The 61,419-nt window shown below is 39.8% G+C and overlaps 1 protein-coding gene across 3 annotated transcripts; it reads right to left on the minus strand.

The window, feature by feature from the left end:
* Positions 1-22,417: 22,417 nt before the first annotated feature.
* On the minus strand, positions 22,418-56,150 carry kcnj5 (potassium inwardly rectifying channel subfamily J member 5). 3 transcript variants are annotated; one of them, XM_046073535.1, is made up of 4 exons: positions 56,127-56,150; positions 40,685-40,767; positions 37,590-38,463; positions 22,418-26,487 (listed from the first exon to the last, which is right to left on the minus strand). In XM_046073535.1, exons 2-4 carry the CDS (start codon positions 40,745-40,747, stop codon positions 26,102-26,104), a joined length of 1,323 nt encoding a protein of 440 aa, XP_045929491.1. In that variant the 5' UTR covers positions 40,748-40,767; positions 56,127-56,150; the 3' UTR covers positions 22,418-26,101. The 3 variants fall into 3 exon arrangements, with proteins under 3 accessions (XP_045929491.1, XP_045929490.1, XP_045929492.1); XM_046073534.1 differs by lacking the exon at positions 56,127-56,150 and adding an exon at positions 47,448-47,549; XM_046073536.1 differs by lacking the exons at positions 22,418-26,487; positions 56,127-56,150 and adding exons at positions 35,612-36,419; positions 47,448-47,560.
* Positions 56,151-61,419: the final 5,269 nt, after the last annotated feature.

A 61,419-nucleotide genomic window follows, 5' to 3' on the forward strand; every position in this document is an offset into this window, starting at 1 on the left:
TCCTACTGCTCCTAATGCCATAGAGATCCTACCCGGAAAAGTCCACTGAGTCTGGCTGCATCGCGTTACGGCTGCGGCTTTGCTCCCGGAGCTGACAGCATCCATCTAATCGATGCTTGTCCAACAGATACGGCCACAGCGCGTCCCGAAGCGGCTTTCCACTCCGCAGAAAATATTTTTGACAGAAGCCATGTTAAGTACATCCCCTTCCAGTGGATCTCGATGGGACTTTATTTCTTAAACAAAATGTATGGTAGTCAACGGCGATAGACAATACATTTTTAATCCCATTTAAATTGTGTCCTAAATTACACATATGAAGGGAGGGACTTGCAATTTGCAACAACCCTCTGCTCCCTGATTAAAACAACCAATCAGAGCCAGGAGAAGTCTCAGTGCCAATCACAGCTTGTGCACAGGCAGCACAACCCCGTCTTTGCACATGCTCTCACTCAGTCAAGATCAATATCTTCATCTAGTTTAAGACATTTTGCAAACACAATGGCTAAGAAACAATTTTTTTTTATCATGAACAGTGTACAGTACAAAATCTGTGTGTTAACACGTCCCGGCTGCACACGGAGGTTTGTGCTCGTTATGTTCAATGCCATGGCGGTCATATTGACTAGTGGCAAAGAGGCATGATGACACAGTAGGTAATAACATTTGAGGGGGGGCAGTGGTGTAGCCTACTATCCTGTCATCACGCGATTAGAGGTTGTCGCAGTTGCTTCTGAAGCTTGGGGCGCTGTGCCCTTGCCAGCGAAGCACTGGAGAGGTGTCTCGAGGAGCCAGTTTGCAGCGAGAGGAACAGGGGTCTTGGTTAGGCTCTTGCCGTGGAGAGTGAGCGCTACTTGGTCTAAAGTTCTGCAGGGCAACTGGCTCATTCTTGTAGGTTTGGTTGGCAGGGCATAGCGTAGAAGGTTTTGCATTGTAGGTTCAGTTGTTACCAATATGCTGCTCTAAGGGCTGGTCACACCACAAAGTAATACTGGCACAAACTTACTAGCTGGTTGGGCTAACAACTAATAGCTCCAGGAGATTCTTATTCTTCTATATTTTCTTTCTACTGTTCTGTTTCCCTCTGGTATTTTTTTCACCATTGTAAACCTTTTTGTTCAATAAAAAAGTTTTTGAAAAGGGCCTTTCTGATCTTGCTAACAGTTATGTTAGTTGGCTGCTAATGGAAGAATAAGTTTAATACATTTATTCAGAGTTAACCTACCATTAGCTGTGGTTACATGGACAATGTTCTTCAACCCGATTGAAATCATTCTGATTAGAGATTCCATCTAAACTGTTTACATAGACGCTGACTAAAGCGATCAACTCAGCCGTTCCAACTTTAAACTAGTGAGAAGAATGCAGAGAAATTCTCAGAAATGAAACAACAGTCAAAATTAATATGAATAATTTATGCTTGAATTGAGTTGTGCAACTTGGATAATTGTAATATTTTTTTATTTGAATCACATAATTGGAATTTATATTGGTGGGTCGGTGTAGCCGGAAACATCCGTATGCAGGAAACAGTTACAGTTTACTCCAATATCATCTCAAATGTGTGGTTATGGCAACATCTGCAAACAAAGGGGCTTTCACGTATGCTAACAACAAAGCCAGCTGAGCTAGATTTCACAAATGGCAATGTCAAAAAACAATTACCCAAATCCAACCTACTACTCTGGTTATTTAATTAGCTTCAAATGAGACTTTAACACAATATCTCTGTCCCTCAGTATAACTCCAACATTGCTCCAGCATGTGTACAATAGACGCTAGCCACATTAGCTGCACATCAACGGGCAACGTAAAAAAAATGGCAAAACTTGAAGTCAGTATCGATCCATCCTTGAGCTCTCATACTGAAGCAGAGCATGATCCCCTCCCTTCAGAGACTGGGCCACAGGGCAGTATTCCAACAAGATAAAGACCCCAAATACACCTCCAAGACAACCACTGCCTTGCTAAAGAAGCTGAGAGTAAAGATGATGGACTGGTCAAGCATGTCTCCAGACCTAAACCCTATTTGAGGATCTGTAGGGCATCCTCAAACGGAAGGAGGAGGAAGGTGTCTAACATCCACCAGCTCCATGTTTTTGTAATGGAGGAGTGGAACTCCAGTGGCAACCTGTGAAGCTCTGGTGAACTCCATTCCCAAGAGGGTTAAGGCCAGCAGTTTAGACATTAATGACTGTGTGATGTGTAATTTTGAAATTTACACTGTTATAAAAGCTGTACATTCACTATTTTATATTGTAGTGTCATTTCTTCAGTGTTGAAGTCACATGAAACGATATATAGATCATGTAGATAAAAAAAGCCCAAACAGAATTAGGGAATGAAGACAAGAATGAATTAATGACTTGTAAAGAGTACAGAAAACCTTAGCCCTAACTATTGTGTTTTATTAGGGCAATAGTGTACATGGGATTTAATTGCCACTGTTTAAATGCACGTATTGATTTTTACAGTTTCTATAGTTTGTTGTAAGTTTTTAATAATGTGGTCACAATTTAATACTGGAGCTAGAGCAACCTTATATAATTTAATAGATGAAAACTTACTCTATGCAGTATAGAGACTAGAGACAGCCCTTTACCATCAATAAAAGCAGACATACATGTAAGATCAGAGAATACCTGACATTATCTATAATAATGCATCCGATGTTCACGCCCTCCACCTGCACAATAGTCAATAAAATCTCAACATGAGAGCTACTGGAGAACAATATGCATTGACTTCCTGCACAGACGCTGCCTGCTCCTCACTCTGGAAACGGAGAAATAGATAATATGTTCGATTTGCACTCATCATTAATCTTTATCGATCATCCATCCATCCATTCATCGCCAACCGCTTATCCTGCATACAGGGTCGCGGGGTGGCTGGAGCCAATCCCAGCTGACATCGGGCGCAAGGCGGGGTACACCCTGGACAGGTCGCTTTATCGATCATAAAGATAATAATTTCACGCAGTACCACTGCTCCTTACAGCTTATTGGATAATATCATCTAGGATCTCACCAAAATAAGCCTTATTCATTCCTGAATGTATTATTTTACTACTGAATAGTTTTTCTATTATAAATGTATGCTACATTTACACGTGACTGATATGGTGACACCAGCAGGGTACAAGAGAGGCAGTTGCTTTTTGTTCTTTTGTGGCACACTAAGAGTATTTAGTCTTCAATAAAATTATTTGCTGACACATGGGAGCGCTTCACTCATCAGGTCATGTTGACTGTAAATCCAGACCTATGCTTATAGAAGAGTGATGATGAGCTCTGCCAAGTTGCACAGAATCTTACTGTTATTGTTAAATACAGATAAATAAAAGTCTGTGTGCATGCTAATATTGTAAGCATGGGGCAAACATTGTTTTTTGTCATTAGTTTTTTTGAATCTTTCTCTGCCTTCGCCTGTGTTTTTCTCTTTGAAATAGACTCAGAGCTGCTATGTATAATTGCGTGGTGTATTTCACTCTTACGGTTAATGTCTTCTTGCTTGTAATGTGCACTTACATAAAAATGTGTTGTCACTTTTTCAATATCTAATCGACTTTTTTGGAGTAAGCTGAAGCCTTTTGTACCTGTCAACCACCTCTCGATGTGGTAATGCCCACCCACGTTATCAAGAGGTCAATTCTCTCTTTCTCCCTCTCCCTGTCTGCTTGTAATACAGAGGCTTGAGTAATGACCATACAAAACAATGTAAAACTACTGCCAGAAGTGGATGGTTTCATAATGCTCAAAAAAAATAATAATTTCCCTGTCTAAATGATATTCATAAGTGAATACTCTGAGTGGGACAAAAGAGCTCCTTTACAAAATCTACTCATCACACTGTCAGGGAAATGGGAATGTCTATTTTGTACACAGTGTTTTTGCTGTTTAAGTGAATGACAGTGCAAATGTCACAAGAACACTTTTGTTTGTATTTTAAATAAACATTTGCTCTTTCAGATGACACACTGGGCAAAATTACATTAGTGAAAGAGAAAAAGAATAAAGTAGCTGTAATACCAAAATACGGTGTATGTCTTACACTGTTGAGCAACCAAGATTTCTGTTGACTCTTGGCTTTTTATTGCTGTAACTTCAGCCAATGTCTTTATGTATTTATTTTCCTTAATCCTGTTTCATTTTTGCCACATACACATGGAGAACAAGGCTGTCACTGTACTGTAAGCTCGGTTTTTGCCATCTGGGGATAACTTGAGAGTGATTCAAGCCTTCTTCTCCCTGAGCCCCTAAATGACAGTGATAGATGATGCTGTCATTAGAAGCACTGGAGCTCATCTACTGGCCCTATTTGCTGATTTCTGTGAACTTAATTCCTTTTTTTAGCTTGATCCATAAAAGGCACAGTAAGTTGTAAAGAAATGGTTGTATCCCATCCAAGTGTAGCTCTGCAGTCTTTTGTTTTACGCCAACAGTCACAGTCTGAGCTAAAGTAGAACCTACATATTTCACCTATATAATGAGGCAGGAATCCGAGGAAAGGTACAAGGAAACTAGCTCAAGCCTTTAGTTTGTCAGAGCCAAACATGATTTTACATGAGGTCCAGGGGGAAACATCAACATACCCAGTAGAGTGAGGGCCGCAAATACTTCTGAATGACGTATTCTACCTCCCTACAGATTATTCAAAAGGAGACCAGATCTGACACCTGAATTTATTTCATCCTGTTCAAACGGGAGAAAAAGTGCTGAAGTAAGCAGATGAGAGACAGGACCATGATTAGCTGGCCCTATGCTAAAGCTGGCTTGTGGCAATGAAAAGGACCTTGGCGAGAGATTGTCCGCTTCATGATTTTATGTGAAACTATTCACATGAGAGAGAGAAAGAGTGAGAGAGAGAGTGCAGTAAGCTGGGAAATCTATATACCTTCTAATCTTAAGGCACAAAATTGAATAAACCTTAAGCCAGCATTGCATTACACCTCTGTGGCTTCAAATAGAAACCCCGTGGGCCTCACAAAGTTAATAAGTAATGGAATGTGTTGTGCCCCATGTAACCATGACCAGAAGATAGGCAACAAGAAATCATGTTAGATGCACTGATCGATCAGACGGTTTTCAGCCTGATCAGCCATGACCAGTGACCAGGGCTGATCAGTATCACATATCCAATTCTGTCACGGTCAAATTTACACGCATGCTGCACCACACAATGGTTCGGCTCATGCGCACAGCGACACAGATACTGACTACTTTCACAGCCACACACACGTGCACTAAAACATGTCATCGGAGTGGAAGTTCTTTGCCCTGAGTGAAAAAGACACAAAGCTTGCAATTTGTGATAGGCTACCTTTAAGGCCAAAAGGTGTTTCCCACACATAGACTACTTGGGAGGACCGCCGAGGTATATTAACGGCAGCCGAAGTATGTTTGGCCACTTGTTTTAGCACTCTGCTCACCTGCTGCTGTGAAAACGGAATCACGGGTCAGAAGATCAGAAGTTGTGTTTTTTGAGCGACTTTATAAAACATACTGCTAATGAAGAAAGTCACCAGAGCAGACACATACAGGGAGAGAGGAACAGAAAGCCTGTGTGTTTGCAGTAAGAGAAGTGTAAGTGTCTGTGTGTGTGTCTGATGGCGAAAAGCAAGGTAAACAGAGTAAAGTTATTCTTGAGCAAACACTAAAATAAGGTGGAGAATTAAGCAGAATTAAAATATTGAGCGATAGGATAATGAATTCTTTGAAATATTTTCAAATAAAATATACTTAGACCCCATGTTGCCGTCATTCTGTGGGAAACGTGTTATACTGCAGTTCATTTTCAGTTTGATTTTATTTGTACAAAAAATCTCTGTTCAGGAGCCTAACCTGGAACACTTTAATTTGTTTGGGTCAGAGTAGGTCCTGTAACCTGGTTCAGTTTTGGAGAAAATGAAAGTTATTTACTTATTTATTTGTTTTAGTATGAAAATACAATTGAATGGATCCCAGGAAACAATAGCCAATGCCTATGCTGGTGCTGGGAGGGATCCAAAGACAGAAAGAATGAAAGAATTTTTAATCTTAGAAAGAAAGAAAATCAGAATTGGCCAAAATTAAATTATAACAAGTCAAAAGTAATCTGTGCTTCTTGCTTAAATGTAATAACTTGCAAAAAAGGTTCATACATAAGTTGATCACTATTTGTATACACTATTAGCAGATATTTCCAATATAATGTTTATTTTATTTCTTTACTACATTGTGTGCACTTATTACATTATCTGCAGTTACTACATTATGAGTATCTACATAGCTTTGTTTTTCATCCTGGGTCACATTCAGGTACAGTGCTTCCCCAGTCGTCATCATCACAGTATCATCAGTGGTGCTGGACAGGTTTTGGTGGTGCCTTGACGTCCACTCTAAGATATGGGCCTCGTGTAACCCATATGGTGGGAAATTAATTAAAACTGGAGCCATATCCCCAGAAATGAGAAACTGGGATAGAGCAGAATAACATGGGTAGCCACTTTTATGGCCACATACACTTGGAATGAATTTATTTTAAATGAATTTTGGCAGACAATGTCTGTATATCATAGATCATAGTAAAATGCTAGTTAGGGCATTATCATGTAAATGGCTGTTTAACTAAATGTTTTTAGCATAATGAAACTTTCCCACTACTTTTCAGAATACCATAAACACAAAAGGAAAGGGAGAAAATGGAGTTTAGCTGTCAGCCTTATCGTTCACTTGTCACGAGTCTCTGTCAGTTTAAAGCCCTCCTCGCTGGATTGTCAGACCTGTCAATGTTACAGCCAGTTGTAAAGTCATCACCTATGTTGAAGTTAACTTTTTATGCCAAGGACATGTTTTGAACCCATGTCTCCCAAAGCATGGTTGAAAGAAGCATGGACCAGGCACATCACTGCATAACACCTGGCTCAGTTGTCCAGTGTCTTCTCTGTTTTTTACTAACTTGCCCTCATGATACACTCAGGTTATCAAGTTTTAGCTTTGGCATTTATGTTTTGTTGGTCATCTTGGTCTGCAAGAAGTCCCAAAGTCAAAGTGTCATTGATCACTCATATCTAAAGTGTGCAGTGGCAGTCCACTGCAGTTTTGTATTCAGCACCAAGCTGCCATAGTAGTATCCTGGGGGCTGTTTTCTCAGTAAGATTCTGACAGCAAGTTGAGTGACTATGCTGACCTGCAAATGTCACTTTTGACTCCCATTTTGTCTCTTCTAAACTCTATCAGATAACTCTTAACTTCTTGTTCTCCTTCCCTCTCACTGACACCACCTCTCTCTTTCTTTATCTCTATTTCTTGTACGCGTGTGTGTGTGCGTGTGTGTACGCATGTGCATGCATGTGTGTTGGTCTCAGAGGAGTGAGTTAACCCAGGGGTACAGAGGCGGGAAGGAGCAGCTGGAGATCCACTCTCCCTTGGTTCCTGTCCTAATTAAGTAGCATGGACATAGACATATGCACGCACGCATGCACGTACACACACACACACACACACACACACACACACACACACGCACGCACACGCACGCACACGCACGCACACGCACGCACACGCTCACAGTATATATAGACTATATAGTATACTGTGTGACTCCCGGGATTTAAAATCCCAAACCTTTTGCAATGTCAAGATTGAAAAAAAGCTTGACATGTAGCTGATTATTTAGATAACAGAGTTTATTTTCTCATTCTTTAAACACAAGATAAGTGGGGACGATTCATAATTCCAGTTGTTGGAGTCATTCAAAGGAAAGCTTGTAGCACTAAACCTATTTAATACAGACCTTTGTTTTGCTGCTCAAATTATAGGGGTTGTGCCGTCTTGCTTTCTTAATTTAAGAAATATCTCTGACTACTGTCTTTTTTATGCTCTGCTGCCCTTAAGAAAGTTATCCATGCTTTTATCTAATTTATGCCTCTCTAAGCCAGATTTGTCTCAACTGGTCCAAAATTCAGCCCCAAGGCTTACCCAACTCATGTAAAAACTATATTTATCACTTCTATCTTGGCCTCCTTTCACTGGCTACTGATTAATTTTAGAATAATAAAAAAAAAAAATGAATTACCCTCAAGGCAAAACTAGGCCTTGCCCCGAGCTATATAACCCAGGCATGTCATTCCTCATGGGGATGGGGGACAGCTTACACCCTAAAGCTAAAAGAAAGCAAATTTGTCATCCATCATGTACTAGTATCTAAAGATTACTTGATACATATTGAAAAACTGAGTGTCAGAGATATGGCTACAACTCCCACAGATATGAATACAATTCTCTGTTCTGAAATTCATCAAAAATAGTATTGCTGTCAAATGCAAAAATGTATGTTTCCAAGTACCTCTTTCCCTCTCTATGTTCCTGTGTGTCTAACATCAGTGTGTGCTGCTCAGAACCAAACAGCAGACAGACAGTTAGCTGGTGGACATGATGCACTTAGCTGCTAAAGAGCCAGATATGTTGCTCAGGAGTTGGTAGAGACCAAATACTTAGGTGGCCACCAATATGGAAGCATACAGGGGATGATCAAAATGATAATATAAACTTGAAAATGAAAATGGAATTCCGCAATAGTATTATGATTTTCCACATTTTTATGTGTTATATGAGCAAAAATGCATGTCATTCGTTCTATGTCCTATGTCTATATTAAAATGAAAATGGAAAAACTGTTTGACAAAGTTGTACCCTGCTGTACTATGGACAACATTTCAATGTAAATATAAATATAAAATATTTAAATGTTACTTCAAATTTGAAAAGGGAAATGTAATATAAACAATATAAACTGGTTTTCTGTTTATAATATTATGTCAAAATAAAAATTAATATGAAAACATTTGACATTTAAATTTTCCAAAACCAAGGACAATAATTGATTGTTAAACCAAATATACATATATATAATTTTGGTGTCAAAATGAAAATGAAAATGCAATCTGTGAGTCTTATCTAGGCGGGTCTTTTGCTAGAAAGCCTTTAGAAAAATGAAAATACTAATTGGATTATTACATTTAAATTTTTACTCACATAACACATTCATATGGGGTCAATTATAATGCTATTGTGGAATTACATTTTAATTTTCAAGTTTACTTTATAATTTTTTATTACTGTCCTTAATAGGCTTCCATACACAAAAGCGACTCCAAATGAATGATAATGTTGCTCCATAGCATGAATTTGGCTAACAAGTTAAATTTCAATTTCAATTTCATTGTCATAATCACATAAAAATATGTTATTGCAGGTTTAAATCAATAACCAAAATAATTATTAACACAACACATGCAATAAGCCATCCACTACCAGCCAAATTGTAACAGTGAGCCTTATCAAATTTCTAAGTTTATAAGAATATAAACTACAGGCTAATAAGCATTGTGTGCACTATTTGATTCTACATGGACAACTTTGTGAAGTGCTATCTTCTGTATTGTGCAGCATATTTTTAGCAGTTCGGTATATACAGGAAGTGTCAAGAGCAGCAATAAATACAACAACTTGTATCTCGGGATAGGCAGATCGATACTGCCAGATTGATACATGACTGTCGAAACCCATGTGACATGAGAACCGCTAGCGCGCAGTCGCACACTTCCGCCTCAAACTTGTGAGGGACTGGCAGAAAGGAAACGTAGTGTAGTGAGGCACTACTTTTCACGTGTAGATAAAAAAACAGCAAGATGCACTATTTGTGATGAGAAAGTACCAAAATAGTGAAAATGAAAATGATGGTTTGTTTAGAAGAAAACGTGTAAATGTTTACATGTTTTATGTAGTTTTTAACTGATTTTATTATTATTTATGTTTATTATTTAATCATAGTATTTCTGTAAAATACTTGGACTATATATTTTACATTTATTAGCATAAACATTTGTATTTATTTGCACTCATTTGCTTTTGTAATACATTTGTTATTGATGGCCTTTCAGAGTAATGATATTTTAGATGATTTTTCTAAAAAGCTAACAATTCTAAAATAACATTACACATTACACACAGCTCTGTATATTTCTATGAAGGGTAGTAATAGTAACCCAGTACCAGTTCCTGAGCCTGGCATATTAAGGGAGCATTGCCTCCAGTAATTACTATGTTGGCACATGCTATCTGCATCAAATAAGTGTACTTTCCTTTTTCTCTGCCATTGGTTTCGTACCATATCCCTTTGCTTTTTCTCCTGACAGTTGCCCCAGGTGTCTGACAGTCTGTGTTACAGCACTGTCCTTAGTTCAGTTTTCACAGCATTCTGGCAGCCTTGTCGTACTCAATGCTATACAAAAATAGGAGCAGTGAGGATCAATGAGGTATTTTCCTAGACAGTTGGAACCAAATTTGAAGTGTTTGGATGAGAAGGGTTTTTAAAATTATTTATCTTAAAACAGCTTGTTTGAAATCTTATACTTTTCAGTTAATAACTGAGAGGATATTATTAATTTAGTCTGGTGCATTATATTCAGACTGAATTATCGGCTGTACTGAATAAATTTGCAATTATGTCAAAACATTTCAAAAGTTTTGTAGTTCATTTTGAGGACATTTTACTGATTTATCCACTCGCCTGAATGTGCAATTACTTCTCAGTTGTATATAGGCACAGTGTACATTCAGAGTTAGCTGACTGTAACTGGTGGGAAGAATTGGCATTGATGCACAATTTCCACTCCATATTTCTATTTGGGCTCAGTATAAGCTACCATCTCTCTGCATGTGAGTGACAGCTGTCAGAGAGAGAAATAACTACAGAGAGAGGCGGAAGGTGGACTTAATAGGAATTACGTAAATTGAGAGGTAGATGAAAATGGAGAAAAGATATGTTCACCATGAACAGGTGAGGTGTGTGGGATTAGGATGGCGTGAGGAGTGGAATCAGGGTTATTAGACAGGCTTCCTGCAGCTACACAGGGCCAAAGTAGCCCCTTAAACTCAGCTCAGCCCACTATATCACAACTCTGGCTAATAAAAACTCAGCCACAGGGGCATATTACATTCTGATAGCCCTACATCAAAGGGCTGCTGTCAGCTGCAACTGCTCTATCCATTAATTAGAGTAAGAATGGGAGGACCACTATTAGAAAAATAGAGATAGGCTGTCATTTTCTTTGGCCAATTGACTTTGTTAGAGGGATGGTGTCAAAATAATCACTGCATTTAAAATGTGAATGAGCTGGAGCTCTTTGGCTTCGGTCCAGATAATGATAACTAGATAGATGGATGATTCGGGGGGTTGGCCTTTTATTCTGTGCTACAGTTCAGCTCAGCAAGCACTAACAGAAAGTAGGTAGGCTGCATTGGGAACCAAATAGTCAATTATCTGTTTTTAAAAACGACAGCAGCTTCTTAACAGGTATATACTAGATATTGTTCATTTGTTTATTAGCTTAGAAAGCAGCTATTCACCATTGTTAAAATACTTTTGACACTTTTGCTCAAACACAGTTGTCAGGCTGAGTAGGGGAAAGAGTTAGACAGACAGTTACTCTGAACTAAAGAGACAGTAGTAGAGTGTCAGTACTATGCTGTGCAGAGTGAACTACATCAGGCTGACTGTGACTGTCAGTAGGCACTTTATACAGTAGTCCCATCTGAAATGCCTCTTACTATCCCTTCTCCCCCCATCACTGTCTGAAATTTCCCAGAGAATAGATGGGTATAAAGCTCACTTTCCCCTATTTACAAAAAAAGTTGTATTAAGGGTTTCATGGTTTCTTTCTGTACTGTAAATCCATTTGAGAGTAAGAAGCAAATTCAACTTATATATAGTACATAAACACCAAATGCATCCTTATCCCAAAACATAAGGGGTTTGTTGGAAAGAGTGAAAATGTGAAACTTTCGACCCTGAGGCAGCAGATTGGCGGCGTTTCTTAATGTGCTGTCCAGTGAAGTGGTATCTAGGTTGAAGCTGAAGCAGTTAACTGCACTGTATGTACTGTACTGTGGGGTGAAGAAATGTAGATGCCAGATGTTGTAAAAAGGAAAAACTATGCATATGTTTTAAGCCTATTTGATATCTACAGCTCATGCCATATAACCAAATCCAAAAACCAAAACCAAAGTGTAAATCCAATTTGCAGTCAAAGGCTAGTAACACAAATTCATAATTTATTACATTAATTTACTGTTTTTAATTTACAAATGTCACATAAAAAATGCAGCTTCAATAATATTAAGTAATGTTGCAGCCAGATATAAATCCTTTTGTCCATGGAGCTGTCACATTATTAAAAATATGGTACAATTTTTGTGTCCAGTGCAACAAGTGTCTGAATAAATTGGTTGAGAAATTATATTTCTTGGGCCATGAAGCCTTCGCAATGCAGATCACAGCAGTGCTATAAGTGGGCATGAATTTCAACCATTTAGAGCTGGCACACTGAGCGAAGCAGACTGCGCTGATGGAGAGTATTACCTTTTCAACTTGAAGGAGGCGAGACAGTTATGTGATGATTCTATCTGTGCCAGCAGGAAAGTGTCTTGTCTGGTCTCTGATCAGCTCAGAGTTTTATTTACTCCCTTACAGCGTGAAACTGTTAAAAAAAACAACAAAAAAAAAACCCATATGGAGAAGCTTTATATGATAACACCATGTACTTATTTGTTTATGAATGGATTTTATGTTGACTCCAAGTTAAGATTTTACTTCCCACAATCCTGCCACAATACATACCATACTCTTTACATTTCAAATATTGCTGTCAGGAAAAATCACCAAACAACAATAAGTACAAAGTAAAATAATGCTGCTGCCATTTTTTCTGGAGTGAATACCAGCTTATTCTCCATTTCCCAAGAGTTAAATTTCCCTTTCAGGTCCAGTAGTTCAGTGTCATAACAAGTTTCACACACTGTCACCAAGGTCTGCCGTGAGCTCATCAAGTCACATGGCATTTTCTTGATGATTCTGTCATAACGCAGATGGCTGACAGCCCCTTCACCCATAACATCTACCCAGTGGGGATATGTGCAGAATAAGAATGAAATGAACAAAAACCATCAAGAGCCATTTGTCATGTGGAGCATTAGTTGTCATCGTCCTGAATGCCACCTTGATAGAGGACAGTGTCTAAAGCAATTAACTTATTGGAGATTAATTTAAAAAATGTATAGTTGAATGGCCACAAGATGGTCCCGGATGCATGACGGCAGATGGAAATATGAAGTAACAGAATGGTTGAATAAATCTTAGTGAAAAGTAGTTCTCCATGTCTAATATAGGAGAGTTTGTCCCACAGGACTTCTGCCTGTGCAATAGCTGAGAATACCCAGAATACAAGGAGCCATCCAATCCTAATTAAAGACCTTTTGCAGCTGAGTCCTCATATACATACATGCACAGACACACATAACCAAGCAGTCATGCACTGACAGGCACACAAAGACAAAGACAGGGCTGACTGCCAAGGTGGCACACATCTACACAGAATAAAACTGTAATACCATAATGTTTTAAGTACTGCTTTGAATGTAGTGAGCCGCTTCCCAGTTCAGGATCAGCGTTAAGCATCTAAAAACATTTCTGCCTCATTAAATACAGCACATGAAGATAAATTAAATTGCAGCTTGTGTGCTCCTATCCCATTTCTTTACTTTGTTTCAATGGGCTTTCTTAACTTAAAAAAATATCTGTACACTAAATATGAAGCTACCACCAGTGGCGAGTTAATCTGCTGGTGACTGTACCTTTACTTTTAGCCTATTCAATAAAGGCGGCATCTTCTTTTATGTGTCTTTAAGGTAACGTCTAATCTAACACTCAGCAAGAAAGCAAATAAGCACATTCCCCAAAATGTCCAACAATTCCTATAACATTAACCCTCACATTTCGGGTCTTAGTAGCTGTTGTTGCTGTTTTGCTGCCTTGTGTGTACACACAGAGATTGGTTAAGATGTGTGGGTACAGTGATGAAATGAGGTGAACATCAATTAAAAATGGCCACCCATCAGCTTCAAGATTAAAGTAAAAATTTCTATTCTAAAGGAAAACTTTCTTTAATTCAGATTGCGCCTTGCCTCATCAACTATAAAGGTGTCAATCAAGAAAGCAACATATTATGGTATCCTAAGAGGCAAAAGCTGATTTTACAGCCCATCACGATTTTAGCAGCATGCTAATAAATGGCACTTCAGTGGAATGAAGGATTCAATAAACATTATTCATCATCTCCTGAGTGCCATCATGGGATTTTTGCTTGATTAGGTGGTGTAGAGTGTGTGCACACAGGAGACATGAGGGATGATGTTTCATTATACAACACGTGAAAACTTGGACCTGCATGACTTGATGGGTCCACATATGGACTAATGTGCTGAGCCACTAGGAAATGGCCCTTGAGGAAGTCTAAGGACTTTTTAACATCAATTTTATTCAACTCATTGGATGTTCGTGATTACAAAATGCACTGCACCACCATATGATAGTATTAGAAAGTAATCAAATTGTGATCCCTAAAGAGTCAATACCAGGGATATCATCAACCTCTAAAACCACTAAAATCTCAGCTGCATTGCTGGTAAAAAAGTGTATTATAGCATAGAATAGTGTGTGTCTGGGAAACATCTTTTTCTGTGCTGAAATTGAGAAACACAGTGAGGAATGAATGGCCGGCAATTCAATTGTTTGGCATAAACAAGCAGAGATGGGCAGTATTTCAATTTGAAACACGTATTTAATAAGTTTGAGAATCTGGTAATTTGTATTTTGCGGTGCAGAATTTTTTTTTAGATGTGGTTTGCAACAAAAGTATCAGCAGTATCAACAGTATGTTATTTGTGTATTTGAAATACAGTATTTAACATGTATTTTATTCTCAAATAAGACGCATCTTTATCCCCAGCTTTAACCTGTTGAAAAGAGATGGCCACGTTACCGGGGGCAGCCGGGCTCTGGTTGAAATAGCTGACTTAATTTTGTTATCTTTGCCGTTTTAAGTCCAAAATTTTGTTGCTCCGAGTCTCAACTGGCGCCATCTTGATTATTGTGCAATACGTGGGAGCTGCTTGCCTTCTGTCATCTTTTCTGCAGAGAGGAAACGTGCCGCTTTGGAACACACAGTCTTTTTTGCCATTTTGTGGCTGACCCGTTGGAGATACATAGACAAGCAGGATTGATGCCCCCATCACTTTGTTCTCAATCTACAGGCCTGTAAAGCATTGGTGTGCTTTTGGTGACAGGAATGTTGATGAATATTCACTGTTTTTATCAATATTTCAATGTTTTGTTATTTGGAACTTAGCTGTATGGACAGAAATAGTGTTTTAAAGATATCTCCCAATAAAAGCCAACATTTAAACAGTAAATATTGCCAAAATATGGACATTCGCCTGGTATATTTTGAAAATGTTGTATGATAACTGTTGTATTTTAGATTTACAGTTACAATTGCATTCTAGGTGTATTAGAAGATATTCAGTTGCATTGAAAGCTTCCTTATGATCGTTTTGATGGTCTATTGCATTAAAATATAGCTTTTTTTACCAGGTGAGGATGAAAATATCAGATTTTTTCTTTATTGCATCTCCATGTAGTCTATAATAGTAAAATAAATATATTAATATACAATGGATTTATATTCCTTAGCTTCTGACTTTTCAAAGGAGAATTATGCATCTAGGCCAAATGGTTGAGGAGTTATTCCTGATTCATTTGGGGGATGTTATTTTAGGCATTTTTTCTGGAAAAAGGTGCCTGTCCCAACAGATACTATAGGGGGAAAAATAAATAAATTAGTCTTAATCCCAGTATTTGGCTAAATGCAAGTGAATCACATGTCCTGTTGGGTCCAGTGCTCATCGTGAACAACTGTGTTCCTCATGACCAGTAGTTTGGTGAAAGAAGCTGCTATGGTGTTTGGTGCAAATTTCCCCTAAGACAAAGTATGTAACCAAATTATGATCAAGTATGATTATACTGCATGTTAAGGCAAGCTTACTAAATGACACTACAACAGAAGAATTAATAAACATGTGCTCTACAACTGGCAAATATACATTCAAAATACACATAAAATCGCAGCCTCCCACCGCTAAGATATTTTGAAAAGTCACTTTAAATCTATGATGTGGGAAATTAGCAGAGCTCCTTTTTTCAATATAGGGGGTTAAAGGTACAATGTGTAATAATTTACACTACTCTCCACCTGTTGGATTCTGACTCTGGGGTTCAGAAGAGTCATCGGGTGGGAGAGGAGCCAGAGGGAGGTCAGGCACCAGAAAGGCAGCGGTAGAGCCAGAATATTTTCACATCTAACTTGTGTTAATAATTTTAGTTTTTTTATTGTTTAAACTAAAATTCTAGCTATATCTTACACATTGTACCTTTACGGTCAGACCTGTAATGAATTCTCCCAGCTAATGTGCTTCTAGGAAGTTTGTCTCTGTTTTCATGTCAGTATACAAACTCTCCTGTCATTTCAGATTCCGTTTCATCCTCCTGCCTCACCATCATCCCACTCCCCTCACCTGGTTATCCCCACCTATCTCCCCCGAGTTGATTTTCTCCCAATTATCCTCAGTCTATACACCAGCCCCTTTCACTTGTTCCCCGCCATATTGTCTAGCCTATAGCTATCCATCATTATTCTGTTTTGACCTGCTCCTGACCTGCTCCTGTTGTACCTGTTTGTCTGTTTTTTGGACCTTGCTTCTCCTGCCTGCCTGATTGGATTTGTTTGCCTTCTTTGGACTGATTTACCTGGTATTCTGACCCATGCCTGCATAGACCAAGAAAACTTTGTACATTGTCTGTCTCTGAGTCGTGCTTCTGGGTTCACTCCTGACATAGACCCACACTGAGGCTCTTTAATCCCTAAAACGTGCTAATATAAGTTTGTGTAGAATGCATTTTTTAAATATTAAAAATTACAACGGTATTTTAATTAAATACAATTTCTCATACCAGCATTTGTATTTTATTTTGTTGCATTTGATGAGGAAATATTTATAATTTGTAATAGGATACTTTTTGATTTGTGTGTGTGTGTGTGTGTGTGTGTGTCATAAAAATCCATTTAATTCCAGTTGAATGCTCAGATTTTAAATAGCTGCCATGTGGTTAGTAACTGCACCATGGGGAAAAATGTTGTCATTGTGAGAATGGCTTTTTTTTACATGACCATCCTCCCACAACATGCTTCTAAATCTACATAGGTTTTAGGTAACATACAGAATATACAGACCCATTTTTAATTCAGTTAAGCTACATGTTTAAGAACAGAGCATTTCACAATATTGAAAGATATCTTCAAACTATTAGCCAATGTTATGGGTTGCACATTTCCTAGTATTTTTTAGGTGATGCATTTAAATTATAAACTTGATGGATTAAATTGTAAATATTTTTCTCAATTAAATGGGAGCTAGTTAAAGGAGAACTCACTGTTTTTACACATCAAAGTCTTAACAGGCAAAGGACCTACACTCTGTCCATCACTTGAACTCACTTTATTAGATTATTATGTACAAGAAGAAAGCTGTCACTTTTTGTTCATATAATTCAGGCTGGTATTTTAATACTTTCTTCTTCACAAGTTTCCTTTTTTCAGACTAATCGATGCTTACACAGAATGGATGCCAGCTTACTCCTGAAAATGTCTTCCATTGATTTTCGAAGCAACCTCTTAATTAGTAACAGTGAACAGCTCTTCCTTTCTTCCTTCAGCTAATGCTATCTTATCATTTCAAGTTTTTATGGATGATTTTAATGATATTGGTGATTTTTTAGGCTTGGTGATTGCCCTTGCTGTTTGCATGTATTGCTTAGCCTAGATAGCCCGTAGCAACTCTCTGATGGAAAACTGCTCTGAAAATAAGGTTAATTATTTTTAGATGAAACAAGAAAACCCCTCTGCTGTGATGCGACATTCACAGTGAGTGAACAGTGAGACTTTTTTTTTCTTTCCCTCCACCAGAGAACAACATGAAAGGGACATGACTGAGCAGTCTGATCTGGATAATGGAATTAGCATAAAAAGGTATGCGAGTGTGAGTATGATTCACCGGGACAGTCAGCACAGTCCTGAGAGGGGACACATTTCTTATCTCCATCTGAGAGTGCACAGTTATGCATGAGTTTTCTTTCTCTCGAGGCCTGCTAAGTGTCAAATGTTGGCAACGCATGTCATCAACTAATAAACGTGAGAACTCCCCTTACTCTTCGCAACCATATCCATGTGAACCAGCCCTATGTTATGCAACTCCGTAAGCATTTTAACAATAAGATAACAATAGGGTGAAGAAAAAACAGAAGCTGAGAGAAAAAAAAAAGGATTTGGGGTAAAGATTATGGACTTGGCAGAGTGTGTGGTGGAGGCTGTCAGATATGCCTTCCAGAAGCTAGGTGCTCATTAGCATACTTCACTCGTCTAAATATAGTCCTAATTCAATGCTGAAGGGCAAACAAACAAAACACAGCATGCGCGGGAAGCATATTACTGATTCTTCACCCTTGAAATATTTCATCATGACAACGACATGCACAATTTGTAAATATCATCAAAAGCCTGCCTCTGATGCTTGACACACAGTTTATGACCCTTTTGGAAACGTTTACTATGCTGCTTGTGACAGAGCACACTGCAAATGACTGCAGGCTGCAGTGATGCCAGGGGAATCTGTTAAAAGGTCACAGGCAAAACAACTAGCTTGGCTGGAGGGAGGACATGCAGTGACAAGGAAGCACGTGTTGAAGATGCATAAAGCTTCTGGGACTTCAAGAGTCTCTGAGATTCATCGGCTTAGTTTGCATAAAGGAACAATGATGTAGGGAGCGTTTCCCTCACTGGTGCACTCTTCAGTAGCCTGTTGTGAACACATATGAAACCGCAGCTATGTACATGTATATGCTTGACTTGATTATACTAGGACTCATAAAGGATGGCTGCGTTATGCATGAAGAGTTACAGTACAAAGAGGCTCACAGATGCATGTAAATGCCAGGACCCAAAGGAGACAATAGCCCTGGTTGAAAATGATTTAACTCAATACAATTCAACAGAGCATAGTTTAGTCACATCTATGAATATTTGATATTTCTCGCAAAACCCAAACAGCCCACAGAAGTTGAAGTGAGGCAATGTTCGTACTGTACAAGCAATGTGATCTGGCAGTGTGAGTAATAACTGAGCATGTCTTCTAAGAGGCAAGGATTTGGCTGGCGTTACGCTCACTCTATCAGCTGTTGGAGTGCTGCATTTTGTAACAAAGACTTTAAGCAAAAGTATTAACTAGGTGCTATTTTCGAGCTTGTGGAGAATATTAAAGTTGCTAAGAGGACATCATCAGAGGCACAGGAGAGCTCTTGTACAGCGATTTTATGCTGTATGGCAAAGCAAATAATTGTTTTCTGTTTTTTTGTTGATCTGTTGTTTTAGACCCTGTGACTTTGGGTATATACAAATTCTCAGTGGTCTCATGATACATTTTAAACAAGCTATTACCTGATTTTATTTATGTGGGTGTGGGTTTTGCAATGGCGCCCATGCTTGTGTGTGCACGCTGTGGTGATTATTTGCCCTTAAACAGGTTAGTCATCCACAGGTAAGTGAGAACCGGACAGCGCTCTTTCCTGTTCTAGTATTGTTTTAGTGCGTAGGAGGGAGAGAAGTCACGAGGATTACCTACTCAATGAGCAAGAGAGCTGGATGGAAAGAGAGAGGGATGGAGATGGAGAGAGAAATTAAAAGGTAAATATAGAGGGTACAAACTTATCTCTGCATGAGGTAATTTGGTTCCACACATTTGCATTTGACAGACAAAACCAATAAACTGCACAGGATGCAGTAAAATAGACAATTTCATTTATTTTGCAGTATTGGTTTACTTTGTACACAATGTCATACAATTATACAGTATCTCATGTGATTTCATGAGATACCCTTTCTGAAACTACAATGTCATATATTATCCTTACTGCAGGGAGTAATGGAAGCATGAATAGCCCTGCAATAAAGCAATTAGTATGGTATTCTTCATTGGAGTGGGTATTGATTCAGACACTTTTAGTTTCTGGTGTTACTAAATCAATAAACCTTTAAAGTGTCTAAAGGTATTTATCTGTCCTTATTGTCTGCTTTTTTTTTTTGCATCCACTCAACATACAGAAAATGTTGCATCTTTCCTGAATGGCAGACTATAAACCTCAGTGCCATCACGCAAAGCAGGATTTGCAGAGGCTTAAAATTCTGGTAAGAACAAAGTGCTTTGTGGTAACAGAGCTCCCAGACAAAGCTAGCCGTTGTCTTTATTTGGAGCCGTTGTGTGGAACTATTGATTTATCTCTATCATTGATGTGGGATCTCTCACAGACTTCTCTAAGTTTCTCCTACACATTCAAAGGCTCTCAAGTGGGCTTAAATCCACCACAAGTTCAAAAGCACTCTTCAGTTCCAGCCTCTTTTTTCCCTACACTTACCAGTGCAATATTTAAATAAGAGACAGAGAAAATGTTTCATGTTATAACTGGCTGTAAAATATTCCAGAAAGAGGGAAGTATTAAAACAATGACAAAAACTTCTGAAAGTATAAAAAGCTAAGCTAAATGTCATTTATTAGATTTTTTCTCTCTATAAATGTTAAAGCTATAAGGGGAAAAAAAATGCTCCTCCCAGTTATCTTCTAGATGCTACCCCAACCCCACCCCTGTTCTTCATCAAAACCTAGACTAATATTGTTTTTCTAATAAACTATAAGACAAGCAAAGAAAATACTAAAAAGCTAACAAACCTCAACCTTAATCTCTCAGTTTTCCCAAAAGAAGTATCACAACAACCAATGTTTGCTACATTGCTCTGTGCCATGATGATGAGTCAGTAAGGTTCTAAAGTGGTTGTGGATTATGAACTCCTCTCCCCACCTCATGCAGAAGCTCTAAATTCAGTTCATGTTTCACTGCAGTATTAATGTAGAAGTAATGGCTAACTATGATGCTAAAAGGTCAGTGTTAATTAATCCAACCCTGAATGCTCTGCTTGCACAGTTTTAAAAAAGGCCTAGGGTGACAGAATTGGCTCACAGAACATTAAGAATATTACAGGTCAAAAAGCTTCTGACATAAATGAAGCAAATCAAAGAATTTCCCTCAGTTATTTTTTAGGTGAGCTTTTTACATGGGAGACTGTTAGTAATAGTTTTATGTCTATCTCTCATCTGTATGCTAAATATGAAGCTACTGCTAGCAGCTGGATTGGCATAACTTAGCATAAACAGGTGGAAACAGCTATATCCTGGCCCCCGTTAAAAAAACATAGTTTGTTATCTTTACACATTGATTTTTGTATGAAATAAACAAAGAAGATGTTGATTTGAGAGCTTCAGCAGTGCTGGTAGGTATTGTTTTTAACCAGGACAGAGTCAGGCTAGATATTCCCCCGTTTCCAGTCTTTGTGCTAATAAGCTAGCCATCTGATTGCGCTGTAGCTTCATACGTATTTAACTTTCAGACATAAGAATGGTATCAATCTTATCATATAACTCTAGGCAAGAAAGAAAATTAAAGTATTTCACAAAATGTTGAGCTAATGTTTTTTACTTTGGCACTGAATTTACAGTTTACATTCTTAAATAGACTTGTTTTCACAGTGTTGCCTGCCTGTGCTCCTCAGCAGGTGATGCTCTGCCAGCTCAATTTGCCAGAGCCACTCTGCAGCCATAGAAATCCTCATCAAAGGCTGCCATCGTCCAAACACATCAAAGGGCAGACCTCTGTCTCCTGGCAGGGAAAAGGCAAAGGTTTCTCTCTCTGTATCTGTACATCTGTCTGGCTGCTCCATTCAAAACTCCAGAAAAATATCCTTTAACAAGTGCCTTTTATAAGGAACCAAACAGAATTGCCTGGCAGTGCGAGTGGTTTTCTCTTCTCATACTATCTGTGAAAGTTCTGAGTTCACACATGACAAGAAACGTGTGGTGAGGCTGTATGCAATGTTTCTGCTCTAGAAAACATGTGGATGGATGAGCAGCTCCAATATTGTTTTACCAGAATTTCATACATTTCCTTTAACACCCCCCCCCCCAAAATGAACTGCTTCAAACTGTTTAACTGACCTACTCCTAACAACATTTTCACCATGAACAAACAGCAGACTGAAATACGTCTCCTCAGAGCTTCTTGTGAGAGGTTCACTTGCTCTGTGTGAGACTGTATTATATAAGGTTTTGTAACATGTTCACTGCTGGATTCTGGAGGCTTACAGCTTTTGTTCCAACTATCAGTGCAGGGGAAGATTCCCAGGAAACCCACCAGCTCTTATGGATTTGGGACAGTGAGCTGCACGTGAAGATGCATATGCAAAAGCGGCTTCAGCTGCCAGGTATCTTAAGAGTGCACAAGAGGAGTTAAATTACAACCTTACCAAAAGAAAAACATTACATACATAAAGACATCTTCTACCATTGTGAGCTTTAAGGGAATGAAGACAAGGGAACAATTACAGTGCCATGTATGAGTTTATTTGAATGCTTAATAAGATATAATTGCAGCAGGGAGTCACAGTTGCTAAAGAGAGGACAATGGGGTTTGGGATCTTGCCTTTTCATCTTTGGATGTTGCTTGGGATGGTTGGGAAAAAACTGTGAGAAGTACTGTAAAATAACCCATGCACTGCATGTTTGTGTCTGTGTGTGTTTCCTCTTTGTGGGAGTTGTTTCACAGGGTCAGCTTGTTTGCAAGGGCAAAATAACGGGAGTCCGATAATGGTGCAAGAATATAAAGAGATCACACTATGTGTGTTGTACCGGAGAAAAATCCTCCCACTTGCCTTTTTTCCAAGAATTCTCTTTTTTGTGCAGGATGTTTTATTCTGACTACACAGTTGTTAATGGCCTATGTGCTTCCTTCTTCGTCACAAGCATGCATTATTTAACGGAGAAGGAAAGAGTATTAGCTAGCCATAGAAAGAGAAAGAACAATAGCTAGTTACTCTGTTGGTGTGGTGCCATTCATCAGCTTTAGCAATTTTATCTTTTTTGTTCTTTTCCTTTCATCATTTCCCCATTGTAAAAAGGGCACATTTAACTTGGCAAAAGCTTAAATGGATAGTTTTGTTGTGTGTTTGTGGGTGTTATTGTGTTTACGTGCGCCTGTTGGCTTTAGGTGGTGATGACTGATTATGTCTCGCCCCCCTATCTTTCTCTCCCACACACACACACACACACACACACTCACACACACACACACACACACACACACACACACACACACACACACACACACATGCTCACCCACATGCACCTGCTTTGGGTACCTATTTCAATGCACCATTCAATAGATGCATTATATTCATCATCGTACATTATTCAGATTTGAATCAGGGACTGTCAGCTTGCTGACGATCCAGCCTCCAAATTTAATAGCTTGGACAAGAATAGCCTTGACAGCACATTGCTATGATTCAGTGAATTTCTATGACATGCTGGCCATCAAATGTAACATCATGTTTCATTTTATTACTGGTTGTACTCGGTTGTAGGTGCTGGATAAATGTGATTGCCCCTGTGACTTCTGCAATGTTTTCTCTGAGGCTAGTTAATAGCTGTGGTGGCCTTAATCAGTCTGCCAGCTGTTTTCTGAGATTGTGTCTTCCCTTGTGTGTGTGCATGAGTAATTTCAATCTCCTAACACACAAAGCTGACTCAGCAATGCTGTTTAGGTCCAGCCACAATCATGCTAATCCACAAGTAAATACTTTTTAGCACAAGGATGATTTGGGCTACTACTGAGATCAATCCAGTCTTTGCTGCTGTATAACTTTAATGAATAAATTAAAATTTAGAAATGGAAAGGGAGCGACAAAAGTTCTTGATGTTATCCATTATATTTTTCCCCTAGCATGCATGAAGCAGTTTTTGCCTTGAGCTTTAGTGCAAGACAAGATTGTACTGCGCTGATAATTTAAAGGTTGCATAAGTCTCCTTTTCATGATTTGATATGCAACTAATCCAGTTTTCAGGTGTGTAAGACACAGTTAAATTTGTCATTTTGTCACACTATAGCGGATAGAGTGCAGTGTCACACATGCTAAAATAAGGTTGCCTACTTTTGAATCCTCAGTTGCAAAGTTTTGTGCAAAATTACTACTTACTCGCATGCACTCGCTCGTGAAGGCACCCATTATCTAACAGGAACATGTTGTTCTTTCGGCCATATTATGTTTATTCCCATGAGAACACACAGAAAACAGATGACATTCCAGCAATGAAAGATGATCTCTCTCTAATGACAAACGTATCGTTTAGCAAATGAAATACATAGTAAGATGCAAAAATATCACAGTGAAAATAAAAACATTAATTGGACAAGCATCAGTAAAAAAACAAAAAACTAACATTAAATTGGGGAGTATCAGGAATCTCATTTTTCTCTCAACAAATGATAATTGAATATTAATACATAATCTGATAATATTTTGTAGAAATCTCATAATTTGCATGCCTAGAAAATACCCTGTATTTCTTTACTGTATTAAACTTACTGAACAATGGGACGCATAGGGGTTGATTCATGCATGCAAGCTCTGACATGTGTCCTTTCAAAGAAAAGTACAAAAAATACTGTAGGCTATGGCCCTCACACGACAAGTGTCTGCTTCCAAAACAGTAGTCACAAGGGCTGTAAACTACATCAAGCAAAAGACCCAAGGGCGGTTCGTGGAACGGAGCCATGGTGCAGAGTGTGCCAAGTGTGTGTGGACAAAGAAGACTTCAAATTCAAAGGTGAAAGCCAAAGATGAAGTTCAGAGGAATTAATTACAAAGAAGGCAAATACCGCGGGTGATGGGCTGGTAGGATCTTAAACTCATGAGATTAGACAGAATACCTGATCCTATCATCAGTAGACTCAACTTTTGTGTAGCTGAAAAATACTAAGGTTGAATCTCTTTTAAATATTTAAAACCAAAACAAAACAAACATAAAAGGATACATTGAGTATTTCATTTTGCTTGTGGAGCATTTGAAATATTCATATGTGCGGTGTATAAAAATCAAGAACATTTCAAATTGCAGTTGAGTATAAATATTTCATAGGATATTTTAATCTACATTTGAATGTCACATTTAACTAGGACTGACATGCATCAGCCAGTAGCTGTGGCAATGTGTGTGGTTAGGTCAGTGTGGAGTCACCTCAAGGGAAATTGTGCTTTACGTACTAAGAAAAGGGCTTGGAAGTTTTAGTTCCTGCAGCGTAAGGGGGAATTAAATCTTTAAGCAGTCACAAAGTTTTCAAAATAGTCAGTCAGCAGCACAGCTTTTACCAGCAGTTGTCTCGTTCTTTTTGTTAATTTCAAACCCTGAACATGAGTATAAAATGAGGTACTAATTGGTTTCTTTTGGGTCAAAGCTCTCAGTGTGTTTGGAAGACAACCAGACACACACAGTGAGAGTATTGATGACAGTACAACCATGAGGATGGTGTGAACACGAAAACTAAACTGGATGGTGGTTGCCAGTATACGTTGCCTTTTATAGAACAATTTCCTACATCTTCTCTTGCCAAACTAGAATTCTTGTACCTTTCCTTTTAGGTGAATTGGATTTCTGACGCAGAATAAAAACAACACTAACAGAGAAAATAAATAAAAATCCCCACATTTAAAAAAATTTTTAAAAATCAATAACAAGGTTCCATTACCACGCAGAAGCTGCTGCCAGACACATTAGCGGAGTTATGAGACTGATGCTCTGATCAAATGAAGCTGAATCAACACACTCTAAAATGAGAATATTGGAGTATCCATAATAAACCTATGGTACTCTGTCATGGCTACCAGTTTCAGCTCAAGTTTACGTTATACAACTTGAGCTGTTATAGCAGTAAGTTGCCGTTACGATTATAAAAAGACAATCTGAGCCACCAACCTTTAAGTGTAGATATAGATACTGTACGTGTGTGTCTGTGTATGTTTACTTACGTGTCTACAAAACCAATCTATACTATATAGATTGACACTCTAGTAGAGGAGTATTGCATGAGTCGGGGGCTGGAGACGGATATCTTATATCTCCAAGCATTGCAATGGAACAAGCTGGCCATTGACTAAATGAAGCATTATATTGTCCTGTCCTCTTCTCCAGTCTCTCCTGTTTTTTAGCTGATGTGGCCATCAGTCACATCAGTCAGGCAGTCCATCAGCAAGGGGCTGCTCCTCCAAAGCAGCAGCTGAGCCGTTGGTCTCTCCTCTGTCACCCCCTGAATCTCTCTCCTCCTTGTCCTCATCCCGGCTGAGTGGGTCCAGTTTGGACAGACGATTTAGGGGGTCAAAAGTATGCATTTTGGGCTCAGGGCTCAGAAGCGAAAGCTGAGGCAATAGCGGCCCCTCCCGAAGCTTAGCAGCTAACTCCTTGGCGCTGCAGGTGGGGGTGTTGGTCTCGTAGACATCGTGGAAGTTGTTGTAGTCTACCTCGTAGAAGCCCTTCTCCAGAGAGAGAACAGGTGTGAAGCGATAACCCCAAAGCACCTCTGTGTCCAGGTAGGAACTCCGTGCCTGACATGTCATCCCTGTCACAGGTATGGATAGGTGTATGTGTCCATATGCACATGCACCCACACAACCATGCACACAAAATCAATATGAAGCATGCATACACATGGTATGAAAAAGAGGCAAGCACACACACAATCATATCAGACAGGTGAACAGACACACACACAGACACACAGATGAAAAGGGATATAAGGAGAAAGAGAGAATGCATCAGTACATTATTCATGGTTGTACAAAAACTGTTCACAGAAATGGCCTGCACAGTGTTTCCTCTAAACATTATGTTTGTGCAAGCAATAATGATGGAAAGGCCACTGATCTTAATAGAAAGGTTTAGTCTTTTGAGAAAGTAAAATAAATAGGCTGATAAAATACATGCCTTATTTACACACAACTGAAAGCTAAGAAAGTGTCAGTATTTATTTTCTGAGTGTCTTTTTGCCAATAAGCAAATCAGAAAAAAACGTTTGGTAGCCCATCCTTGCAACTGCGTTTGCTTTGGAAATGGAAAGGGAGAAAGGCTCCTGTGTTGGTAGTGTCAGATTTGAATTTTGACACATTGCACAGTCTATTTTTGGAGATGTGCTAGTTTGTAGGTTTCACACAGGTTAGACATTTTTAATCACAGCAGAAATAACAGGTGCAACAAATAACCATTAGTGATGACTCCTCTCCATTAAGTGTCCCAGTAAGCCTTTTCAGTGAGGCAGCACCCAGTCATTATTACTGTTATTAATTACATCTGTGCTTTTCCTGTAATGAATGCAGAATGCAGCAGAATGCTGCAGATAGTTACACCACGGACACGAACTACTTCTGTTCATACTACTTTCTGGAGTCAGCTTGGCAGATCGGTTGGTACCCTGGTAGTGTAGTGGGCGCGCGGTCAAAAAAAACGGGAGGCACAGAGCCTATGCGTCCACCCTATGCTGACTTCCGTGTACTCGCAGAAAGTATAACACTTGCTTTAGGTTTAATGGTAACAAGAGGTACCCTCATTAGCGGTTATCAAGCTAGCTAGTGTTCTCTCTTGTGGATTCAACTTTAGCATAAATAACATGTAAAATAAATAGTTCTAAAAACATCTGCATGCTGCTCTTTAATGCCTGCTTGAATTTTGAATAAGAAGGAAGAAATGGAGACAGCTAACTGTGTGTCACGAAACCAGCATCCAACTTCTCACCTAGAAGCTTCATTCAAACACTTAAATTTTCAAGAAAATATATGACCATTATTTTCCATTTCTCGCTCACTGCTTTCTGCTTTCACAAGATTATCACTAGTTCACACAACTGAATCGTTTTTGGCTAATTAGACTTCTAGCTACCTTAAAGTAAACACAAGCTAACCACAACTTCTTACAGCCACCTTTTTCTTGCCAACAGGGGAGTGTATAATACTCAAAAGACAGAGATTTTGGAGTATCACTTTAAACTAGAAACATCTGACTCCCCACAGATCACCCAGCTGTGCAGTTACATAATGCTTCATCTCTTTGGAAATACATAACATCACTAATAACATCAAGCGTGTGCTCTAAAATAGATGTAGATGCCAAACTGATATGGTGTCTAATGTCACGGTGAGAGGAGGGGCTTTTGCACCTTTTCTTCAGCTTTCCCTCTGGATATGAGTGGCCTAGTTTCCACATTTAACTTGAAATGTTTGTTATTTTTGTGACTAGATAATCAAAGACAATATAGCATCTTCAGACACTATGAGAAGGATTTTCTATAGTGTCTGTCTATTAATGGAGATGGCATATTGTTTGATGTGTTGGCTTTAAATTCATAGTTTAAATTCAACACTTTGCAGTCCAGTTCAGTAAATTGGCTATATGTAGTCTTTTTAATGAAATCACTTATCAGTTAATCTCTTTTTTTTTTTACCTATTTGTGAGACAGGTTGTAACCTCACATAAAAATGAACCTCGCATAAAAATGCTTTCTCTGTCCCTTGAACGGTTAGTAAGCTGTATCCTATGTGAAGAAATCAGGTCAGACTTTCTGCATTTGCACTCCCAAGCCTCTTGCCAACTTATTATCTACTGAACTGTACACACAGCGACACCGCAGCTAACATCATGTCCATTAACACCACAAAACGACTGACTGCCAGCACAACACAAACTCCACACAAGAATAAATAACAACAAAAAAGTTTTATGTGCTGAACCCATCAAGCCAAATGAGAAACAGACTGACGTTAGGCAAAAACAGTCAGATATTTCTGCTTTGTTTTGGATATAAAAACCGACTCAGAGTTGGCATTCATCCCATTGGATAGGTAAACTAACGTTACTGCAAAGCATGTGGAATATATTGTGATTTTGTGTGTTAGTTGCCTGAAGTTAGATAACGTTAGCTGTCAATCTAGCGCCCACCAGTTGCTAACGTTATGCATTGCAAAATCTTACTATCCTATCTCTTTACCACCAGTATTATGTCAAAGTGTGGATTTTAGCCTGCAAGAAACGTTACAAAGCAAATTCCGAGCAATTTGTTTTCTTTGCCGAAAGTGATGCAAGACAGGGGAAGCCAGCAACATTAGCATGGGTCAGGAGTTGTTTGTTTCGTAACGTTAAACTTAGATTTATTGTCATTTTACCGATTCTCAGGTACATAGATTCTTTGCCGATCTCCAGCACTGTACCACATAATATACAATGATGCAACATCTTCACTAGTCTCAGTTGCTATAACTTCTGTGACCCACATAATATACAAGAATGCAACATAACAGTGCAGGACGACACCAAAAAGTGGAAGACCCATCCAGTAAGTGTTACAGTAATTCAAATTCAAATTTGCTTTATTGGCATGAATGTATAACAACAATATTGCCAAAGCAATATACACTAGCTAGGGTAGTTCTCTTGGCAGGGAGTCAAGTTGAAACAACGGCAGCATCAGCTCAAGAAACCCCCCCGCGTCCCCTTTGGAATGAAAGTGAATGCAAAAGTACCGCCAATGACGAGACTGCGAGAAATCAAATACTTGTCTGGAAAGTTTCAGTGGAAGTGAAGCCAAACTGCACAATTTGTCGGCCAGTGTTCTGTGTGGTGTACAGTGGCCTGTCAGAATTGTGACAGCATGTCGAGGCAGTGTAATGACTTAATAAAACATACACATTTTCTGATTGATTATCTGGATTTTATATGCTGGCTTTTTTTAAAAGAAATATTGTTACAATGTAAAGGAATCACATCCCTACATTATGGTATGATTTGTTTTTTAAGGTTGAGGTATACATATAGTGCCTATGTGAAGAATATAAACAACAATGTGTTATGCTTAACCAATCTATAGAATTGCATCCTTCAATACTAAAATTAACAATAGGCTAAATAAAAATTGATAAAATTAAAACATAAATATATATGTTAAATGTTTTTAGATGGGTTATTTATGTGTGGTGCCATTGTTTGGATGGTTTTACTGCAAACAATGACAAATATTTTAGCCAAAATCTGTGTTCACACCCCCCTTTACATTTACTCAAGTTCATTAGCAACTTCTCACAATGTCCATCATCAGCCACATCATAAGCATTGCAGCATCCACTGGTTAGGTGGAATGGATATTTTCCAGAATGACCAACAAGGTGACAGCAAAACCAGGTGCTCTGTGGAGCTCATTAGGAGTGAGCTCTTCATCACTCTCAACTTTGAACAGTGGTGTTGATTGTTTTACTGTAGCTGTTTGAAAGACAAACAGCTACTCAGTGCTGCAGGAGTAGTGTACGTCTGACAGGAAAACACTTCACAAATGAAGTAGGCCTAACATGCTCCAATACTGCAGACAAGGCACTACCTCTGGTCCACTGATGTTCATGGAAAATCCAAAAGTCTTTTCAATCAAATGGTATCAAAGCCTATTTATAGTTAATAAGTTATGGATATGTTGATTGAATAAGTTAATAAAATACAGTTCACATCTTAAAAGTTCCAAGTTCCTGTCTGTTTTTTTTTTTTTTATGTCTCACTGTCATTGTTGGCCTATGTTTATCATTGTCATAGCTGTGCTCAGCAATGACAATATGACCACTAGTCTGTTGAGTTGTGATAGAGAGAGACTGAGTGCATCTGTTCACACTGATTGCAATAGCAGATTATATATGTCCAATGGTATCAATCTTAAGACTTTCTTGAGAACATGTTTTAAGTTATGATATGCCACCTCAGGCCTGTGGGGCCCAGCAACCACAGGGTGGTGGTCTGTAGCTCAAGAGCGGAGCGTACAACACATAGGGTGAAAAAAGGAGCTGCAGCAATGTGCAGTATGAGAAAAATATGGTGTTTTTTGAAATTTAAACAATGTAAACCTGTTTTGATACAACCCCTAATTAAGATTTTGAACCTGAAAATGAGCATAATACCACCTCTTTAAAAGCAGCACATTTGTGTCTAGGAGAAAAGAAGGAAACAATTGAGATCTCATTTTGGAGTTTGCTTTCCTATGGGTAGATGTTGTACTAACAGGGTGACCGAGACCCTTAACAGAAACTGCTACAGTATTTTGCTGATGCATCTGCATCTGTGTAGTGTAAATTTCAATAGCAGTTATTTCCTGAGGGATTAGATGAAAATGAACAGCCTGTTCAAGTGACTGAACCAGTTCATGTCATCAACTGTTATGTCTGGATCCTCCAGGCTACTTGTAGTTGAAGACACACTAAATTTTGGAATGGTAATGTGTCCCTTTTTCCTGCTCTAAGCTCCTGGCTCCAGAACAGTGAAGTGAGTTTTTCCTCTTGCATCTTTGGAAAAAAACTAACAGTTTTTTCTGTTTTATACATTTGGTTGAAAAAGTCTGCTACAGGGTGCTGCGTGCGTAGGAGACATTTGTGATGTGTTCATGTGCTTCAAGACTTGACAGTTGGCAGATGAGCAGCAGCCATTGTGATAAAATAGGTTACAGAATTCACATTATTTTCTTTTCATGACAACCATGCGTGCTCATGTGATTGTTGGGTTTTGTTTTCTGAAAACATGGCTTTTGAATGCGCTGATCTTTGGCAGCTGACCCTTCTTCACACAAGCACATAAACACACCAAACTGCCATGCAGACACTTTTAAAATTTTCATTATTTAAACTTTGTAATAAGACTCAGCTCTTAGTTTCACCTAAGTAATTTCTTTCATAATAATTGCTGACTTCTATAACATCACTATGTTCAACTGCATTTTTTTTCACCAGACTATCGGAGAAATAGCAACAAAGAATAAGCTGACATGGGTGTCTTGAAAGGGATGATTTGAATTTGGTAGCTTCTTACATTACAAAAGCTGTAGCTGGGGATTTCCACAGCATGTAAACACACACACAGCAACAATAAACAATCACAGCAGCCAGAACATATTTCAACTCAAATGTAGTAAACTGGATAAAGCATACAAAAGCACCAACAGGATCTCTGAATATAAATGATGCACAACTGAACAAGTGGAAACAATGAACTTACCACTCTGTAACCAACAGACCTTTCTCACAACAGATGCTTGCATTTCATTTATTAACTAGCTTTAATGACTGCTTTCCATTTGGGTGGGTCAGCTTACTGGCAGACCAATTCTGAAATTTGGAATTACTGTTATTAGTTACACCTTTGCTTTACTAGGGTGACCATACGTTCTCTTTGTCCCAGACATTTTTGGGACCTAAAAAATGTGTCCGGCCAGGATTTCTAAATCGGCTAAAATGTCCGGGATTTGGCTTTTGCTTTCTACAGTCTGCATTCATTGTTTGTGTTTTGCATTGCTTTGAAGGCCTACTACTCACAAGCTGCCTGTAGTTTTTTTCCCTGATCCACTGGCGGAGACGGAGTCTGAAGTAGATCAAGTTTTATTAATCCAAGCGTGTGCAAGTTGTCCATCAATATCAATTTCCGTAAACCTTATTTAAAGGTTGACGTGGTGCTACAGCAAACCTACAAATGTTGAACTCTTCCTGCATGAATGGTTTGGATTATTGACAAGTTAGCACTTAGTATTTACAAATTAGAGTATTTAAGTATTTAATGAATGAGAACAACAAACCATAATGAAACTGCTGTACCTGGAATTAATATTATACTAGTGGTAAGCTATATAGGATAGCCTACTAATATCTGAAGTAGAATGCATCACCTGCAAAGCTGGTATTACGTGTCACTGTCAAAAAGAGGTGCTAGCAATCTAGAAGCCCACATGTAGGACCTATTAAAGTCCCATACACATTGCCACCAATTACTTGAATCCCCCGCAGCTTCGACCGTCCTTGAAAACCAAAATATGGTCACCCTAGCTTTACCCATGTTGATAGGACAGAATGTCAGAACTTTATTGCAGGTGTGGCTGCTGCAATCACATGGTGCTGCTGCACCTTCTCATGAAGTACTTCATAATGGCCTACACCCCAACATCCAGCCCCTGGGGGAAAGTTTGTTGTCATTTCCCAATCAACACATTCTCACTCCCAGCTTGTCACATATGGATGCCTGGTCCAAGCCCCTGGGCATCACTTTTGAACGCCCCGTGTACACTTTTGTGTTGTTTTTGGACGTGTAGGATGTGTCAAGTTGGCATTAACAAATATGCAAAAATAAAACAAGTGGTTAACATTGTGAAACATCACAATTTGGTTAGATTTAGGCACCAAAACGACTTGGTACAGAACAGATTGTCGAAATCTCTGCTGAATTCAGTTTGATATATCCTTGCATGCAGTTACATGGTCCGGAGCCTATATGTCAAATATAATCTCGGTACATATTTTGCATTCATTTAATATTCTGTTCCTGGTAAGCAGGTATAACTGTTCATTTGTTCTAGATCATACATGTGGATTAAAAAGACAAATTTATTTATAGAAAGAAACTTAGCAATTTGATATATTTGATATTTTGAGGTATGACAAGGTCTTCTTCATGTGTTCTTTGCCCTTATGTTTTGTGGTGACTTAGATTTCCCCTCAAGGCTTTCTGTATGTGATCCCGTGTCCTGTGCTGACTAAGCAAAACTGAACAGCTTGGCACATAACCTGCATTTGGCACGTGTTCCTGTACAACTGAAACTTAAATTTTAATAATTCAGTTACCTGAAACCAAGATGCTGAGGGCTTGTCTCGTGGCAAGTGTTTTTCGTGGTTTTGGTTAGGAACAACCCTCCTGCCCCAACTACAAGGACACCCTTTGTGGACAGAGCACACAGTGACACTAAAAAAAATCAGTATTCAGCTGAAAATATGCTACTAAGAACCACGTTTGTATGCTTTGCAGGCCTAATTTGTGAATTCTGAAACTCAAACATTCAAACAGCAGCTTAGCTACCATATACAGACAAAGAAAAAATACTGCAGCCTGTGCATTCAGACCAAATTTAATCCTCACAACGCTTTCCTCACAGGGGTTTTATTGCTGGACTCCTGCCAAGTATTCACACACAATGCGATAATGCGAATAAACACAACCCGTGATTACTATAACTGTATTAACCCAAAGTAAACATTTTGCTGTGATTTAATTGCAATAAACGAATCAAACTGATGCTGAAATAACTACAACATGATGCCAATTTGTTAAACATATGAATTCATGCTGAAGTCAGGTCTGTCAACAAGACAGTGGAACAACAACTTTTAATCTCAACACTGATAGGCTATCGCAACACAGCGTCATGATACTTTCTCACTCGAGTTAAAAATGTTCAACTCCCCTATGCGCCGCCCGACAGGAATTCACGGCTCTCCGTGTCTTTTCGTTGACTTTGTATGTAATCGCGCCACCTCAAATACTTCCTTTGCTTTTGGTCTGAAAGCAACATAACACTCATTGCCTGGACGTATCAAAATTGCAAAAGTTGTTTCCTTTCCTTGCCAGTAGGTGGTGTATGTTAGAATCGAACTGCGGGACCAGAACTGGAGGATTGGAACTTCTGGAAATCTGGCTCGCTAATGACATTGTCTTGGTGTGGTTGTGATTACTTTGCATCACTCAACAGTGTGTTCATATTTTGGAAAACTTTAAAAACAAAAATAATTAGTGACAGATTATTATAAATTACAATGGACTGGTTGGCTGAAATTTTATTCAACTCTAATTGAAAAGACTGTTTGCGCTACATGCATACTGGCAAGTAAGCTTTCCGGTTGTCCCAGATACAGTATAGCGGTACCTACTTTTCTCATTAGACAAACCACTACTAGTATCCGTTTAGAAAACTTACTTTTGGGCACTGCTACAGGTGTCTGTTTTCGTGAATTTTCCTGGAAAGTGTAAAACAAAAAACAAGACTGCAAACACTCTTGTTTACACAGCAACAATATTGATGCAAGCTGCTTTCTGGATTCGGAGAAATGGCATGAAGCAGGCCATATTTTACATGTGAATAGTTTACAGTAAAATAAAAAAAACAGCCTTAAACCTCCTATCTTGAGAGACACTATCAATAATGAAAACAAGGTTTGTTGTCGGCATCACTGACGCACATGACTAGGCCGCCGGCACAGCAGAGCATTGACCTGAATCGTTACAATAAACTGCAGCATAATCACTTTTTTTTCAGAGCAAAATATTAGTCAGCTAATTGCATTGAAAAACTTCTTTAGGCAATTAGTTAAGTTGGTGGTTTATCATCGAAAGTAATAGTAATAAACGATTAGATATGAAAAATATACAGACAAGGTACACCGTGAGTCTGGGGAATCCCTCAGCAATTTGTAAACTGCGGTGATAACAAAGAATTCAGAGGCCTTGCATTAGCAAAGATGATGGTACTGGGAACGACATGTCTGTCAGTTATTTGAATCAGTAATTTTAGACATATACATCTACTTTTTTCAGAAATGTAAACATATATATATATATATATATATATATATATATATTTCATTAAGTGTACTGTATGTTATTTCTACATATTTTCATTAGTCCATTTAAGATGTGTCATCAAGTAGTAGGACAGAATGTTGTGGAACTGCCTTAGAATCAAATGTTGTTAGTGATTTCCAGAGCCTGACTCACAGTCATGCTTAAAACCACAGGCTGGATATCAACAGAGAAAACAAATGATGGCACAAGAGAAGCCACCACCACCACCTTATCTGTCACTTCCAAACACTGTGACAGTATCCAACTTGTGATGTGGTACATATTTTGTTTAATAGAGAGTTTTTACTCTATACTATATATCACCTGTGTAATTCATTAACATCATAGGATGCTGATTTTATGAGACCATTACTTGCTTGATATGGGCCATAAATGTAGAAAAATGTAAAATATGTTTGTACTGTATCTCCCCCTGGCATTACTCCTGGAATTTTAAGAATATTAATATGTTTTCCCTTCCAGATCAGATACAAATTATATTTTTGCATACCACAGCACTGGCCATCCATTCACTGATACATAACTAAACTGACAGTAGATTCATCACATTTAAAACAGCAACTGAGGGTGCTTATTCAGCTGTGAATTCTAATGTTAGTGACTTGAAGACCTTAAACCTCAATTAAAAATACATGATTATTATCAATCATTTTATCAGTACTTTTTTACAGGCTTTAATCAAACTTTTTTGTTACCATCTTGACTTCACCATGTGGGTCAATTAAAAGACTGTATTATTACACAAAAATTATGTATTTCGTTCGCTGATGACAAAATTTAAGTGCAAGTGTTATGATGGCAAAAACTGAAATAAACAATGAAAATACTGTAACTTGAACTATCCTTTAATTCCCCAGGTCATGCTTTGTGGTTTAACGTCTCTAATTAAGGTTAACAGGGGAAGGAAGTAGGGGGAGGGCTACTGGATGGTCATAATGGTCCATTGCCTAGCGGTCAAGGGCGGTGACGACATAACCCCTGGATGATGCCATGGTCTCTTCCGGTGAAGCGAAAGGTGATTTATTGCCTGAGTCAAGTATCCAGCAGCGTGAGCAGGAAGCATGATGACTACTGGTGCTTTGGAGGAGAAAAATATTAAATAAATAATAAAATCAAAAATGAACTAGAGCAGAAATGTTCCAATGCATGCAAAGCCATGCCTGACCGCACTACGGAGCTCGATGGTTCTTGCGAGTTATTTAAAATACAATTGTTTGCACGAGACTAAACACTCCTAATCAACCACTGTGTTTCATTTACTGATGCAAAGGATGATAATAACCGATGAAGTAATTTAGTAACATGTATAATGCATTGTATTTAAATTGAGTGGATTATAATTAGTCTTTGAACAAAGGTCAATAGATAATGCAGCTTAGGCATATAAACAATACCTGATTTAGCCAATACCCCACAGAAAAAATGTTAGAACAGCAAATTAACAGCTAGCTGTGGGCCATCATGCTCTAAATGTTTCTGTATTCATCACATATAATTATGAATGACAGGCGGATTGATACATACAAAGCTTTTAAAATTGACAAAACACTATAATTGAAAATGATGATGATGAATTGTACGGTACATAGACATCATAATTTACTGTTCTTATTTTGATTTTTGAGTTACAGTCTTGTGCTGGAAAATAGGAGCTATGGGCAACTTTACAAAAACACCTGGTCACGTCTGCCTCATAAATGTAACCGGGCTGGAGCACTTTTCAGGACAGCTTGGCCTTTACCCAAAACACAGACCAGCAGTGTGGGTAGCTACACTTCATTCATTTTGAAATAAACAATATCAAAGATATAACCTTGAAGTAGCAACAGTGGAAATGCGGGCTGCACTGAGAACAGAGAACACGTGAGGCGACTGTAGCATGATCATCTTTCACTCGTCTGCTTCAGCTGAAGTAACAAATACTTTGAAACGTGATTTATGAAGACAGAATTGCAGTTGAAGGATTAATGAAATAAACAGTTTCACCTTCCTCAAAAAATATTTGTCAGCTGTTATGAAATCATGGAAATAATAAAATCCTCATTAATTATTCATTATCTGTTAATATTATTCTCTCTATCTTTTCATCCATTTATCCATTTTCCCATCACTCCCACTCAGCTCACTTCCTGCATCCAACATTTCATCAATCTCTGTCTCTTTCTACCCATCAGCCATATGTCCTCCCATAGCGCCTTTCTCCCATACTTTACCCCTTCCCTTAATCATCTCCCCCGCCCTTCATACCTGTGGCCTCCACCATGCCCTCAAGGATAACTACGATCTCGAACTCCTCCTTCTCCATTTGCGCCATTGTCATCTCCCAGAAGGGGCTCTTCTCATTGATCTCGTGAGAGATGATAAGCGGTGACACCAGGAACAGCCGGTCGTCTCCTGTGTCAAAGCCGATGTTGATGTCAGTCTGGTTGAGTGGGATGAACTCCCCCTCCTTGGTCTGCTGCGAGCGGATCAGCTTCGCTCGGATCGATGCCTCCACGATGTGAGAGTTCCTCAGGTCCCCCACCCGAAACATCAGGCACATCTTGTTGTCTCGCACTGATATGACAGCATTGTGCGAGAACATGAGGGTCTCGGCGCGGTTCTTTGGCTGTGAGATCTTCACAAACATGCAGCCCACCATCATGGCGTTAACAATAGAACCCAAGATGGCCTGCACCAAAAGCAGTATGATACCTTCAGGGCACTTTTCTGTGATTACACGATAACCATACCCTATGGTGGTCTCTGTTTCAATGGAGAAGAGGAAGGCTGAGACGAAACTGTTGAGGTTCTCCACACATGGGGTCCAGCCCTCCTCATCAGCATGCACCAGATCCCCACGGATTAGCGCTATCAGCCACCACAGAAAGCCAAAGAAAAGCCAGTTGACTACATAGACTAAGGTGAAAATGAAGAGACTAAGACGCCAGCGTAGGTCCACCAGCGTAGTGAACAAGTCACTGAGGTAACGGTAGGTCTCTTGCACATTTCCGTGATGAACGTTGCACTTGCCATCCTTTTGCACATATCGCTGACGTGGCTTCTTCGCCGGGTCAGAAATCAAGTGGGTACGCTCTGTCGAGATCTGAGCCTCCCGCAAGTGTTTAGGAAGCTTCTTCACCTATGTGGACGAGAAACGATAAAGACAGAGAGAGGCAAAGTAAGGGGATGATGGAGAGTGAAAGAAAGCAAGCAAGCAAAGACAGACATAAAGAGGGAGAGAGAACAATAGCAATTTAAGTTTTTATCCATATGGGTATACTTTACAGAGCCACAGTGATTTCTTTTCATTAAAATTTTCTCTAAAGCTTTGACTTTGCACTGGTTGCTGAAGGTGTTAACCTTTTTAATTTGATTTTCTCTCAGTCTCTGTAAAAGAAACAATCACACCGCTCTGTGCTGCTGGCGGGGAGGCAAATAAAATTAAGAGCCGTTATGAAGTCACTCCTCTGTGCTACTCCACAATGACATTGTAGATGTCAGTGCATGCATCTATATACAGGGAGAAAGACAAAGTAAGGACACAACAATAACACAAGGACGCCCAGGTCTTTGTCTATGTTGGCCCAGCTCCAGCGAGGCGATCTGGCCCCACAGCTGTGCCCTGCCTCCCTCCCTGTCCCCTGTGTTCCCTCCCCTCACACCCTCTGGGGCATTGGCAGGCCCGAATAGGAACATATCCTCCATCCTTCCCCAGTAGACCCTTATGGCATCCTTAAAAAGACTGGCATATGCCTGGGTACACATATTGCACTTATCTAGAAACCGGCTTTAATGCACAATGCAAGATTCTAATATTGTATGTTTTAAAACATTTATAAGTTATAAAAACCAATGACTGCCACAGACACATGCATACATACAGACAGAAAGACACAAACACACACACACACACACACACACACACACACACACACACACACACACACACACACACAGGAGGACAGAGTTGCAAGGCACCTTTCAAACAGACCAAGGACACGTTGGCAGCACACTGACACTTCCAATCTGAGCTGATAATTGAAATGCATTGTGTAGAAGCAAGCTCCTGTGTCCTCTGAATCTCTCTTTGCTAATCAGACACCTGTGATCCAGCTCTCTCTAGAGTCATGCTCACAACGCCAGGAAAGTTACATCCTATTGTGGTTACACTGGCTGCTTCTCTGCTCTATCAGAAAGACGATCGCTCTTGCTGTTCAGCCGGGGAAGGGCATAATCTAAGGCACTACAATATCCTTGCAGTGCCTTCGATTTTAGAGCCTGGATAATAAAATCTGTTTAAACCTGATTTCAGGATGTTTTCCTTGAGCTGTTAGGTGCCGTTTCACTGCTGGCCTGTGTGCATGGCATGCACATTTGGTCAGGCCTGCATGTACAGTATTAGGTTTTCAGATATTGATTCGAAGTGATCCCTGTTAAATGAACGTTGACAGAGAAGAATTGAAAGACAATTCTTATTGACTGGCATCACAATTAGTGGTTTGATGACAATGCATTCACTAAATGTCAATGGGCTCCCTTATTACGAACTGCACTCAGGGATAATGGATCAAATATAGAATCTGAATACAGTCTTTTCTTAGAGGGAAACCTTTTAAATTGTCGATAATCACTACTTTTACACTACACTGCTTTTAAATGAAAGGCAGCCGAAGATATACCCACTTATTTCCACACTTTGGGCTGGGGTTAATTGAGTGATAGATGAAGCTGTCACAAACAGTGCCATCCAATCTTTGGCATTTGTAGTCAATACAGTCTGTGGGGGTGATGGTCAATAAACAAATTCATTAGTTCTATCTGTGTGACAGTAGTAAACGGTGGGTGTTTTCTCTCATTGAGCCATTCTGGACGTGCATGGATAGACAGCATAGGTTCCAATTGGCTGGGGAATCAAGACACGACCAGTGCAACCCCACCATCCATTTTTGGGAGTGAGTGGGGAGTCTTTTCTTATATCTCTAGCCCCATTGCCAAGTTAACTGAATTTATCTTTAAATTTATCTAAAGAATTAGGTTTGGTTACACTTTGCGGTGCTTGATCTTTAATCGATGAATACATGAGATCTACTGTTTATCTAACAGCCTTTTTATCCTCCTCATTCCCACCACGCTTTAAATCCATCAGTCTGACTTTCTTTCTCACACACATAGCTTTTTCCCTACTAATCATTGCCATCTCTCCATATCTTTCCCATCTCTTTTTCTTCCTCTGCTGTCTCAATGAGCCTCCATCACCATGTCACATTTCTCTCACATAATCTCTCAGGTCTCCTTTCCCAGCTGTGGAAAGATCATAGTGATCAGTGCAGTGTTTGACCAGTAGTGGCTGTGCAGTTTACCTGTGCAGGTGTGACTCCTATCTCCATATTATGGTCCATGAGGATTCGAGAATCTCCTGCCATCCTCAGCTGAAGCTCAACACCTGTAAGCCATAAGGAAGTAAAACAATTAAATTAAGTTTTAAAACATACACATCTTTAAATTCAATTCATTGATCACCAACATTAAAATGAACCAACACAACAGATAGATAGATAGATAGCGTCACTAGAAAACATATCACATAAATAAGCTTGCCGGAAATATGTTTTTATCAACATAACAAGACAGGATTTTAAACCATCGGCTGGTCGGTTCACCACTTTGGTCCAAACTGGAATATCTTGATAAGTATGACATAAAATGCTATGAAATTTTGGATAGGCATTCATGGTCCCCAGGTGATCATCTGTAAAAACTTTGATCCCCTGACCTTTCATCAACTGCCATCATTAGATCAAAATTTCTGTTTATTCAACAATGGCTATGACCCTCATAACTAATAACTATGGTTAGGGACCAATTGTGTTCGTCATAGACTTGAGTCACGAGGCATCACACGTTGCTTTTGTTGTCTAAACCCAACCACACATGGGACTGAGGAGGCGACATCTTGCATGTGGTGCAAAAAGTAGCACTTCCAGGAATTATGTTTCGCTCAAAATGTGTTTGATGCAAAACAAATCAGTTGTACATAATGTTTTTTGCCGACGGGGCGCATTCATGAATACAGCACCTGAACAACCAGAAGATGCATTTGCTGCTTAGCCTGTAAAAATATATACATGCTGGATTAAATATTGACATACATATATGTTGAAATATGAACTTATATTTGATGTTCAGTTGTTACAACATACATGTTTTTAAAGTGTCAAAAAATGTTGACATTTTCAGCAGCTCAATAAACTTCAATTCACTGATCACCACCATTAAAATGAACCAATGCAACAAAGAATGCCAAAGTTGCAGTGCCCTCAGAACACATTTCAAGCTGTATCCATTAGATCATAGACTAAAGATCTAAATTGCAACCTCTTTAAAATGTACACATATTTTGTCTATGCTAACAATGTTGTGTTGATGTATAGTGCAACCCCCCAGGCACATTAGTTTCTGCTTGTCATTTAATTTGCTTCAATTTGTCAATATGTCAATATGTACCAGTTGGTGTAATTATAACCCAAAGAAACCCATCTGGGCAGTTTGAACTATACACTTTAAAAGGTAAGATATTTAACATATTCAACATATTTGCATCTATATTGGTTGTAATATTTTGTCTAAATATTCTATGTGAAGGTTTTTGTTATACAGGTATATACTGTACAGGGAAGCTACTGTTATCTCGCTTGTAAACTCAAGGAATAACATTGTACTGTATGTGAAGAATTTCATTTTTTAACTACTTTTGTTAAGCTGATTCAACAATAAAGGCAAAGTTTAACTTTGGAAGTCGAAGAAATGCAGAATTCACAAGCTTCTGCTCAGTGAAAGAAATCTTACTATTTGTGGCCATACTCTTTTAACTGACTTCAACTTTTATACATATTATTCTGTTTTTTAAATAAATATAGAAAATCATCGCAATGCAAAAAGCATTAGCTTACCAATGATAATCATATGCAAAACCTAACCCATCCTCACCAGAAAAATGGCCGCAGAAGTTGATTATGCAGCAGCTTATTACGACTCATATTTAGATCTTCTGTTAGGCTACGAGCTCTAGAGGTGGAAGAAATCAGGTGATGTAGTATAAAGAGTAACAAAGTCCACGCAAGTATGTGGTGGGGTGGATGGATGTGTAAAGTAAACTCAGGACTTTAACAAAGGAGACTGAGGTTTGAGTCACATGTGAAAGAAAGTCAAACTTGCCATATTCAAAGTTTTTATTTAAATAAAATTTCATACGTGACTTACGTCTTACGTGATTTACGACTTATGTGACTTACTAATAACGTATTTCTTTTAACAGAAACCACAACAGAAACTCCTAAATCCAACCAAGAACTTTTGTTGCCTAAACCTAACAAAACTACAACCGTTTCACAAAGTTTACCACGTGGTACGCCGGTAGGCCTGTCGCTGGACTGGTACTTGCCAATGCTTATATCATTTTCAGTGTAATAATATTACTTTTCCCAGTAACTAAGTAGTATAACTAATTACTTTTCTAAAACGGTAATATTATTACTAGTGACTAAGGCAAGTAACGCTGTGTTACTCGTTACTGAACGCACCATCCTTGACGTAAATCCACGACTGCGGTGCAGCTCAGCGGCACCTGACTTTGTTGTTCATGTCGCTGATAGCCAAAACTAAAGGAAGAATGTAGAACGAGGGAGAGAGGCGTTCTGTCCACAGCTGTAGCTACTGTCATTGTTGTGTCACAGTCTAAGATGCAAAGAACATTGTCGTCTATTGTAAACTCTGTGTGACCAGCAAAAACCGCAAACAAATTTACATCTGATTTATTGAAGCATCTGCTGAAGCAGCACAGTGACGTGAAACTTACAGAGAGAAACTCTAGCAGCTACTGCCACTGATGCTTGGAATGTTTTGTAACTACTGAATACTGCTCTTATAAACAGGCTACATGTGCAGCTGTTTAAAAGTCGGGATTTACTTGCTTTATTTTTTCATTTCAGCCGCTGGTGTTAATAAACGTTAGGCCTAGGCTACATGCTTTGTAAAAACCACACTCCTTGCTGCTGTTATGGATATGTTGTTAGTTAAAAAGTTGGGAGAGACTGCTTTGATTGGGCAGGAAGGGCGGTGGTAGTGAAAGCAGTGTTTCCCATAATTAGCCTATAATTTGGATAATTATCAACGCTGACAGCCACATACTGATTTCCCAAATTTTTACTAGTCATATTTAAAATCATTTTTTATTATGGAGCTGTATTGAGGAGCATATATTCGTGTAGCACCTCCTGGCTCGCTCCCTTTTTCTCTGCACAAACCCTCCCCCCCCAGCTGTCATTCTGTGGGAAACACTGGAAAGTAATATAGTAACGTAACTAGTAACGTAACTAGTTACTTTTATCTGCCAGTAATAAGTAAAGAAATAATATTACTTTTTTAAGGAGTAATAAGTAACTAGTAATATATTACAATTTCTGAGTAACTTGCCGAACACATCATTTTGGAGAATGTTCATATAGGGGAGACCAGATATGGTTGTAACACTTTTTGTTTCTGCAACAACAAATCTACCCCGGTAGTGGGGTAGGTTGTAACAAATTAATGCTGGTAACCTTGGACTGCAGGCTTGGTAGGCCCAGAGATTGCATAGGGCACTCTGTAAAAATTATAAATTCAAGAAAGTGTATGTAAGAGATGGCTGTTATACTTTTTAAATAAGTGTTACACCCCACTCCTGTCAGCCCTTGTTTAGCTAGCTGTATTAGCATAGTGGTTTGAAATTAGCAGAGGGAAAATGCATCACAGGTTGCCTAATAAACTACATTTTCATCTAATAAAAGACATAATTTTATCTGCAATAGTTTAGATACTAAACAAAATATAGTCTTGGTCAAAATTACTTTCTAACTTCAAAATAATTTTTTTTCTCTGTATATTCTAAATGTGCCTGTTTCCAGCCTTGACAACCACTATCAATGGAAGTAGGTAAATACTGAAATGATAACATGGCTCCTATACAATCCCTAATTGGTGGAATTGGTGATGTTAACACTGTCCCCAACCTACAACCATACCCGGTTTCCCCTATGTCATTGTACTTTCCAACGGATATGTATGTCGCTTTGGAAATTGGTTATATAGCCTATGTTGTTTTGGGACAGTTGAAAGTTTACCTATTTTGTCATTTAGGCATAAAAACGTGTTGGCAAAACCAGCTGAGGCTATGGCACAGCTCTCTCTCTCACTTCCATAATGTGGAGTTCAGTCAAAAGTATAATAGCATAATGTCAGTGATATCAGTGAAATCAATTGGTCAGTCCACCATTTTGGTCCAGACTGGAATATCCCGATATGTATTGTATGAACTGCCATGAAATTTTGTACAGGTATTCATGGTCCCCAGGTGATTATCTGTAAAATTGGGTTATGACCCTCCTAACTAATAACTGAGATGAGGGACCACTTGTGTTCGTCACGGGCTTGAATCATGAGGCAATACACGTTGCTTTTGTTGTCTAAACCCAACCACACATGGGACTGAGGAGGCGACATCTTGCATGTGGTGCAAAAAGTAGCACTTCCAGGAATTATGTTTTGCTCAAAATGTGTTTGATGCAAAACATATCAGTTGTACATAATGTTTTTTTGCCGACAGGGTTGGCGCATTCATGAATACAGCACCTGAACAAGCAGTAGATGCATTTGCTGCTTAGCCTGTAAAAATACACGCAACCTGAATTAAATACTAACTTATACATGTTTAAATAGGAACTTATATTTGAAGTTAAACACAATATCACATCAAGAAAAACAAGATTGGTGTGTATGTCCTGAATGTACTTGTACTGTATGTACATTGCATGCATGATTAAGGTGCAGAATGTTCACTGCTGGAAGACCTAAACAAAGAGCAGGCTCGTCATTACCCGCGTCACCAGTTGCTTCGACTACACGTGCCCACATGCAGACATACACAGAAACACAACTACAACACAAACACACTGCTCTCACACTCTACCACAGCCACATCATCCTTCAGAGCAGAGGCAGTGATTGCTTTCTTAATCTGCTAGAGACAGAGAAATAAATACTGTCACAGAAAATCTAATTGTCTCTTTTAGTTTACATTTATTCTGATATAAAACAAGTGTACATATTATCTTTGTGGTTGTTTTTAGCTCCACTGGAGCAACTATGTGCTGACAGTCTGCACTTTGTGTGATGTTATATTAAAAAGTATTTCTCTGCTCCTGAGTTGTATGCTAAAACAGGTATTTTTAAACATCACGTTATGTGAGGTACAAAGTGATAAGTAGAAAAGGAACACTTTCAATGTCTCCTGAATGATGTTGGATTTAATAACAGCCACTGCTATAGTTATAGAGGGAAGTGGGGGTGTGAATGTGTTAGGGGGGATAAAGCCCTAATTTTAGCAGCAATCTTACAACACCTTTGGAGCTCTACAAGAGGCAATTAAATTATAGAGCCCCTGGGTGTTGTTTGAAAATCAACTACTTTTTATTTACTAAAAAGAACAAGGGCCTTGTAAGCAACCACGCAAAAGAACATAGGTAAATTACTTTTGCCCCTGGTTCCTGACCTTAACAACATCTGACATTTCTTTGTCATCTGTCTTTGATGTTACTCTATTTGATCGCTGACAAGCGAAGAGAGGGAATGCAAAGGCAAGTGTGGAAAAGTGAGAGGACCACGTCACAAATCAGATCCACACAGGAATGTAGTGTTGACATGGATGGTCCAAAGCAAAGGGCAGAGTGACGTGACAGGCATCCGAACAGGGAAAAGACAGACAGACAGACAGACAGCAGAGGCGCAGGACACACACAAAGCTTCCGAAAAAACTCGCTGAATACATTACAGGGGTTGCAAGGTCTCGCTTTCTGACTCATTTTAGGTTTTCTCATGAATTAAACATGACTCCCTGGAGATTTGTGAACTCCAGACCTGTGTGTATTTTCAGCAAGGCTGTGATTGCGGTGTCTGTTCACAGCAGCAGACTCAACACGCCCAAATGAGAGGTGTTCGAACATGGATACCCGCTGGGGTGCTTTATCTTGGTGCGTTAAGAGGGTAACAAGCATTTATCTTGTTACCGGGAGAGTGGCAGGATGCTTTGGCTGAATTGTGTTTGTGTCCTGATAACAAGAGCACTCATCTGTTGTGCTTAAATCCAATGGGTACTAGTAAACCAGGGAACTTGCTTCCTAAGGGATATCTTAAGGACATATATTTTCCTTATTTGCTGACACTGTCCGCTGTAAACAATTATCTGCACAGAGCACAGCAAAATGTGAATCTTTTTCTTTCTAACCCGTGGCAAGCTCTATAATTCCTCCCTACGGCCTGTATTGTACCAAATATCACTTGCTTCATGATTTAATTTTCTTCATTTTCAGAACTTCAGAAACTTGTGTTGTCAGCTCTGTGTGCAGCTCTGAAGAAAAGAGCTGGCTTGGAGCTGAGCCAAGAGAAGGTTTTTTTCAATACTAATCACTGCTCCAATAAAGCCCCTGCAACAGATTCATTACCCCAATTATAATTCTCACTTGATCAACACAATTGTAAACTCTTTCATTCTGTGAATTACTTTTTTATTTCCCATTATATGGAGGTTATCCATTTAGTTTTCCACTCTGTAGAGAAACACTGTTTCCTGCTTGAAATTTGCACAGACGTGCTTATTTTACAAAGGCTGAGAATGCTGCTTGCAGCTGTTAGGTAAAAGATTTGTATCTTTTCAGGAATTACAAAATATCAGCAGTATTTTATAAAAAAAAAAAATATATATATATACACAATATTTCAGTAACCTTTCTCTACACCAGACTCTGACCTGACAATAGTGCTTATACTGCTGAGCATGACAATTTTACAAATGGCAGTAAGATGATGCAAATTCAGCAGTATTCCTTAATTTCCAATACAAATTTGACTATATGTGGGCACTCATCCATAGATTTTGAGGTCATAGCTCACAGTTTTCTGTCGGTTCATCAAATACACTGCTGACAAAGGAGAGAAAAAATAGGCAAAAAAAAGGAGGAAAGGGAAAAAACAAAAGAAAAGGTTTGCAGCAGAGCTCAGCTTTTAAGATATTGAAACAGCATCTATATTTACCGAATCACTGCATCGGATAGATATCTACACTGGCAGAGTTGTTCCAGCTTATCTGCGGTCTCTGTTTCTTGGCAATGGAAGCACTAGAACTTTCTATTTCCATGATTCCCTGCCCTCTTTCACTCCTCCCCTTGAGTGAAAGCGAAGAGTCATGGTTACCGGGCCTGTCATGACTATGTCCCTGGCTAAGATTGGCCCATAAAATAACATGGCTTCATCCCTATCTCTGCTCACTTATGACACTTTGAGGTCGGGTGGGTCAAATGACTAAAAACGTCCCCAGCTAGTTAGTTGGCTCTAGGCCCAGCAAACACGCCCGCACGCGCGCACACACACACAAACTTCATAGCATCCCTTCCTTCCATTTATGCCTGATAGTGAGCTGAGTGTATCCTGTTGTGTCCTTCACATGGATGACCTTCTCTGGAGTGACACTGCTGCACTGAGACTCACTCTGGAGAAACAATTTCCCTAATGATATGTCCAACTCCCTGTCTCTCTGTCTTTCTCTCTCTCTCTCTGTCTCTCTCTCTCTTCCACACACTCTCTCTCACACACACACACACACACACACGCATCATCATGTCAGAGGGCATTACATTGACTTACATTAATTTCCTGGAGACTTGTCCTAACCAAAACCACTACTTGGCTTCGCTAACTCTAACCTTAAACCAAGTCTCCACCCTAAAATTGAATTAATCACATCATGGGGACTTGAGTTTCGTCCCCAAAAATGAAGTCCCTACAATGTGACACATTTATCTAACCACAACATGAGCACTACATGTCCCCCCCCCCCCACACACAGACACACTTGCTGTCCTTCATTCAATCTCACTCTCCCAGTACATTTTGCACACAGTGGTTCAAGCCAAGAATAGCTGTTGCTTTACTGCGTGTTTGAGATCTGTCTACTTCAATGGAGTATGTTAAAAGCTAGCCAAGATTTCACAGTGCTGCTGAGTGGAGCTTGGATGGGATTAAAACCCAACACCTACTGGAGACACATAACACCCTCTTCAACCACACTGGCGTGGAGCATGACAGATTTGATGGAAAGATGTGTGAGGTTGAGTGGGTGGGCATGCTCCCCAACACCCTGTTTGTTTTTCTTATCTGGTGTTTCTGTCAAGTCCTTGCCTCTTGTAGATCCCAGATTCCATATGCCACTGCTCTGTCTTAGAAGGCAATGATGAACTTAATTTGGAATGAGAGGGAATCATGTGGAGATGAGTACAATATAAATATACAGTCCCCTCCAAAAGTATTAGAACGTTAAGGCAAATTCCTTTGTTTTTGTTGTTCACTGAAGACATTTGGGTTTAAGATGAAAAGATGAGTATGAGACAAGAGTCCAGAATTTCGGCTTTTATTTCCTGGTATTCACATCTAGATGTGTTAAACAACTCAGGACATACCACCCTCTGTTTGAACCCACCCATTTTTCAAGTGAGCAAAACTATTGGAACATGTGACTGACAGATGTTTCTTGTTGCCCAGGTATTGCCTTTTAGGTTGATTGTCCAAACATTAAATAGCTCTGCATGACTAGTCTAAGTTTCATCCTTGGTTCAAACCTATAAAGACTGCATTTCCTGTTAAAGAGGATAAACCAACATGAAGACCAGAGAGCTGTCTATGGGAGAAAAGTAAGCCATTGTCAAGCTGAGAAAAGAAGGAAAATTGACCAGAGCCATTGGACAAACATTGGGCATAACAAGCACAACAATTTGGAATGTCCTGAAAAGAAAGAAACTACTGGTGTACTGAGCAACAGACATCCAACAGGTCGGCCAAGGAAAACAACAGTAGTTGATGACAGAAATATCGTGAGAGCTGTGAAGAAACCCCCCAAAATATCAGTAAGTGACATCACCAACGACCTCCACAGTGCAGGGGTGAAGGTATCACAATCCACTGTTCGAAGAAGACTCAGAGAGCAGAAATATAGAGGCCACACCACAAGATGCAAACCGCTCATCAGCAGGAAGAATCAGAAGGCCAGATTGAAATTTGCAAAGAAGTACAGAGATGAGCCGCAAAAGTTCTGGAACACAATCTTATTGATTGATGAGACCAAGATTAATCTCTACCAAAGTGATGGAAAGGCCAAAGTGTGGAGAAAGAAAGAAACTGCTTATGATCCGAAGCATACAAGCTCATCTGTGAAGCCTGGTGGAGGTAATGTCATGGCTTGGGCGTGCATGGCTGCTTCAGGAACAGGCTCATTAATATTTATTGATGATGTAACTGATCATGGTAGCAGCAGAATGACTTCAGAAGTGGACAGAAACATTTTGTCTGCCAATTTAAGGAGAAATGCATTGAAACTAATTGGGAGGAAGTTTCTCATGCAGCAGGTCAATGACCCAAAGCACACTGCCAACAAAACAAAGGACTTCATCAGGGGAAAAAGTGGAAGGTTTTAGACTGGCCAAGTCAATCACCTGACCTTAACCCAACAGAGCATGCATTTCACCTCCTTAAGAGGAGACTGAAGGAAGAAACACCCCAAAACAAACAAGAACTGAAATAAGTTGTGGTAAAAGCCTGGAATAGCATCACAAATGAACAGTTGGTGATGTCGATGGGTCGCAGGCTTGAGGCAGTTATTGCAAGCAAGGGTTATGCCACCAAATATTAAATGTTTTTTACTTTAAGTTTATTTGTTCCATTACTTTTGCTCACCTAAGAATGCTGTGGTCTGATACAAACGTTGATATATCCTGAGTTGTTTCACCTCAGTGTAGGACAGGAGAGAAGGGGAGGAAGGGATGAGGGAGGATGGGAGGAAATGAGCAGGGTGGGAGAGGACTGCAGAGCAAGGCAGCATAAGGCGAACGCCGGAGGAGCCAAAGGTCAAAAGGTTCTTGATTGGAATTCCTGACCTGCTTCAATGTCTCCCCATGCTTGTCCCTCTGATGAGCCTTCCTCTCTATCGTCATCACATGCCAAGACAGAATAAACTGAGATAACGATCCTACAGTTGCATCTTAAAAAAATCTCAGACCAGCTTGTTTGGTGAAGCTGCTGAGTAATACACCCTTTGCTCAGTGCACTTTCTGCCAAGGTGTCCTTTAGTGATGGGCTTAAACTCTGTTGACCACAGTAGATGACATGGTGTGAATGAGACTGTTGCAAAAAGAGCTTAGCAATCACTTCATCTTTAAAAGTGTTTAAAAGACGAAGCATGTCAAATAAAAACAATCCATGTAGTCACACTACAGGCCTTATTAACCATGCGGTACTTCTCTTTTCTATCTGATGTGTTTCTCCTGGGTGATCGATGCTCAAGCTTCATAGATGCTTATGTAAAACCTGTAAAATTCCCTCCAGATGTAGTAGAGACCTGAATGTCTTTGCTGCCTATATTTTAATGATACTGCAGTGATAAACAACATCCTTTTTTTCAAATGCTCAAAATGAAATGTGTGCATGTATTGATTGTCCTCTATTTGCATTGCACGTGGTGCTAAATTGTCCATGCACCATATGAATCACTGTGCCCTGAATTTAGCTAAGCTGCCAGTGTGTCTGTGCATGAATGTAAGCTAATCATATTCATGGGCGTTTGTTATGCTGGCCAGTTAAAGTGACTATTGTTGTACTGTTTTTGTTTTTAAATCATTCACGTAACTAAATATCAAAATCAGCCAACTGCATGTACAAGTGTGATATTTACAACTATATGCACCATATGAATGCAGGAATCCTGTAATGCAATTAACATAAACCCTCATGTGATTTAATTAAACTTGCCTGACCTGAATGCGTGTCAGCTTGACACGAGACATCAACGCATCTATGCTATTGTCTGCCATGCTTAACAAAGGAGTCCCAGTAAACAGTATGAGGGATCCTTTATTATAATAACGCCAGATAAAGTGAAGCTAAACAGTGGAGCTAAACCAGGAGCAGGAGATGCTGGAGATCTCATTCCACATAACCTGCTGCTGACAGATAAGAACATAAACCATAATGAAGATTCTGAGGGCTTGTTAACCTGGACATGGGATGTATACTGGAATGCATTTTCACAGTTGTTAAAATGTAATCTATGACATATAATATTGAATAGTCTTTTTGGTAACCATGTAGTGTTTCTACATAATTTGATTTCAAATCACCTGAAAGGTAAACAAGACTGTCTCAGATGAGCACACTGACCGACATTAAGAGCAAGGTGACCTGAAACAAGAAGCTATTTTCATATTATTATTTGCATATTTGTTGATCATTTTACACATGCAGAAGGCAGGACTTTTATTTTGACGAACCGCTAGAATGCGACTCACAGACGCAACAATGCCTTTATTGCTTTGGTAAGGTAGGGGTAATGGAACAAGAAAGAGAAGCCACTAACTAAGCCCCTAATGCAGCTTCCAGAGGCAGAGCTGATCCAGTTCATTAATTTATTTACACAATAAGCACAACATGCACGTATGGCAGACAGAAACATGGAACCAAGACATGATACACAGCAACTTAACATAGGAAGCTCTGGTAGGGAGTGAGTGGAAAAGGGCTGATGTAGGGTTGATGAGAAAGAGAGGAAACAGGTGAGCAGGGAAGGTCAGGTAACTGCAGGGCTGATGACAGAAGTGGAAGCAAGTATGTAAATGGGTGGGATAATCAGGTGATGTGGAAAGGAGGGAATGTCCGAGGGCATCTGGTGGACAGATGAAAAATGGCAACAAAAGCACCTGGGGAACCAGGGAAGTGGCTGAAGAGGAGACGTCCCCTCAAGGGACGAATTGTAGATGTTCCATCAGGCTGGTCAGGAAAGGATTCAGGAGCAAGTAGTCTGGGAACTGAAGAACATGGGTGGTGCAGAAGGATGGCATGAGGGCTGGGAGGAGCAGGAGACCTCAGGCTGGTGATGAGGCTGGAGGTCAGGAAAGGCAGCTGCCACCAGAAGATGCTGCTGCAGGTTGACACAGCCCATTTAATAAGCATGCATTGTCTGGAGTTCAGGCTCGGAGGATGGTGGCTGGAGAGCAGGACTATAGCCACCCGCTAAAGTGCAGGGCAGGGGACTACCCGCTGGAGTGCAGAGACGGAGGCTGGTGACAGGGCTGCAGGATTTGGGGAAAGCGGCAGCTGGGAGACCGACAGGTGAGGCTGTGGAGCCAGGGAAACAGGATCCTGCTGAACCATAGCCATAGGAGACTGCTGCAGCTCAGACTAAGTGGATTACTGCAGCTCAGGAGGAACTGGTGACTGCTGCAGCTCAGGAGGGACTGATGAGTGAGAGCTGCCAGGCAGCTGACTGGGATGCAGACTGGGGACCTGACATGGCTTGTGGCATTTCGGTGTTTCTGGTGAATAGGCAGAAGTGCTGTGCAACTGAGTCTCAGTGGCACTTGGCAGCTGAACAAGCTAGTGACATCAGGACCCATCTCCTTATGGAGAGTCCTCAGTATGCTGTACTGTAAAAATAGCATAGCTAGTCTCTTCAAAAGGGTGACCACTGGGCATTAGGGTGGCTCTTCAGATCTTCCCTAGACAAGTAGAAGGCTAGCCTGCTCAGAACAGACATGTAATGGGCTAACAGGCTCAGGAAAGGAAGGCTTCAGACTTACAAACCTAAGCATAATGGACTGGAGTGGAAGCTGGTTGCTAGCGGGCCAATGTGAAGGCTGGAGGCTAGCACACTGGATGCTAGCAGGCGGGCAAAGTCCCAAACACTGGTAACTGCAGGGCTGATAAGTGGGAACAGGTGTGTAAATGCGAGGGGTAGTCAGGTGATGTGGAAAGGAGGGAAAGTCCGGGGGCATTTGGTGGACATATGTAAAATGATAATGAAAGGTCCAGGGGAACCAAGGATGTGGGTGAAGAGGAGGGACAGAGTATGACAACAGTATTAAACAACACTTGCTGTTAGGCCTACAACCAGTAACTTTAACACAGGGCCTTGAATTTGCATTGGTTGCAGATTTTTTAAGGATCAAGACAATTTATTTATATAACACACAAGGAATGTTTGGCGACATGTAAGTTTGTAGTCCCTTCATGCTAAACATATAGAACATAACTGTAAATAAAATTTATTAAACAGGGTAGCATGCTAAACACAACAAATAACGTAAAACAATGTAGGTTTAGGTCTAGGATAATGTAAACAGCAGTGACAAGATAGTGATGACAATGTGGTTTTCATCTCCACATAAAAAGTCTGACATTTGGGAGAGAGTCAGAGTGTCCATCCACTTTGACTGTGTTTGAGCACCAAGCATAATCAACGTAAATATAGAATCCGCCTGCTCTCATCTTGCTTGAGTCTTGTGCTCTGTCCTCTCAGAACACGGCCCACCTGTGCTTGATCTGGGATGTTGATGGAGAAGGTGTCTGTAAAGGTAAGATAGAACAGTCTCTGGTTTCCTGTTGCTTGGCCAGCCAGAGTCCCATTTCATCCAGACCGAACATTAGCCAGCCTTAATTCCAAGTTGGGCCAGGAGGAAGATCGCCACGCTCGACGTGGTGCCTGTTCCAGATGATCTAGGTTCATGGGTCATCTCAAGGGATGCTGCTCTTTAATCCAAACTCTGGGTTCCTTTTCCAATTGCTGTATTTATGTTATAGGTATTGTGTTTCAGCAATAAAACCGAAAAATAAAAACAGATGAAAATAGAAATGTAGTGGATAAGAACCATTTTCCTTAGGAAAGGACTAGATTGTGTAAGAAATGTTATGCTGTTTATCAGTTTCATTCAAATACCAAGAGATTGAATTGTAGTCATATACAGCTCAAACTAAAGTGCACAACCTAAAACTTAAGGATAATATACACATCACAACTAATTCAGTAGTGTTGCATAAATAAGGCATGTGGGTCTCAACCGCCCAATAAAAAATACTGTATTTTTATGCAGTACTCTGACATGTACACACATTTTCCATGGCACTAAATACAAAAAAGAAAAAAATCCTAACGCCTGGCTAAGCTCTTGACACAAATGTGCCGCTGCAGTATTAGTGAATGTGGATCTGCTTGACGAACGGCGCCTTCCCCACATCCCCTACAGACTCACAGTCTTGACTAAATAAACAGAGGCAATTAATTATTCACAGTGTCTTCTCTTTTGAGAGTTTTCTAAGATCCTGCTGTGTACTATATCCTTTTTCCTTTTTTGTCCACTTGTTAGGGAGATCAGGACATGGATAATAACTGAGCAGGAGGGGAGCAAGGTACGCAGCGCTGAGTTGCAGCTATGATAGCGCTGAGGTCAAAAGGCCATCCATCAAAAAACATTACTTCTTAGTGGTTTACACTTCCCTCTAGACTCTTTAAATAGCCAATCACGGTTCATCCAGCTGTGAGCATCATGGTAGATTACGGTGATAAAAGTAGCCTTAAGTGTGGCAAACAGACAGGTTTTGTTGCAAAGCCATTATTAAGAAATCATTTTGTCAGTATGGGCTTTCCCTTTCCTCTTGCTCCATTGGGTTTGAGTTAAGCATGTGCCATATGTAAAAATGTGGTTAATATTGACTGCAGACAAGGTTTGCACTTCCTCCATGGTGTGCCAGAGAACAGATATTTAAAAAATTACGATTGCTTTGGTGCAGTCTTGACATTTCCTGATGAGACAATACGAGGAAGGACAGATGCTTTGGGGAAACTGTGTTCGATTAATGTGGCTGCTCAGCCCACTGCATCGTCATCAAAGTTTTACAGCAACAACTCTCGAGATGTGTGTCCTGCAGAGTGCACTGTACCGGAGCTACAACTGAGGAGAAAATAGTGGTGTACATCACACATTAAAGCAAGCAGCCCTAATCCTCAGCCCAGAGAGATTGTTTCATGGGAATCAATATAAATGATTTTCTCTCAATGCTTCTAGTGTAGCCTACAATATTCATGAAAACATTGCAACAGCTACCAATACCCCACATCTGCCGCTTTATCTCCTGCTTTTGTTGAATGTATAAAAATGTGTAAGAGCTAAAACATGCATTGTGTGACAGTGATACAAACCCCCTCCTCCCACACACACACACACACACACAGACGCATTTACAGTAACACACACATGCACATTGACTCCTGCTTCTGGTCCTGCTGCTGCTACGCTCGTAAAACTCCTGCATTGCACTGAGAGATCTACAGCACAGCACACGAGTCTGCACAAACAGCAAGAGTGTTGACAGGCTTTTCTCTGCTTGCGTCAGAGAAATCCATTGCCTTTTTGATTACCCTGCCCCCGCCATGAGAGCAAGGAGATGCATGGTGATGATCTATGTATCTCTCCGGTGACATAAGATGAAGGAGACAAGATGTGATGATAAAGGTTGTAACCGATTGAGGAGGGTAATCCAGCCACTTTTCCCATGATCACTTTCCTGCTCCTGCTCTCTTTCTGTTGCCTTGCTTTATCTCACATCTTCTCTCGCTATCTGTCCTTGTCTCCCTGTTTCTAGCTTTTGTAACTCTAATAGTTTTTGATCTGCTTTCATGTAATGCATACTTTTTTATTTGGCAAGCATCTCCAGTTGGGATTTGTGGCTGTGAAATGAAACACATCAACACAGCAGGCGATGCCATCCACAGACAAACTGAGAGGAGACAGCTTGGATGTGGAGCCACAGTACCATGCATTAGCGGCTTTACAACCTCCTCTATCCTCTCTGTCTATTCCTCTGTTTTTTTCTCCATCAGCGGTGCACAAGGCTTACCTTCAGGTCTCTGCAGGAGTAGCTGGCAGGCTCCCTTCGAGGCATTTCACAGCTGCTGATCTCCCCAGGATTGCGCACTCCTTTCCTGGCTTTGTTCAATCAACAACAGCCCTCCTGCCTGCCTCAGCTCTGCTCCTTCTGCTCTTCACCGCTCTCTATCTACTCCTATGTGAGAGGGGGTTTGTCTGTGCATGTGTGTGTGTGTGTGTGTGTGTGTGTGTGTGTGTGTCTGAGGGAAAGAAGGAGAGGAGGAGAGAGAGTGAGAGAGTGAGATAGAGAGAGAGGTAGAGTCAGAGTCAGAGTGGGCGAGAAAAGAGATGGAAAGGATGTAAATATGCGTGTGCTCTCTATTGAATGCTACTCTCTTCTCACTTCCACACAGAGATTGGACCTCTTGTCTGTCAGGATTTGTCCTTTATAAGAGTGTGTGTTTATGCCTATTTACACAGACCCTCAACATCAATGTGTGTGTGTGTGTGTGTGTGTGTGTGTGTGTGTGTCTGTGTGCGTATACATCCACCACATGGCTCCCTTCTCTCGGGCAAAGAGAAATATGTTAAGAGTTAAAAGTCAAGAACAGTATTACAGTGAGAGGTAGGGAAAAGAGAGATTTGTGCGAGTGTGCGTGTGTGTTGGGCATGCGAACAGGAAAAGAGCGATGGTGAAGAGGAGTGTGGTGTAATCAATTGCTCTAAAACTGCAGTTGAAGAAAAAGCCCCAAGGGTTTAAGAGAGATATTAAGTGGAAGCAGAGAAAAGAGTGTTTTTTGAGAAAAAAAAAGAAAGAAAAAAGAAAAAGCAGAAGAGGAAGAAAGTAACAAAGAAAGATGAGAGCAGAGTGAAAAGAATGTGGTAAAGAGGAGCAAGCACAAAGGGCAAGCAGTTAGGTAGAGATAACTGGAGGAAAGGGGCATTTTGACCCAGAATGCATGTTCCAAAGTAGCCTGCAAATCAGGTTTGGTGTCACTTTCACTAAATTCTTGACTTGAATTGCAACTGCAGCTCCACACATAAAGTACACGATGCCTGCTGAATAAACTGAATTTAAAGTATTTTGACCTCAGCTTGGCCACTTGCTCATTTATTATCCCTATATTTAAAATTTTGTTCAGCAACTGCCACAGGGAAGTGGATTCTCTGTGATTGGGAAGTGTGTTAACTTCAGGACATACAGTGCAGAGAGAGACAGATGGATTGGTGCTTGACATTGAGATGTTATTAGGCATGGAGAAAATTTAAGTAGACTTGACAGAAAAGAGGAGGAGTAATGACAGCAAGAGCAAAGAAAGAGAAAGATAGTGAGATGATGACAAGTGGGGGAGGAGCAACAGAAGCAACCAACGCCAGAAAGCCTCTTCATGTATTTCCTGCATTGGGTTTGGGAGAAGATTTATGACTCTGCAGCACCCCTTTGTTCCTCCATGTGCTCTCCCCCCTCCAAGTCGCAGGGGCACAGCAAGATGACTGGGAGATACTACTAGCCTGGGAGCCAATGACAGCAGATTATGGAACATCAAGGAAAGAGGCTGCAATAATGAGGTGCTTGGGATTTGGCTGAGGGATACGAGTTCTGGGCCACACTCGCTCCAGAGGTAACGGTGCTAATCTCAGCAGTGATCCCGAAGTGTTGGTGATCTTAACTGCAAAAATGCGGGTCCTTCGACAGCAGTGCTCCATGGATCCCGCATGTGGATCAGCCTCTCGTGGCTCCCAGTTGTTCAAATCCAGGGGATGTGTAATTATTTCGCCTCCTGAGGTTATACCATTATTGATTAAAGCTGAGCCCCTTCTACCTTATTGCCTCTGCTGTTCATCCTGTAGAGAAATCCATTCAGTTGACTGTACCACCTCACATTAATCACACATCACACAATAATATAGCTTCTTGGCACATTTAAGTGCTTGGGGGAAACTTGTGTGCAGTGTAGAAGCATTTGTAAATTGTTAAGGAGTGTGGGTAACACAACATAATAGGCTCTTCATTGGTCCTTTGATAGATGATCCATAAGAAATATCAAACAGTGGATTATCCTGCTAAGTTGAGCTGCAGGAGAAAGATGCCTATACATATTGTGAAGTGTTGTCTGGTCTGGGTCTCATTTAATATGCAATGCAGATATTTCCATATGAAATCAACTGAGCTATATCACCTATCTTCTCTGTGGGAATGTGCTATTCTATTGTGCATTTTGTGCAGCATGTAAATTGTGGCTTTAAGGTGAATTGGCCATCTGCTGAATTCATACTCCAAACAAATTGGTAGACGAATATCACCAGAAAGTTGAGAACAAGGAACAAGGAAATGCACAGCCCCCACCATTTACTTCAACAAACAGCTAACTTAGCACATTAACACAATCAGTAATGTTATACAATTAGCTACCTTTACACGTTAGCATTAACAGCTGTTTACTTACCATTCTAGAAGAAAAGTTGCAATTCATTGGCCAGTTCATTCCTTACCAACCATGTAAGGGTGAATATGGTGGCCCTGAGAGACCAACGAACTGCAACTTAAGAAAACACGTGCAAATAGATCACAACATATTATGAAAACACAACACAATAAGAAAACACAACACATTACACAATACCAAGTAATAAAGGGCCAGAATCACTGATACCAATAACAATTGGCTTTCTTTCATTCAGGGGAGAACAGTGTGCCATGATTTATGAGGTAAATGCATCATCAATAGGATAAATCTGAATAGATTTTCATGACCACTAAGTTATTTGCCAAAACTTGCCGCCTGCTCCTACCACCAAGAGCTGTCTCCCAGAGCTGGTGGAAAGCAACTCCATTATTCTTGGTTTGCTTCTTTTTGTCACCCAAACAGCCAAATTGAGCTCCCGCGTAGGGTATAAATACAACTGCCAACTTTCGGATGAACTACCCTCTCCTTAGCGCTGCACTATCGCTCACTGCTATCACACCTTTATCAAACAAACAGCTGTATTAAGATTCAGGAATGATATTGAGGAAAAGTGTGCAATAATAAAACTGAAACTATTTGCCATTTATTTTATAATTATAGGCTATATGTACCAAATTATTTTTATTAGATTTATAATATTTCTTTAAGCCATTGGTTCAGTTATTAATTTATGAAAAAGAGACCTCACATTCTTTTATGATAAGATTGATATTGATTGCTAGGCTATAACTGTTATATGTTGAACCTCTATCTTTTATGGAAATTATTACACTCACAAATACAAATCGTCTAAAAAGAAAACACAAACACAACATTTCAAACTACAAATCAAACATTATATTGAAGCATTATATGGTCTAAAGAATATTAAAGCAATTAAAACAGTTCAAATGTGTAAAGATTTAAATATTTTTCTTTAATGCCTTTGTTGCTTGTTACTTGATACCCCTGTGTATCTTGTTGTTTCATCTTCTATTATTCTGTCGTTTTATGTTCTTTTGTTTTGGCTGATTTTTGTATGAGATGACTAAGATTCAATAAAAAAACACTTGTATTGTCTATCAGACAAAAGCATTATTTTATAAAACACAATACAACGGTAGTCGGTGCGGAACGGCCTGAGTTAGCCTCTGGTAGCCGTCCTTCGGCATCCCCTGTGCAGCCAGGAAGGAGGGGGGGCTGGGTGACTGTCCGAAGGAGGAATAGTTGTAAGCATTCAAAGTCCACGGGGCACCATCAACCTGTTCACGTTTCTAAAAGATTTTCCCCTCTCAGCGACACACCCGCTGAGAAACCAACTCTGATCATTGGCAGCTCCATTTTGAGAAACGTGAAGTTAGCGAAGCCAGCGGCCATAGTTAAGTGCATCCCTGGGGCCAGAACGGGCGACATTGAGTCTTATTTGAAACTGCTGGCTAAGGATAAACGTAAATACAGTAAGATTGTTATTCACGTTGGCGGTAATGACTCCCGGTTACGCCAATCGGAGGTCACTAAGATTAATGTTGAGTCGGTGTGTACATATGCAAAAACAATGTCGGACACCATAGTTTTCTCTTTTTTTTCCTTTTTTTTCTCTGGACCCCTGCCAAATCTGACCAGTGATGACATGTATAGCTGCATGTCGTCATTCCGCCGCAGGTTGTCGAGGTGGTGTCCAGCAAACGATGTGGGCTTTGTAGATCATTGGCAGACTTTCTGGGGAAGACCTGGTCTGATCCGGAGAGACGGCATCCATCCCACTTGGGAAGGAGCAGCTCTCATTTCTAGAAATCTGGCCAAGTTTATTAGTGGACCAAATCCATGACAACCCAGAGTTGAGACCAGGAGGCAGAGTCGCAGTCTAACACACTTCTCTGCTCCTCCATTTCAGGAGTTACTTAGTGAAAATCCTATAGTGACGGTATCTGTCCCCCGACCATCGAAATTATTTAAAAAGGTAAACAGAAGAAGAGCTGTGCATAAAAACCTCATAAAAATTAAAACCACAAGAGCAATAGTGCAAACTAATAGGAGAGTTAAATGTGGACTCTTAAACATCAGATCTCTCTCTTCTAAAGGTGTACTAGTAAATGAACTAATATCAGATTTTGATATTGATTTATTTTGTCTTACTGAAACCTGGCTGGGTGATGAAGAATATGTTAGCCTAAATGAATCCACCCCTCCCAGTCATATTAATACTCACATTCCTCGAGGCACAGGCCGAGGAGGTGGAGTTGCAGCTATCTTCGACTCTAGCCTACTAATCAGCTCTAAACCTAAACTAAACTATAACTCATTTGAAAGCCTTGTTCTTAGTCTTTCGCACCCAAGTTGGAAATCACTGCAACCAATTCTCTTCATTATAGTGTACCGAGCACCTGGCCCGTACTCTGAATTCTTATCTACATTTGCAGAGTTTTTGTCAACTTTTTTGTCAAGTTATTATTGTAGGGGATTTTAATATTGATGAGGATGTTGAGAATGACAGCTTCAGTACTGCGTTTATCTCTGTTAGATTCCATTGGCTCCTCTCAGAGTGTTCATGAACCGACTCACTGTTTTAACCACACCCTCGACCTTGTTTTGGTGTATGGTATTGAAATTGAACATTTAGTGGTGTTCCCACAGAATCCCTCTTTGTCCGACCACTGTTTGATAACTTTTGAGTTTGTATTGCTGAACTACACGCCATTGGGCAAAAATTTCTATACAAGATGCCTATTGATCAGATCGATTTTAGTTTGTACATGTTAATGATGAGTCCTCCATGCACGCCAAAGTTAGTCATGGAGTTCCTCAAGGATCTGTCCTCGGACCAATCCTCTTCACTTTATATATGCTTCCTTTAGGCAATATTATCAGGAAATATTC

The sequence above is a fragment of the Micropterus dolomieu genome, linkage group LG17 (genome assembly GCF_021292245.1).
Source record: "Micropterus dolomieu isolate WLL.071019.BEF.003 ecotype Adirondacks linkage group LG17, ASM2129224v1, whole genome shotgun sequence".
In the NCBI taxonomy this organism is placed as follows: Eukaryota; Metazoa; Chordata; class Actinopteri; order Centrarchiformes; family Centrarchidae; genus Micropterus; species Micropterus dolomieu.

Bases quoted from the DNA above. Each gene is read 5' to 3' on its own strand.
- kcnj5 (XM_046073535.1), bottom strand. From the start codon at position 40,747: ATGGCAGGAGATTCTCGAATCCTCATGGACCATAATATGGAGATAGGA. The intron at 38,464-40,684 runs GTAAACTGCACA...TCGTCCACATAG, and splicing joins TAGGAGTCACACCTGCACAG to GTGAAGAAGCTTCCTAAACA. The intron at 26,488-37,589 runs GTATGAAGGGCG...TACCTGTGACAG, and splicing joins GGGCATGGTGGAGGCCACAG to GGATGACATGTCAGGCACGG.